The following is a 72,089-nucleotide window of genomic DNA, read 5'->3' on the forward strand; positions in this document are numbered from 1 at the left end:
TCCATAGTATCGCCATGGCAGGACGTATTTTATTCTGTCAGGTAGCGACACCTGGACCAGGAATGACAGAACGTGATTTATCTACAAACCTGTGACTGGTAAAACTAGTCTCATGGCTCATTGACCGCTAGTGAATAGTACATTACTGTAGTGATGGCCTACAACACAACCCCTCTTGGTGAGAGGGGGTGTGATGTTCTGTTTCTGGCCCCTCTGGTAGGAGGAGTCTTTGGGGTCTCCCCAGTTGAACTGCATTTCTCTGGGTCACCCCCACATACTCGTGAGTTGTGAGGAGGTGTGCTGGTGGTCACTAATAGATCTGCTCTGGATAAGGTCAACAATAGGCTGATCTTATGAAAGGGATGTCCAGTCTGTCTGCACTGGCCCTGTAGTACCAAGTGATCATTCAAGGCTAGTAGAGTCAGCATTTCTAGGTCCATTTCACCAACAAGCAATCTATAAATTGATAAATTGACGCTGAGAGATATGTGCCAGGGTCGTAGCCGGGGGTTGATTTTTTGGGGTGCATAACTAAAGCAAGCAAGTATTGGTAAATGCATTGGTTTTACTTATGTGATTAATAATAAGGGGCCAGATGTACGACCATCGTAAATTGCGACTCGCAATTTGCGCTTGATTGCGAGTCCAAATTGCGAGTCGCTATTTACTATGTACTACAGTGTCAGAGACTGATTGCAATTCCTAATGGGGTCACAAATTGCATGCCTCATTAATATTAATGAGGCAGGCACAATTTACGACCCTTTTAGGAATGGCAGGGATGGTGGCCTGATGGGGGTCAGCAGACCACCATGTCTGTGACTGCTTTTTTAATAAAATAGTTCTTCTTTTTTTAAATGCAACCCGTTTTCCTTCAAGGAAAATGAAACTTTTCAGTTTCATTTTTTTAAGGGCAGGCCGTGGTCTCTGGGACCACAGCCTGCTCTTAAAAAATATTTTCCCACATACTCACAAAGGGGAAGGGGTCCCCTAAGGACCCCTTCCCCTTTGCGAGTGGGTTACCAACTACTTGGAGTTGGTAGTAAACTGCGAGTGTTTTGCGGCCGCAAATGCGGCCACAAAACTTTAGTACATAGCATGTTGACTCATTATTAGGAGGGGACGCCCCTTCCTAATAGCGAGAGTCGTAAATGCTATTTTGCGAGTCAATGACTTGCAAAATAGTGTTTGTACATGGTATGGCCCTTTTTTACAGCCGCAAACAGGAGGATCTCCCGTTTGCGGATCAGAAAACGGCCGTTCATCTGGCCCCATGTTTTTTCGTTGTAAATTGTAGATTGGTGAGCAGTTGTGAAATATAAGTTACTGAAACTTTGTTAAAGTGTTATGACTTACAATTACAATAATCTGCTGGAAATAACAGTCAGTGAGAGGGCTGCCGTGCAATTTGCTGTGTTTAACTAACGAAAGGCACATGGTTAAAGGCTTCATAAGTAATGCATAGATGAGTGATGGAGCAGGGATGGCGCATGCAAGAGAGATGGGAGGTAGAGAGGAGGGACTAAGAGAAACATGAGTTAGAGAAGTGAGGTGTAAAGGGTAGAGAGCCATAGGTGCGTGTGGCAAAGAAAGGTGCAGGAGAGAGTGGCATTGGTGAGGGCAGTGAAACTATGGAGCATAAGAAGGGTTCAAGTGGGACGTTTAACTAGACATAAGCAAAATCATTAAGATGCTTGTGTTAGGAGGACCCTAATGTGTACTACTAATGCCACATCCATACTCTAACCCCAGTCGTTGCTTCGTCCCTGCCGCCTCTTCATTGAAGCGCCTCTCCCTCTCAGTTGCCACAGGCTTTCAGCTCTGCCTTATGCTGGTCAAAAGCCGGGTCTCTTATCGTGCCTCCTGTTCGTTGTCTTTGAAGAAGGCCCCAATCCATCCACCATCCCTAGCACATCACAAGACCTTAGAACAAATAATGCTACTGCTAACTTTACTATGAACTGTCTACTTGTGTTTTGTTTGCTGTTATCTAGTGCAGAGGTAAAGCAGACCAGGACGCAAGGAAGAAAGTTCGTTTCTTTATTTTAAGTCCTTTCACCGCCCAGATAGTCACAGCAGGGGGCAGCACTGGCCCCTGAGAGAGCTTCAACATTTGATGCACAGTAGAAAGAACCAGCACAAACAATATTCAGCATAAAAAACAGCTTACCTAACTAAACAGCGATGACCAGTCCACAATACTACCACGAGACTACAGAGGGAGAGCAGCGCAGTTCATGAAACCCGTATGGCTGGTTGTTTAATATATGGAACAAAACACATTGAATGCCTAAAATATTCTAGTGACACTTCATAAAAGATTGTGAAAATGTTTTTGGAAAGATTAAGGAACTCTGACATCATAAAGACTATAATATCAATAACAAAACTAAGAGACCCCACATCTGATCTGTTTAGTAAATGCATCAAGTTTTGCATATGTTATTAATAATGTTACTTATTAACTTAAGAGGGTGAGCAGGTATGCGATTGGCCATGGGAAGATCACAGTCTAAGCACTTACTTCTGTTGCTGGAACAAAACACAGCCTATTATTAATCACACAGGTGAGTCCTATTGCATTAACAAAGCCCATAGATTAACCTTGTGGATTGTGCCTGCACACTGTGCCATTTATTTGATTTGATTTGTGCATTTATAAAGCGCACAACTGCCCGTGGGCGTCTAGGCACTAATAACTGGTGGTTCGGCAAGATTCCAAGAGGTATGACTGCAAAGTTAGTTGATAAAAAGCCAGGTTTTTAATGCCTTCCTGAAGGCTAGCAGAGTTGAACTGTTATTTAATCAAAATGGAACCATGTTCGAAGTTGTAACAGTACCAACCATGCAACATACTAGTACACATGGAAAACTAGAGCATGCACATACACCAACAATGCAACAAACTAGACCTAATTCTCAAAATTTCCAACAATCATCAGTTCACGCGGACTAAAAGTCACACATAAGCCTGCAGGGGAACAGACTGGGATGTGCATCCGTGTAGAGGATGGCCTTCCCTAGGGGGCACTACGAGAAGTCCACTAGAAGAACATTTGGAGTGGTCTTAGAGGAACTGGGGGTGGCTGGTCACACACAAATGTGCACTGGGTGATGCCTCGGTGTGCTCTACATTCAGTAGTTTTTACTTTTCGGGCCCTGTATTCAAGCCCTTAACTTTTCAATGTGAAAACAATGATCGATTTCTGAACAATGATTGTATTTTATTCTATATATACTAAAACTATTTTGCTCCCTGTGATTAAGAAGCTACAGGGCATATTAACAAGAGGGGGAGATAAAATTATCGCCGCTTTAGCGTCCGTTTTCGGCGATAATTTTATTGCATTATTAGCAAGGACACGCTAGCGCGTGTTTCCGTGATTTAGCACCCGCTTTGCATCACATCGTTAATGAGATGTAAAGTAGGCGTGCCTCAAAAGACTACATGGCAAAATATCGGGAAGGAAGCTTTGCGATATTTACAACAATGCCCCGACCGGCATAGCGATAAACAAAATCGAGCTAACCGACGATTAACGGTGGATTTTAACGTCTGCTAAAATCCAGTTTTAGGCATACTTTGCATGGGAGGTGGAATGTGGGGTTACGACCACAGGGTCGTATCAGCAAGGTCATTGCTGTTTTTCAGGGAATATCGCCGGTTTTCCAGCGATGTTGGGACATTTCCCTGCTATTGTTGGAATTTTCATCGCCAATGCGCTAAGCGCTGTAAATACAGCGCTAGCTTGGCGATGAATTCCAGCGATAGGGAAACTCGTGGAAGGCGCAGCCAGCGAAAATTATCGCTGCCACTTGTTAATATGCCCCTGGGTATTAGTGATCTTAGAGATGCGACTAATTCGCTATTTCGATTGGATGATGTGGACATTATTGATTGTGTGATTTTTTAGAGCTTTCACACCTGCATTTTAAATTGCTGTTCTATATTTGATATGAATTCTTTTTCTATTTTATCAACTTGCTTGCTTTCATGTTGCGGGCAGACCCGATTTTAAATTGAATTATGTATGTTGTGCTGTTTTTAACATGTACTTTTATGGTCTAAAATGTTTCAACCAAATCAAGAATAAAGGGGCATATTATCAAGCATGGCGTTAAAATTATCGCCGCGTTAGCGGCAGAAAACTCTGGGCTTGATAACATGCCGCAGAGAATTCCCATAGAAGCCCATGTTGACACCACTTTTGTTTAGTGCATACTTTGAATGAAGTCGCATTCCAGGTGTTTATAACAGGGCACAATTGAGTTGCGGCTGAAGTCAATGGGGTAAAAAGGTGTTCAGAATACGTGGTCATTCAGACTTTGGGGTCTCTGCAAAGCGCACAGACCCATGGTCATGTATGCCAGTTGCAGTTGTGATTCTATGCATATGCGTGGGTAGGGTATCACTTCATGGCAATTTTTGTGTATACGTTTAAGCCATGCCAGGAATCATCAAGGCGTCACCCCATTCAGGGTCACCCATTTAAAACCCCGATAATAAAACATAACAGAATTACAGATTTCTGAAGTCAGTGGATTACATTGAAAACTTTACTATGGGACATTTACTATTATATATCCTAAACAAATGTATTTGAAGAGAAGGGTTATCGGTTATATTCCCAAAATAAACCATAACAGTTTGGAGATCAATTTGTCATTTTAGCATCCCTCACATAGCAACGCCCCAACCCACTGCTAACCGATCATTTCAAGTCCTTGCTTGCAAAGAATCCCATTGGCGATTCAGGAAGTCTATCTGGGACTTGTCGTCAAGCGACTGTAATGGGCGCAGCAAAAAAACATGTGCCAAGAAGCAACGGGGCAAGTGGTCTGTTTATTACTCGAGCAGAGCAATAGGAGGCCTGTAACCAAATATATATCTGAGGTAAGTGTCCTGGTACTCGCTCCAATCTGACCAGTGGCTTAGGAAGGGGGACGTGGCAGATGCGGGCCGCCCGGGTGTCATCACTGAAGGGGGTGACAAAATGGCAAAAATATGTGTAACTGTCTCCTTTTTTCCTCATTTTAATAACTTCAATGTGGGGGGGGAGGGGGGTGACAAGTAATTTCACGCACCGGGTACCACCTGACCTTGCTACGCCACTGAATCTGACTAATGGGGAATGAGCACATTTGGGACATAGAAAAACCAGGGAGGCAGCGTGATGGGGATGCTGATGAGGGACGGCACTCCAGCATCCCTTTTAGTCCATTTTAACCCATGCTTTTGCTGTGTTTTTATGACCCCTTACACATGAGTGAGAGGAGCATATGGCAGGTGATGAGTGACACTGCTAGACTGCAAGTGTTGACCCAAAGGCTTCAGATCACTGCCTTGAAATGTCGCGCTGTTAAATTGTGAAATGAACACGAGTTTTGCTGAGCAGTGCGGGCTTGGCTGAAAAGAAGGTTGAAAGACTGCCTTCACCAGTTAGGCTATGTACAGTAAGTACTCCATGGAACCACATTCTCAAGGCTGACAAACAGAGGCGCTTGACTGCAAAATGAGGAACAGGTAGTAGCCAGGTGAGCAATTGGTGAAACGTATGCTACAGCCCAGGGCCGGCTTTAGCGCTGGTGGCGCCCTGTGCGACAAGGTTTGCTAGCGCCCACCCCAGTGACCACCTCCACCACGGATTCTCTTACTAGCACCCTTTAACAGTGACTGAGTCTCCATAACCACTCTCTCCCAGATGCATTGAATTAGTTATATAGCGCCACTCATACCAGTGTAGGGTGTCAGAGTACTTTGCATCACACACACATTACACAGAGACAATGTGTAAATCTATGTATAGGAAATGTTACATAAGCCAAATGACTAAAAGTGTAGGAGTCACATGTCATCCATACTGGTAGGCAGTATAGTTTAAGAGTGCTTGGTGTGGAGAAGCACAAACTCAGAGTCGAAAAAGAAACAGCATAGTTGGGAATTTTCTTTAATATTAAGAATTGATTTCTAGCCAAATTAACTCTTTTTGCAACATTAATGAATGTTCTTATGTATACTTTGCAGTGTGTATGCAGTTCTATGATGAAAGTTAATAGCTCACTGTTGAATAATAGGACTTTAAGTTATAAATTGCAAGTGACAAAAGGATGTCTCTTTTAAAAGCAGTAACCTGCTGATCTGTTTATATTATATGCACTCTGTAATCTACTTGGTACACGTTCTTTGCAGCAGGCATATTAACCCTCTGCACTAACTTCACATAAGTCAAAACCTCAAATATTCCAAACGCTGAACTCTCTCCAGGAAGATAATTAATCACAGGATTTTTGTGAGGCCTGGTAATTGCCAGAGGAAAGGAACGCTGCAGCAGGTGCTTTAAAAACATAATAAACTTGCAAACTCGGCGCCCCCAGGAAGCCAGCACCCGGTACGGTGGCACCAGTCGCACCACCCTAGAGCTGGCCCTGCTACAGCCAATAGAAATGGAGGAAAAGGAAGTGGCAAGAACAGGAACCATTGAAAAGCCAGGAAAGAGAGGGGGCGGAGTAAGCCCCTTTTAAATTGTTATTAAACACAATAGATTTCACAAGCACAGCACAAACCTAAAAAGGGGGCAGGCGTTTGGACAGAGTTCCACCCACTCTGACGCTCAAACCTGGTACTAAATACTTGTTGAAGCTTTGTATTTTATGGGAATCACTAAATGTTTTTTTTTTAAACAGACACCGGGCTGCTATCTTTATTTCTATCAAATCCAAAATTGATTTTATGTGTGATTTTAGGCGTTTTGCTTGTTAGGCTGCTACCTTTGTTTTTAACAATCCGAAATTGATGTCATATTAGGCGTTTTACTGTGATTGTGCGATCTGAATTTGAATCTGAATTTGCTTGGGGGCAATTCGGGGGTAAGTTACCGGAGAGAGGTGACTGCCAGTTACGACCGGTCCCGCGGTACCCTCCGTACGTTGGCACAAATGGCGATGTCACTTCTGCATTGGTGCGCTCTTGGGAGTCAGCTGAATGTACTTAAACAGGGGCGATGCACCAACGCGCTGCTGGCGCGCCAAAGCGCCTTCCACGCCCGAACGGGCCCTGGGTCCAGGACCCCTGGTCCAAAACTAATTTACTCCATGGAAGAGTTGCGCAAATTAAAAGACACACTCTACACGCCGACACTCCCTACACTCCCTACAGCATTGATCAATAAGCTTCTGCTAGACAAGCTATTTGTGGATAAGGGAGACTAGAGAAGAATGGCACTCAGGCTCCGAGGGCCATAGGAGGAGGGGCTGATGCCCCTTCTAGCTTAAGGACCGCCTTATTGAACACACGGTCCCCGCAGAAGCATAATATGGAAATCTTTGGCCTGCTTTAGGAGAAGGAGCTAGATATCCTTGCTCTAACGGAAACATGGCTAGATGATGCTTCAGGGCCCGATATAGTGGCCTCCCTCCCCCCAGGTTATGATGTTCTGACACTCAATCGCCAGGGAAAGAAAAGAGAGGGGGAGCAGCAGTTTTCTGCCGCAAAACTTTGACTATCGAGAAAATAGTAGAAGAGAGCCTGGACGGGGCGGAGGTCCTAGGGATTAACATCGGACTAAAATCCTCTTGCCTGACAGTGGTGGTAGTATATCGTCCAACCCGGCCACCCCCCTTGTTTAACAATTAGTTCACCAAAGTGGTTAGTGATCTATGCTCCAGATACTAACAGATTTTAGTAATGGGGACTTCAACTACCACTGGGATTTGACTCCAAAAGATCTGGTGACCAGTAGGTTTGAAGAGGCCATGACCATGCTGGGGTTGAAACAAATTGTGGAGACTCCCACTCACGAGAAGGGCCATACCTTGGACCTTATTTGGACTACGTCTCCCGTTGAGCTACTGACAGATTGTAGACCATGTAGCTGGTCAGACCACTACCTGACCAGTTTCGAGATGCCCGTGCCTAGTTGACCAATCCTCCTACAGCCAGTATGGAGGATGGTACGGAACTGGCACAATATAGAGGACGTCAGTTTGAGGGAGGCACTACACAAGACAGTGCCCACAGGGAAACAGTCTGGGCAACTAGATGTGGAGTATGAGAAATGTATGTGCCGGTTGAGGACAGCCATAGACAAGGTGGCTCTCGCCCGGAGGGAAAAGATAACAAATAGAGCGAAGGGCGCCCCGTGGTTATCGGTGGAATTAGGAGGAGAAAAATAGGCCCTTCGCTAGTGCAAAAGGCACTGGCAGAAATTATACGATCCGAAATCCCGGGAGGAATATAAAGCACAACTAGCTCTTTACAAAACATCTATTATCACAACAAAATCCACATACTATGAGCTAAAGTTCAGGGAAGCCACAGATACTCAGAAGGAGACCATTAATGTGCTTAGGGAGCTGAGTCAGAAAAAAGAACAGAGGACGGTTGCCAACCCGGATGATTGCAATAAAATTCAGGACTTTTTTCTAGCCAAAGTTAAAGACAGCCTCATAGAGATAGGCAACACTAGTATAAGCCCATTCCCTCTCTCAGTGGTAGATCCACCAGACTTCCAGGATGGTATTCTCACAGGGTGTCCTGCTCTGGACTCAAACGCCTTAGCGCACATCATGGCCAAAGTGAAATCAGGGTCACCAGAAAATCCCTGCCCACCGAGGGTGCTCAAAAGGGTCCTCCCTATGGTAGAGCCAGAGACACTTTCCTTGTTAAACCTCTCCTTGATATCGGGGAAGTTCCCTCTTAAATTCAAGGAAGCTATGGTGACCCCACTGTTGAAGACGGCTCGGGCAGACATTACCAACCTAAAGAATTTTTGACCCATTTCCAGACTTCCCATTTCCGGCAAAAATACTTGAGCAGAATGTGCTCATCTTTCTTGAAGGAACATCAGCTGCTACACGCCCGACAAGCAGGCTCAACGGCCCACAACAGCACTGAGCTGGTGATGCTCTCAGTGCTGGATGAGTTGAGGCTCGCAGCAGATAAGAAGGGATCATCAACTTTGATCCTTCTGGATCTCTCAGCCGCGTTCGACACGGTGTACCATACTCAGCTTTTGGCCCATGTTCGGCAGCTGGGAATCACTGGCAGGATCCTCCTATGGAGCGCTTCCTTCCTGGAGGACCTGTCACAAAGGGTAAAACTGTGGGAATGTTTGTCCAGGAAGGACGCCCTGCCATGTGGGGTCCCGCAGGGCTCTGCGGTATCCCCCCTGCTCTTCAACATTTACCTTCAGCCATTGGTTGAAGCACTGGCAAAATTGGATTGCCAGGTGTTCAACTACGCCGATGACACACAGTTGATCATGCGGATTGACAGCTCTTCACAGGCACAGTCCAATGTGCAAAATATTCCCCCGGCTAACTATGAATAACTCATTGAAAGTAAACCCTGACAAGACGGAGGTGCTTGCTATTACTTCAGGGGTTAACCCCGGGTATAATGCCTTCTGGCCGCAAGAGCTTGGCACTACTACGACACCGGTGCCAGTTGGGAAGAGCCTGGGCTTAAGGTTGGACACCAAGCTAACACTGAATAATCAGGTGACTGCTGTAGTGGGGAGACTTATGAGGCAACTCCGGAAACTTGTAGCCTTGCTGTCTTTTTCCACCATGCGCACTGTAGTGTCGGCCCTAATTGTGTAGCACCTGGATTACAGTAATGCAGTATATTTAGGGCTACCTGACAAACTATTGGGTGGACTTCAGGCGGTTATGAGTGGCGCAGCAAGACATATTTTTAAACTCCCGAGAAGAGCACGTGCCACACCCCTGCTACAACAACTGCATTGGCTTCCAATAAAGCAGAGGGTCAGGTTTAAGGGGATGTGTATTGCATACAAAGCCCTCCATGAAGCAGCACCTGGTTACATGAAAGACCGTCTGAAGAAATACATGCCAGGATGACGCCTCCGATCGGTGGAGGCAAACCTGCTGGCATGCCCACGCTTTGATAAAAACACTCTGGGGGTCGAGCCTTCTCAGTTGTGATTCCTCAGCTTTAGAATAAGCTCCCGGATAGCCTGTGCAGAGAAGTTACTTTACTCCCATTTAAGAAGGGTCTAAAGACCTTTCTTTTCATTCAGGCGTTTGGATAGGCTCATCTGGAGATGCGTAGTTATGGGAAGCATGTTAGGCTCCAGGTTTAGGGTTTGTCTAAGCGCTTAGAGACCTGCTGGTGATTTGGCACTATACAAATAGAAATTAACATAACATAACATAACACCACCACCATCCCAAACAAGACCGTTTAAAAAATTCACAATATTGTAAGATTTGAAAGAAGATGACATATTTTGTCATATATTGTAAATTGTTTATTATAATCTTTCTTTACAACAGTTTGTGCCTTTTGAAGCAAAGTAAGTTAGGAGCATTAGGGAATTTCCAGAAAAGTGTGTCAAATAGTGTTGAAAAGTGAATTGAACATAAAAGAAATCCTACACCCGGCTGTGATATCTTCCTGCGATGCCTTTGCAGAAATGTACGGAAATGCTAGTAAAGGGAAGTTCTAAGACCCAACCCAGAAGAGAGAAACCAAAAAAGGGAGACTGGAGAAGGTAGAGAATGATAGAAAAACAGTACCAAAGATGAAAAGCAGAGAACAAAGCTACCTACAAGTGAAAGAAAAAGAGACGTTTAGGAAGTGGGCAGTGGGGGAAGAAAGACCGATGAGTAGGAATCAAACTAAGCAACTCGGCTTCGTAGTGCTGGTGGCAGACTCCTAAGTAAAGCTGCCGGGCCCTGCTCCTATTATTATTAATCATTTAAGCATTACGCTCTGCTTGCACCACCTGCCTATTAGTGGCCATGATACATGTTGGGTCCAGATGGACCCTCACTCTCTTCTGTCCTTATCTGTGTCTTCCTCTCTGTGGCTCCCTGCATGACGCTTCCAAAGTGACTGGGGAGGTCTCCTCCTGGAGGATACCATCAGTGAAGCAGAATGGGTGGTCCACTTCTCCAACCTGTATACGAAGGTCTGGAGGGACTAAAAGGTCCAGGTCTATTTGCATCTGACTCCTTAGAAGACGCCTTAACCCTGTTAGCCTCACATTTCATTCAGAGGAGGTTATTGTGGCAATAAAAGTGAGCAAAGGGTCGATTCACTGGGCCCAGATGGTATCCCTGTGGACCTTTATAAAGCAAATATTGCTTTATGAGGCCAGTTACTGACTTTGGTCCTCAGAACCTGTTGTAGTGCAGGCTTCTTGAATACTTGGACATCGTCCCCATCTATAAGAAGGGTGATCGCAATAACCCTGCCTGCTATAGACCGATCTCTATATAAGATTCCCCAGTGAAGGTGGTTGGCCGTATCATCCTGAATAGACTACAAGACTGGGCTGAATCCAATTAAATACTGTCAGATTTACAATATGTATTCCACTCAGGGCTGGGGACAATTGAACAGGGATTCCATTTGAGTCTCATAATTGGAAGGTATACACACATTAAACAAGGTAACATGTTTTTAGAATTTGTAGATCTAACATCTGCATTTGACTGTATTGCCCATTCTAAGTCTTGGATCATTATAAATGATCTTCGGGTAGATCTATCTATAGTAAACTTGCTTAGAGAAATGTACTCGGGCAGCAGGACATGGGTACGGTACGGGTTTAAGGGAGAGTATACAGAACCATTCAGCATAGAGTGAAGGGTCAGGCAGGGTTGTGTACTAGCACCCTTCCTGTTCAGTTTGTATATAAACAGTCTGTGCAGGGTTTTGGCAAGCAAATGCAGCGACCTTCCTCAAACTGGTCATCAACCAATCCCGTCCCTACTCTATGCTGACAATGCTGTACTCAAGGCCCGTACCCCTTTGGGACTGCAGCGTATACGTACCAATTTTGTTACTTATATGCAGGACCTGGAACTACTAATCAATTTAAGTAAAACCTTTGGCATGAAGGATGGGAAAAGGTATTTGAAGTGCAGTGATATTTTGATTGACAGCACTAAGATTTCTTTTACCCCAACCTTTTGCTATTTGGGTATTCTATTTGATATGGAGGGCACCTGGACACATGTCATTAATTCCAGGATGCTCCAGTTTGTAAAAGCTATTACGGCCCTGTTAGATTTTGCAAGAAAGTTGGGTAAGAAGCCCCCCAATGAGATGCTGACTATCTATAAAGCAAAGTGTTGGTCCACTGCCACATATGGAGCAGAAGTGCAGCTATATGTTGTTGATTGCTACAAATGACTGAAAATGTTTTTTTAAGGAATCTCCTAGCTGTACCCAATTACTACCCCACTTTTGTTTGTCACACCGAACTAGCAGTACCTTTTCCAGCAGACCAAATTAGGACCTAGACAGTATTGCTCTGGCATAAGAACTGGAGTTTTATCGGATTAAATTGTGAAATCTTTTGGGATTGTCTTAAATACCCTTATGCCCTTAAAATCCTGTAGCTTAAGTATGTCGAAAGATTTTTAACTGATCTGGAGCATACAGAATATTTTGATCACCCAAAATCCTTGACATGTACTTGCAAGAAGGAACTAAAGACGGAGGGGCAGATTTACAAACCCCGTGCATCACTTTTGCACCGTCGTTGCCTCACTTTTGTGGACCAGCGGTAGCGTAAAAGTTGCAGCCCATTTACAACGTGACACATCTCCCTAGATGCGTCACGTTGTGAAGCCCTGTGCCACATTAAACCTGCGTCCGGTTTAATGTATGCAGGGTGGGCGTTCCGTTGCAGGAAGCCCCGTAAAAGTGACGCAGTGAAATCTACAAGATTTCACTGAGTCACTTTTACGTCCATGCTGCATCAAAACTCTGGGGCAGATTTATGTTGCACTTGCGCCACTTTTGCACCGCCGTTGCGTCACTTTTGTGACGCAGCAGCGGCGCAAATCCTGCGCCATGGTGCGGGGTATTTACAACGTGACGCATCTGGGAGATGCGTCACGTTGTAAAGCCCTGCGCCACATGTAGGCGTTCCAGGGCAGGTGGGGGCGTTCCGGCGCAGGAACGCCTCCTAAAAGTGGCTGAGTGAAATCTACAAGATTTCACTCAGTCACTTTTGAGCCCATGCTGCGTGAAAACCCTGCACCTGCTTGAAGCAAGCATAAGGATTGACGCAGCATTGTGCAGATAGGGCCCCCCAGAGCATTGCTGGAGCTGCGTCGCGCTTGCGACGCAACTCCAGCAATGCGCCACTTTTACGGCACAGATGCGTGACGCATCTGTGCCGTTTTTGCCCCATGGTGCGCCGCATTATAAATGCGGCGCATTCATGATGGCGGAGCTGGGGCGCAAAATAACTGGCGCATCCCTGCTGATATGCAGGGATGCGCCAGTTATTATAAATCTGCCCCTCTGTGCCTGCTTGAAGAAGGCGTAAGAATGGACGCAGCATGTTAGGCATAGGGTGGCCCTGAGCATTGCTGGAGTTGCGTCGTGCTTGCGACACGACTCCAGCAATGCGTGACTTTTTCATCAACAGATGCGTCAGAATTTCTGACGCATCTGTGAATCCTTGCGCCATGGTGCGCCGTATTGAAAATACGGCGCATCCATGGTGACGCAAGGATTTGGCATGTTGGCGCAGGGAAAGTGACGCATCTCTACAGTTGCGTCACTTTCTTGTAAATCTGCTCCGGGGTGTCTGTCTCTGCTAGAGGATTTAATGCTGTCCACAGAACTACTGAAGCCCAGCGTCCTTAACAAAATATATGATTCTGGTCACGTATGAAATGCAGCCTTATCTTAAAATAGTACAAAATGCCTGACACAGATTTGTATCAACTCATTTTAGATTGACATTTTTCATTGTTTGATCAGTTTTCCCAATACAATTGATTGTTCACAAATGTTATCTAAATGTCCTAGTGATAATACATTGATTCAAAGTGCTTTGCACATTGTTTTATTCTATATAGTGTGTGCCGACCAGAGAGATCAATTAATTCTACCCTTGCTGCCGTCCTTAAACTTTGCACAATGTCGGCCAGCCTTCTTGATTATACAATCCCTTCTGAATCCCTATACCTGCAGTATTATGTCAAGTTATCTATGGGCTGTTATTACTCGTAGAAAGTTTTTACAGTCAACAATTTTGATTCCGTAATGCATTCCTTTCTCTTCTTTTACCTGTATTGTATATACGTTTTTATCACTTTTATCTATAACAATATGTGTAATACATTGATATTTTGATGCTTTTATGATTTACAATGTGAAATCGTATAAAGATTATATTGATTGATTGACTGGGCAGGTGGTAGGCAGTACAATTCCAAAGATGAGGCCTAGCCTGATTAAAGTCCCCCCTTCTTCACTGGAACATGAGAAAGCATGTGTCCTTCTCCCAGTGATTCAGACTGAAAAATGCATTCTGGGAACACATATTGGCTGAGGCAGGGGCCTTGTGTTTTTGACAGGGGTGAGAGGTCATTGTGTCTGGAAGCTGATAGGCTGCCATATTCAGTCAGGAATAAAGGTAAGGAAGCATTGAAGATGCGGGGCACTGTTGTTAAGGGGTAATATATGGTATATGGTATATGGTAATATAGCCATGATTTAAAAACCTGTGGAATCCCAGCCTTTCTCCCGGGCCCAGGCTTTATGCCTACACATTAGTTAGTGCCCTTGTACCCTTTTTGCCAAGTTTCAGTGGCGTTGGGTAAAGTTTGGTGTCTGTTTCTGAGAGCCACTGGCTGTGGTTCCCAAACTCCCAAGGTCAGTGTTGCAGTGCCACTCTCCTGGTGTTAGTGTCAGTCACAATATCTGTCTGTCAGTGTCCCCACATCAGTGTCCAATTGTCAGTATTCCCCATGCACAGGTGTCTCTTTGCCAGTTTGTGTCACTGTCCTAGTGTCACCATTCTAATGTAAGTATCCCCTTGTGAATGTTACTGTCCTAGTGTCCTTATCTCACTGTATTTATGCGTTTCGTCCACTAGCAGTGATGAACTTGGAAATATAGTATAACATAATCTGTATTTGTCAAGTGCATGTTCATTCAGAAGTGTGTTTTGGAGCTGAAAAAGGGATGCTTATTGTTTTCCAACTAAATGGTACTCATTTTATCAACCTCAGAAGGATGAAAAGCTGAGTGGACCCACCGAGATGTGAACTTGTTATCATGAGGTCGAACACATGCCCCTACAGTGGATGCATTAGTCCACTAAGCCACCAGAGCCAGATGGGCCTTTGCTGGTGCTCCAGGGTCAGAATCAATTTTTTTGTGTTGCTGGCCAATGTATTCTTATTAGTGCGCTTATATCAGGGCCTCGGTGTCCCCCCACCGGTGTGTCGCCGGTCAGTGTTCATGTGCAAGTGCTGGTGACCCAGTCTCTGTGTCCACCTTCGTCACCAAAATGGTAGGGGTAGTGGAATTGACATTCAGTGCCCTTTGAACTTTTGATGACATCACAGGATTTTCCTGTCCTTTGCTCTTCTGCAACAACTGCTTGTGCACAGTATAGAAAAGTGCCCTATATGTGAAGGACCTGTTTAGAGCTTTAACTGATTTTTGTGAAACCACCTGAGAATGTTAACAGTTCTAATTGCACTGTTTTATATATACCAGGAGTATCCAACATATGTCGAATAACCATTGACGCTGTAAATAAGTTGCATTTATTTTAGATGGGATCAATGTAAAGGTATTTTTTATTGCGTTGTAATCATAAAGTTTTGGCATGGATCAAACCTGCTAGGATCTGTGTTGCACACCCCTGATTTCCACTCATTCTCTTAGCTGTTCATGTAGCAGGAACCACAGATTGAATTGCGACTTGGCACTTTATTAATCGGTATCACCCAACAGCATATTTTTTTAATTCTAAATGTGTGTGCACTTAGCCACTTCTTGTTGTATGAACCAAGGGAACAGTTAAGCACATCCCACATGTGTGTACCTATACACCCCTAGCTTATGTGCCCTTAGCTCTCTAGCACCTGCATTCACCTAGCCACACGTACTGCTCATTCTCATGTATGTCCCCATAGGACATACTCTCACCTATGTACACCTTGCCTCATCTCACCTATATGTGCCAAGCTCCCCATCACTTGTGTACACTGTGTCCATTTTAACTGTGTGTAACTGCCAACCTATGTGCACATTACATTCTCTCAGTTATACACATAGAGCCCTCACCAGGTATCCTGCTTACTCTCACCTTTGTGTACCTTGGCTCGTTCCCTGTTTGAACAGAGGCTCACATAGCCACTGAGACTTAAATTGGCCATATCAAGTTTTCTGTGGTCACCCAGCCAATCTCATGTAGGCTCTTACGTTCTGTGTGCTCCTAACCCTCCAGTCACCTGGGTAAGCACAGTTTCTGCTCACCTCGGTACACCAAAATGTCATTCATATGGGGGAATTTAGTCCTTCTTAACTGTGTCCTTAGAACTCCTGCTAACATTTAAGCACCAATCCCTTTGTGGTCCATTTTCACCTACCCACCGTCACCTATATGCACCTCAGTTTCTTTAAGGGCAGCTAACCCAATCTCGCCGGCATACACATAGCCCTTGACTCACCAGTATGCACCTAATGCCCTATGTGGGCACAATGCCTGCTCTAACCTATTAGAACAGATCCCTGTCTGACCGTTATGTACTGATTGCTCCTAACATGTATAGGCCCCTCCCTCTAACATGTTTGTATCGTATCACAAATCATCTCACCTTGCCACCTCTCAGAACTAAGCACATATATACCCACACATGTTCCTCACATGGTCACAGACACCTATTCATGTTCAAACACACATTCCTGAAACAAACATGCATAACACCTAATGATAAATATTTTACTAACAGACATATAGCCAGATATACATCCCTTAAACACATATGCAGATGTCAATCAATCAATCAATCACGGAATTGTAAGTGCGCTACTCACCCGTGAGGGTCTCAAGGCGCTGAGGGCGGGGGAGGGGGTCCGCAGATCTGTTTAGCCGAAGAGCCAGGTCTTGAGGGTCTTCCTGAAGGTGTTCAGGGAGGGGGCACATCTGATGTCCACCGGAAGCTCGTTCCAGGTCTTGGCTGCAATGTGAGAGAAGGATCGTCCACCTGCTCTGGCTCTGTGGATGAGCGGGGTTTCGGCCACTGCGAGGTTGGAAGATCGGAGGTTTCTTTTGGGTACGTAGAAGCTGATTCTGTCATTGAGATGTTTGGGTCCGTTGTTGTGTAGGCATTTGTAGGCGTGAGTGAGGATTTTGAAAGTGACTCTATTCTCCACGGGGAGCCGGTGGAGACTTCGTAGGTGTTGGCTGATGTGTTCGTGTCGGGGGATGCCGAGGACGAGTCTGGCGGCGGTGTTCTGTGTTGTCTGGAGTTTGCAGAGTAGGGACTTGTTGATGCCGGCGTCGAGTGCATTTCCATAGTCCAGTCTGCTGGTGATGAGTGCGTGGGTGACTGCCTTCCTTGACTCAGGGGGGATCCACTTGAAGGTGTTGCGGAGGATGTGGAGGATGTTGAAGCAGCTGGAGGTGATGACTTTGACCTGTAGGTTCATGGTGAGAGATGAGTTGAGTATGATGCCGAGGTTCTTGGCGTGGTCTGATGGGTTAGGTGGGCGTCTGATTGCGGTTGGCCTCCAGGTGCTGTCCCATGCAGAAGGGGTGGTACGGAGGACAAGGACTTCTGTCTTCTTGGCGTTGAGCTTCAGGCAGCTGTTGGTCATCCAGACAGCGACGTCTTGCATTCCTTTCTGGAAGTTGAGTTTGGCAGTGGTGGGGTCTTTGGTGATGGAGAGGATGAGCTGGTGAGGTTCTGTAGCGATCCGAACCCGTGATTTCGGTATCGTAGTACTGACACGATTTCGGTACCAATGAACCGCAAATGATCCATTATAGGCATGACAGTGTTTTCGCTGCGCAACTAGCATGAATTCACTGAGAAATAGGGCATTCTGTTGTAAAGTCATGGCATCCATTTTAGTTACGGCATCCATCTTGTTTCTTGCCCTCACATAGTCAATGAACGGACGATGACCCCGGCAGAGTCACCTTGTTAAGGACACGTAAGCTCGAGCCCGAGAAAGACTGACGCTGCATGACTAGGCAGAATCAAGCTGCCTCCCTTGCCTGAGGCCAGCCCTGCTATACTGGTTCTCGTGTCCGTTGTTCTGACTGAAAGGCCGAAGACGATTGCCCTGCCCGTTTATGATCCATAAACACCTCTTATCCTACATTTCAATCCTTTGCACCTGGCTCTGTTCCTTTCCTTCTGGGCTTTTACAATGGGGAGGTTACGATTTTTATGATGGGGAGGATCGGGCAAAGAATGGAAAACTGTCGAGAGGACCTGATCGAATACCGAGAACCTACAACTAATCATTGTTTGATATTTATTTATTGTCTGTTTGGGATACCGGGCTGGGCATGAGAAATATTTGTGTAATGTTGCCCTGAGACATTTTTCTTGTATTTAAGAAACGACCCACTTGATACAATTTGAACAGTCTCGTAGATTCTGCCTCTGTGTGGTTCCTATGATTTCTGTGTCCCTGCAGTAAATAAACCTTGGTCTTTGACGCCGCCATCGAGAAGCCCGTGTCTCTGTTTATTTGTGCACCGAGACAGGAGGAACTCAGGGGTCTTCGGGTGTTGTTTCCCTGACACCTCTGGACTCTTAAAAGTCCAGAACCTCAAATTGGCGCCCAACGTGGGGCTCGACGTCATCCGGTACCGGTCCAAAGCCTGAAAAGTTCGAGAAGTTTCGTGTGAAGATTCCGGAGGGAGGTACCCCGCTTCATCGATCCCTGCATGTCGTAAAAGTGGCCCGACGATCTCTTCCACGAGGGTTCCCGTTCCCAGACGGCTACAGAGGACCGCTGCCTTGACTGTCGCCCTGTCTTGGACCCGAGGTGCAGACCTTAGTACGGCGAGACGTAGACGGGTTCTCCTTGGTGACGTCTTCCACATTTCAGTTAAGTATTAATTGGGTAGTGCTCAGTCTGGTCATTTGGATACGTTTGTTTTTGGATTTGTAGATTATCATTGGTTGCTCTTGTTAGGATAATCTTTGTATTTGGTATTGGTTCGTTTTTGGTAGGCCTAAGTTCTCTGCGCATTTTGGTTGGAATTTGTCTTTGTAATCATGATTAAGGGTAAAAATTGTTTCTTGTCCTTATTACGTTGCAACGGGGATTCCCGGTTGGAGGATTCGTGTTCGGTTCCTCCGATTGGAACTCCTACATATGAGCTCTATTGTAAACATGGTGTGGGTCCTATTATGTACAATGAAGTATGGGTCCGTTATACCAAGAAAGATGGTGTCCTTAGTTGGCCACCGCATGGTAGTTTTGAAAGTGAAATTCTAGATAATTTAGAAATGAAGTTGTTCAAGAGAAAAGCTCGGCCGGCAATGTTTGATTCTTTTCGCGTATGGCGCAAAGAAGCCAAACAGAGAGAAATTAGGAAAACGAAGAAAGAACAGAAAGAGAAAGGGTTGACCTTAATGGAGTCTGCTAGGCAGCTACATGTCAACGAGACCGAAAAAGCAATAGAAATAGCGAATAGAAAACATAATTTGGCGATCGATAAATGCTACCCTGTCTTGCCATCTTGTCCTGCTAAGCCGATAGAGGACCCTGAAAAGGATCCTCTGTTGTCTTATCTGTTGAGTTCACCTCCACCGTATGCACAGGGTATTACAGCACCCCAGTTACTACTTGTTGTACAGCCAGCTGCTGGTCAGCATGGAATAGGTGCTCCACTTCCTTTAAATCCAGCTCCTGTCTTTCCCGTGATCAATGATCCTACGGCACCCCCTCTCCCTGGGTCGCCTGCTCCGCCTTTGCCTATCGTTTCACAAACTGCTTTACCTACTACACCCACCCTTACTATTTCGTCTGCTCCAGCTGCCCTGTCCCCAAGCCCTATCATTCTGACTCCGCTTTCCGTTCGTCGGAAGATAACCGACTCTGTGACTAATATCTTAACTCCTCTCTACAGGTCTTTAATTGGGACCCCCGTTTCTGACTCTATACAGAGACGTAGCCAGCTTCCTGGTCCCGAGGAACGAGACACGTTAGATTCGACAGCTCTTAGGTGGATGTCGAAAGCTGCGAAGTATGATACACGAAGAGTGTTAGACACATTTATGCAATGGAATGAACCAACTCAACGTTATGTCTTTGACGTGATGTGTTCTCTGGTGCGTGAAGAATGGGAAGATGATGACTTAGATACAGTTCCCTCTGATTTAATAAATATTCAGCAGAAATTCGCCGCAGGAATGGTGATAGGTTCAGAAGTAGGGAGAGCGATAGAATTGATTTTAGCTTATAGGGATGAGTCCCCTTTTAGGGCGACAAGAGACCCTGATGGTACACCGGTAACTAGAAAAAGACGAGGTCAGTATCCGATGAGGGAAGTTCCGCCCATATGGCGCAAAGCAGTTGCCGCTGATGGGGCTAATAATATTGTAGCTGCTCCAGCGCAATTCCAGAGAGTATGGATACACATCCCTTGGAAGCGAGCTGAAGTACTAGCGGTAAAACAAGCATTGCCAGATCCTCGAAAAAACCCTGCTGGTTATTACAAAGAATTAACGCAGACAGTCCAGGCGTGTATCATGAATTTGGCAGACATTGAAATGCTATTTGGTAATGTAGTGCCACAGCCTATATGGGCCAAGATTCGGCAAGAGAACCACCCAGTCGCCTTAGGAGGTGATTGGCCAGCTATCGTTGCGGCAGATGCACAACAGGTTGGCGGAGCTAAACCTGAACCCCTGATTGCTGACTTACCTGGTAGAATAATTAATCTGATGAAAATGCTGATGCCAGCATTGCGAGTAAATTGGGATAAACTATCAGCATGTAATCAAAAGAAGGACAAAAGCGTCTCTGATTTCTTCACTAGATTTGAAGAGACTTTCGTAGATCACAGTGGGCAAGATATGAGTACCGAGGGAGGTCAGAGGTTGTTTGTTGATAAGTTCGTGTTTAATTTATTACCTGAGCTTAGTAACAAGTTAAAAGATTCAGAAAGTGCATGGGCAGTGTCGACGACAGCACAGATACTTGCAACTGCTCAGTATTACGAGAATAGAGAGAAAGAAGAGAAGGAAAAATCAGAAAAGAAAACGAAAGATTTAAAAACTAAAGTTCTGTTGCAACAAGCATATCCGCCTCGTTCGAATCAGTCAGATTCACAGCAGCGACCTCAGTTTCAACAGCAGCTACAATTCCAGCAAGGGACGGCCCAAAGATTTAATTATAATTTGCCCCGACAACAGTTAGCATGGAATCAGTGTGCCTATTGTAAAAAGGAGGGTCATTATAAGAACGAGTGTCCAGTACTACACCCTCAAACTAGTGGTATCCCAGCTCAGAGAGGAAATGTTGGATTTACGCAAGCTCCTAGAGGTAGAGGGCGTGGTACGATGACACCACAGGCTGATCGCCAATCGAATTATTTCGACCAGCGAAATATACAACCTACACAACTAGGTAGATCTCCACAGTATCATGTTGAAGATTACTACGATCATAATGAAGAGATCCATAGAAGCGAGCGATAGGACAGCCGAAGGCAGAGAGAGGGAGTAGTATCAGTTCCAGTTGATCAGAGTGGACCTTATGTCGCAGTAGCTACCTCAGGCGTGGTCGAACCGTTTCTGTTGGATACTGGTGCGGCAAAAAGTTCAATCATGCGTGCAAAACTCCCTGGCGCACCTTTGTCCGGCTTAACGAACATTTCAGTAGGTTTCTCAGGCGCCCCTGTTCACAATCCTGTGTCTAGTCCTTTATCTATCTCTGTTGGGCCATGCGAGCTAGAAGCACCCCTTATCCTAACTACTGGTTGTAATGAGAATCTGCTTGGTTTAGACCTGTTGAAACGCCTGCATGCGACACTGTACTGTTCCCCTTCGGGGGTACAGCTCACATTAGGCAAAAGAGTCATCTCTCCGATGTACATGTCGATGGACAAAGCTCCCACCGGAGCTGCGTTCTCTCCCTGATACTCTTTGGGCAACTGTTCCTAACGATGTAGGTCTATTGGAAATTCCGCCTTACGTGGTAAGTCTAAAAGCGAATGTTAAATTTCCACGAATCCCACAGTATCGGATTTCAAATGAAGGTGAACAAGCACTTTTACTGATTGTAAAGGACTTGATACAGAAAGATGTGATTGAGGAAACTAGAGGAAACGTTTGTAATAGTCCTGTTCTGCCGATTTTGAAACGCACTGATCCTTCCAAACCTCCAATCTACAGATTTGTGATTGACCTCAGAGAGGTTAACAAAATTGTGATTCCACAGTTTCCAGTGGTACCAGATATCACTGCATTATTGACGTTGATTCCTGCATCGGCATCATGGTTTACGGTAATTGACTTGAAAAATGCATTTTTTAGCATTCCGATAGCAGAAGAAAGTAGAGACATTTTTGGCTTCTCCTTAGGAGGACGCAGTTTCAGATTCAAACGCGCTCCACAAGGTTATTGTGAAAGCCCTTCAATTTACAGCCAAGCATTAAAAAGTCAACTAGATGCTCTTGTACTTCCTCATGGTGTTGCCCTGATCCAATACGTAGACGATCTTCTACTAGCCGCTGATGACAAGGAAACTTGCAAAGCAGCTACAATTTCTTTATTGCGTCATTTGTCAGACTTACATCACAAGGTGTCACCTTCTAAACTGCAATATTGTTGCCAAGAAGTGACCTACTGCCGCGTATAGCCCTGGCGAAGTTGACGCTCCCGTGGTATGACGGGGGGATTGCCCTCCCGGACATTAAGCGGTATTACTGGGCCTCCCAGCTAGCTGCAATTAATCACGGCCTCTAAGGGCCCGCCTTGAACCCGGCATTTGAAATGGACAAGATGCTCCTGCCCGGTGGCGACTACAATCGAGCGCTCTACTCTGGCGCGCCGGATCCCCGCTTGACGGGGCCCACGCGTGTCATGGTGCGGGTGTGGCACGCGGCCAATGCAGCTATGGGGTGGAAGGACCGTTTGACCCGGGCGTCACCGTTGTATGCGCCTCAGCGGTTGGGCTCCCTGTGGACCTCGAAGGGCTTCGAGAAGTGGGACACGATTGGCATCAGTAAAGTGGGGGACCTCTGGACGAGAGGGGGATTTAAAACATTCGAGACGCTGCAGACGGAGTATCAGCTACAGGGCAGTGAATACTTTCGGTACTTGCAGGTCCGTCATGCGCTGGGCTCCGTCTTCCCAGACGTCGCCTCCATCCCGGAGTCTTCCCCCCTGGAGGATAGAGTGCTAGATGGCCACGTTCCGGATAGCACGATCTCCCTCATTTATAAAAAATTGATTAATGACCGCTCGGGCCTGCTGACCGGCCTCCGTGAGGCTTGGGTTGCCGACGGGCTGGAGTTGGACGACGAAGACTGGATTTCCGCGGTGGCCTCTCCGAAGGAGGTGGCCATACCGGCTCGCCTTCGCTTCGTCCAGCTTAAGATACTCCACCGGGTTTACATGACGGGGCCAAGGCTTCTGCGTATGGGTTATGCCGAGGATGGGTTATGTAAGCGTGGGTGTGGTGCTTTGGCGACTTTTTTGCATATTTTGTGGGAATGCCCGAAGGTGGAGCGATTCTGGCGTGGTGTGCATGAGGTCCTGCGTCTGGTTACGCATGTCGCGCTGTTGCCTGAAGCGAGGAGATGCTTGCTGAATGTGTGGGAACCAACTGATTACTCGGTTCCGCAGACGCGATGGGTGACTCTGGGATATATGATTGCTAAGCGTGACATCGCTCAACTGTGGGGATCCCAGCGGCCCCCGGCGGTGTCGGCCTGGAAAGAACATATGGATTGGTGCATGTTCCGAGAAAAGGTGGTGTATGTGGCGAGGGGCAAGCCTGGGGCGTGGGTGAAAATATGGGGCCCCTGGAACGCCTACCGCGGGGGTATCTGCGAGCCACCACTGCTGCCTGCTGCTGCTGCCTGCTGCCTCACCGGCTCCGTCCCCCTAGTTGACCCCCTCCCCCAGCCCCGGGCACAGAGTTCCCCCAGTCCTGGACTTGTATCCCTTCCCCCTCTTTAGACTCCTGTGTATGGTTGGGGTCCCTCACTTGAGGAGCACGTGTGGTTACCTTCGACTGCGGGTTTCCTTGCGGGTGTGGTTTTTCTATGTTGTTGTGTTTGTATAAAATGAAACCGTATTGTGGGCTTAGAGTCATGTGGCCCACGTTGTTGATGCCTCCTGACTTACTTCTCTGCAACGCCAAGTGCCCTTTTGTAAGTTTGTCAGGTGCTCCTGTCACTCTAGCGGCCGGCCGGAAGGTTGTAGGCCCATACTTGTATATACTTGAGATTGCAATAAACGGTTTCAAAAAAAAAAAAAAAAAAAAAAAAAAAGTGACCTACTTAGGTCATCTTTTGTCAAAGGAGGGAAGAAGGTTGACCCCAGAGAGAATCAAAGCAATCTCGCAGATGACTGTACCAAGCACACAGAGAGAAGTGCGTGCGTTTTTGGGTATTACGTCATACTGTAGGCAATGGATTCCAAATTTTTCTCTCATGGCAAAACCATTGGTAGCCCTGACTGGAAAAGGTGTTCCGAGCCCTTTGCCATGGTCTGATGAATGTCAACAGAGCTTCTCTGACTTACGTGATGCGCTGTGTTCAGCTCCTGTGTTGGGTACTCCTGACTACAGTAAGCCGTTTACACTATATGTCCATGAAAAAGAAGGTTGTGCGTTGAGTGTATTAACACAACAATTTGGCGACAAACAGCGGCCTTGTGCATATTTTTCATCCACGTTAGATCCGGTAGCCAGAGCATTGCCAAGTTGTTTGAGAGCCACAGCAGCAGCCGCAGTGTCTATTCGACAGTCTGCTGGATTAGTCATGAACAACATGCTAGTAGTCATGGTTCCACATGCTGTGGATACACTCATGAATCGAACGAAAACTCAGCACCTCACCAGTGCTAGATTATCAGGCTACGAGCTGACACTTTTGGCAAGTCACATTCAGATCAAGCGATGCAACATATTGAATCCAGCAACGCTGTTGCCGATTGCACAGGAGTCGAGTGATTCAGAACCCCATGATTGTTGTTTCAGAACTGAGGAAGAGACAAAAGGTAGAATCGATTTAAAAGATACTCCGTTATCAGACCCAGACGGCACGTTATATGTCGATGGGTCCTGTTTCAAACTCCAGAATGGTGATGTGACGGCCGCGTATGCAGTTACGACTTTGAGTACGATTGTTGAAACTGCAAGAGTGAGTCAGAATTCTGCCCAAGCAGCAGAATTAATTGCATTGACAAGAGCGTGTGTTTTAGCTGAGGGAAAGAGAGTGAATGTATTTACTGACAGCCAGTACGCCTTCGGCGTTGCACATAGTTTTGGACGTCTCTGGAAAGAAAGAGGTTTTCTCACGTCCCATGGAACTAAGATCCAACATGGACAGTTAGTCAGCGATCTATTAGAATCCCTGACCCTACCGAATGAAGTTGCGATTGTGAAGTGCAGTGCACATCGAAAGATTACGGATGATGTTGGCCGAGGGAATGTGTTTGCTGATGAGGTCGCTAAAGAAACGGCCAAGAACATGATGAGCCGAATGTACGTTGCAACGTCTGCGAGATGGATTGCTGAATCAGGAATGTGTGAGAATACGATTGACAGTGTGAAAGCAATCCAAAATGAGGCAACTGAAGATGAGAAGAATGAATGGAAGGAGAAAACGGGTAAAATAGATTCGAGTGGATGTTGGGTTGATCTGTCTGAGCAGCAACGTTGGATGTTACCCAATGCGTATGTACTTGCAGTAGTCACGATGGCGCATGGAGCGGCGCACATTAGTTCGAAAGGGATCTGTAAAATGTTAGCTCCAGTATGGAAGAATGATGGAATTACTAAGTGTGCGGAAAGAGTGGTGAAAAACTGCATGGTATGCCTGATGCATAATCCTGGCAAGGGAACCCCAACCCCAACTGGTCATTTTGCTCCCCCTTCTTGTCCCTTTGAAGTGATTCAGTTGGATTATATCCACATGGACAGGTGTAACAATCTTAAGTATGTCCTAGTGGTAGTATGTGCCTTTTCAAGATGGATTGAGGCATACCCATTAAAGGATAACACTGCCATGTCCACTGCCAAAATCCACCTCAAAGAATATTTCCCTAGGTATGGTATGCCACGGATTGTTTGGTCAGACAACGGAAGTGAGTTTGTAGGGAAAGTTATGAAGAGTGTGTGTGCAGGTCTAGGAATTGTACAGAAATACCACAGTGCGAATCATCCGCAGTCAGCAGGTTTGGTGGAAGGGTACAATGGCACCCTGAAGCTGAAGCTTGCGAAAATTCAAGCTTCCACTGGTCTCTCTTGGCCAGACGCACTGCCTTTAGCTTTACTGTCCACCAGAGCGACTGTACACTCTCGAGTAGGGCTTAGCCCATATGAGATTGTGTTCGGCCGCCCTGCTAATGTTTGGGGAGTCCCTAGGCCAAAGGAATTTAGACAAATTGAATACCCAATGTTGATTGATTATGATCTGACTGCTAAACTGAGCCTTATTCATCAACAGGTATTCGAATCCTTGCCTAAACTGCCGGAGAGTCCAGGCCACACGTTGAAACCCGGGGACCAGGTCGTGGTGCGGAACTTTGAACGCACCCGAAACCTTCAGCCGAGATTCGTGGGCCCGTTCCAAGTCCTCCTTGTAACCAGAACTGCAGTACGCCTGGCCGGCAGGAAAAATTGGGTACATGCCAGCCACACAAAGCGTGTCCCTCTTCCACTTCCCTATGACAACTGGGTTAGACGGGGAATTGGTGTATCCGAGACAGAACCTGTTCCTAGACACATCCCTTTCAGTGATGCAGAGTATCTAACGGACCATCCACGAACTGAAACACAGAACTTTGACACTTCAGCAGAAACCGTTCCGTTGAACCCTGAACCAAGTATTGCACAAAGTGAACATTTGTCACCTGTGGAGTCGAACATTTCTGCACCTGTGGACCAGCTATTTCAAGACCAAACCAGACCTGGAAAGTACAGATACAATCTACGTTCTCATGTGATAAACTGATGACATTACATTATTACATTTTTGTTTGGAAACTGTAAAACTGTTTTGATTGCATTGCATCCCGTACTGTCAGGAAGTTTGCCTTTTTTAAATTTTTGTTTTTGCTATCCTCTTACCTTGCCGTCTGGGTTACCGTAGGGTCGTAACGTGTGCCTTGTTTTAATTTACAGGGAATCAGACATTAGGTTGGTTTCTTCTGTTTATCTTGGGAACTCCCAGGATAGACAGAGGTAAGTTTCTAACAGGTACAAACCATCCGTTGCGAACGGTTATAGAAGATGGAGCTTCCTGAATTACGACGGGTTAAAGTCATAAATGTGCATAAGACCAAACTGTATGATATACTATATAGCAAATGTTTCCTAATGCAATGTGCTCTGACACTTCTGATTGTTTTTATAACTCTAGTAGGCGGAATTATTTTTGGTATTCAATTGATCTTTGCACCTGTTATGTCTACAGTATCTCCCCATATTTCTGTTTCCCCAACTATTGGTACTATTCATTCTTTCCACCCTTTTCCTGCTCACGAACAAGCTCGACGCTCTGAGTTTATAAATAACACTTTCATTCAGCTCTTGCACCAACATCAACTAGTGGTTAACACAACAAACTGCTGGGTATGTGGCCTGATACCACATACCATGGACAAGGGCATCCCTTATTTGGTTCTGCCTTTCAGTTATAATGGATCATTCTGGGCATTTCAGACCATGTTCGCCTATGCTCTAGAGACCTACCCTCCACGACCTCCACGTTCCACCCGGTATAACTCTGCTAATAGAGCCTTGGTAAAAGGAATCACTGACATGGTGAGAGATGTCAATAATACTCCGTACATTCCCAAGGACGAGTTGCGAGTTTACATGGGGTGGAACATTACAGAATATGGCATTACTCTGGGCGAGAACAAACGTAAGAGCTCAACTCCGATCTGGGTCGTACCCCACCAAGGTCAGGTCTGTTTGCAAGGGAATGGGAGAAATCAGAAAGCTCAACTGGGGAAGAGTGACTGTATTGAAACATACGTGTTCCCGTCACAATCTTCCCCAGCATTCTTATCCGCTAAGGGTACCTATTTTGTTTGTCAAGACAGAGCATATACATGGCTGCCCGCTGACTTCTCAGGCTCATGTTATATCGCTCGACTGTTACCTCCGACATACACTGCTGCACCGGACTATCACAAAACAAGAGTTGTGAGAGGTGTATTCAGTAAAGAAGATACTGCTGGCCAAGAAGCAGGAGACTTTTTCAAAGGTTACCTTCCGTTCTGGGGGCCTATGGTCAACAGTAGAAACCTGCGTCAACTAACACGAGTAGTTGAATCCACCATTACCGAAACTGCGGGTGCCCTTAGTAACCTAACGGCTGAGCTTCAAGCGGATCGCCTCATGACGTTACAGAACCGTATGGTTCTTGATGTGTTACTTGCAGATCGAGGTGGGGTATGCAAAATGATCCAATCAAGTTGCTGCGTTTTTTATCCCAGATAATGCGCCAACAGTATACAAGGCCATCTCTAAGTTACACAAAATCTCCGACTCCATTCATGTAGAGGAAGGTGACTGGTCACTTATGGGATGGTTCTGGAATCTGTTATCTGCATGGGGGTGGAAGGTTCTAATGGTCATTGGTGTTACGTTGGTATTTTTATTCTCGTGCTGTCTCATTATTCAGTGTGGCCCTGCCTTACGTAGCGTTTGTGTTTCATCATGCATAAGAAGACCACCTGTTTCCAGAGATACGCCACGGGATAGAGTAATGCTACAACAACATATCAGTGACCTGATGAACATAGAACTGGACTCTGACATAGAGTGAGTTATTGCCTATGTAAGGGCAAAAGGACGGTCTGAGGTTCTGTAGCGATCCGAACCCGTGATTTCGGTATCGTAGTACTGACACGATTTCGGTACCAATGAACCGCAAATGATCCATTATAGGCATGACAGTGTTTTCGCTGCGCAACTAGCATGAATTCACTGAGAAATAGGGCATTCTGTTGTAAAGTCATGGCATCCATTTTAGTTACGGCATCCATCTTGTTTCTTGCCCTCACATAGTCAATGAACGGACGATGACCCCGGCAGAGTCACCTTGTTAAGGACACGTAAGCTCGAGCCCGAGAAAGACTGACGCTGCATGACTAGGCAGAATCAAGCTGCCTCCCTTGCCTGAGGCCAGCCCTGCTATACTGGTTCTCGTGTCCGTTGTTCTGACTGAAAGGCCGAAGACGATTGCCCTGCCCGTTTATGATCCATAAACACCTCTTATCCTACATTTCAATCCTTTGCACCTGGCTCTGTTCCTTTCCTTCTGGGCTTTTACAATGGGGAGGTTACGATTTTTATGATGGGGAGGATCGGGCAAAGAATGGAAAACTGTTGAGAGGACCTGATCGAATACCGAGAACCTACAACTAATCATTGTTTGATATTTATTTATTGTCTGTTTGGGATACCGGGCTGGGCATGAGAAATATTTGTGTAATGTTGCCCCGAGACATTTTTCTTGTATTTAAGAAACGACCCACTTGATACAATTTGAACAGTCTCGTAGATTCTGCCTCTGTGTGGTTCCTATGATTTCTGTGTCCCTGCAGTAAATAAACCTTGGTCTTTGACGCCGCCATCGAGAAGCCCGTGTCTCTGTTTATTTGTGCACCGAGACAGGAGGAACTCAGGGGTCTTCGGGTGTTGTTTCCCTGACACCTCTGGACTCTTAAAAGTCCAGAACCTCACTGGGTGCCGTCCGCGTAGGATACGATGTTGAGGCCGTGTTGTCGGATGATGACTGCGAGGGGGTCCATGTAGATGTTGAAGAGGGTGGGGCTCAATGATGAACCATGTGGGACTCCACAGGTGATTTTCGTGGGGTCAGAGAGGAAGTGTGGGAGTCTGATCCTTTGGCTTCTTCCAGTGAGGAATGATCGGATCCAGTCCAGGGCTGTTCCTTGTATGCCTGCGTTGTGTAGTCTGGCGACTAGTGTGTGGTGGGAGACGGTGTCGAAGACCGATGATAGGTCGAGTAGGATGAGGGCTGCAGAGTGGCCTTGGTCCAGGAGGGTGAGGATGTCATCTGTGGCCGTGAGTAGGGAGGTCTCTGTGCTATGGTTGCTTCGGAATTCGGATTGGGACGGGTCGAGGACGGCGTTCTCTTCAATGAATCGTGTCAGTTTCCTGTTGACTGTTTTCTCTGCAACTTTGGCTGCGAAGGGGAGGAGTGAGTTGGGCTGATCGTTATTGAGGTGGGTGGGGACAGGTGTGGGCTTCTTGTGCAGAGGTCTGACTTCTGCGTGCTTCCAGTCTGGGAAGGTGCCTGTTTTGAAGGTGGTGTTGATGGTGCATTGTAGTTTGGGTGCGATGACGGCCGCAACTCTGTGGTAGATGTGAGGTGGACAGGGGTCAGTAGGGGCCCCCAAGTGGGTTCTTTAAATGGTCGAGGCAGTGTCTTCAGCCATGATCGATGTCCAGTTGAAGATGGTGGGTTGGCTGGTGTTTCTGGAGGGGCGGGGGCAGTCTGTGGTGCCTGGTGGATGGTCGATGAAGTTGTCGTAGAGGTATTTGATCTTGAGGTGGAAATAGGTTCCAAGCTTGTCGCAGAGGTCTTGGGATGGGGTGATGTCTGTGGCTTCGCTGCGTGGGTGTGGATGTATATTCCTTAATCACATAACTAGACAGACTAGTCTAGACACACATTCTGAAGACAAATAGCGAGGCACACTTTCCAAACACACATTTCTTCCACATTTAGTCTAAACTTGGTCCAAAAAAGGCAGGTTCCCCACTAGTTTGAGTCTATCAGCGTTCCTACTCTCAAAAGTAAGGAAGTAAATGTGGAGACCTTTTCCACAATTCCATTTCACTCATCACATTTTAAGGGAGCCCTTTGTTTTCATTGTCTTTTTTGATTTACAGCAAACTAAACCTGCCACCCAACCAACAGTTACTCAAAATTAAAACATCATTCTTACACACCCATGACATTCAGTCCCTGACCATTGTGTACCCAATATAATAATTACCGAGCCCGTACAACACTTTTGCGGAAACAGCAGGTACTTATTACTAGTTTTTGGACTCTGTGTACTTCGCTACTGCTGGTCAGTGCTAAAGTACTTGTGCTATCTCCCCTAAACATGGTAATATTGGCTGACCCTAACTGGCATATTTAATTTACTTAAAAGTCCCAAGTAAAGTGCACTACATGTGTCCAGGGCCTGTAATTTAAATGCTACTAGTGGGCCTGTAGCACACTTGTTGCATCTACTTAAGTAGTCCTCTAACCATGGCTCAGACCTGCCTTTACAGAGCATGTATGGGGAGCTTCACACTGTCACTTCACCTGGCAAGATAGATCTCTTGCCAGCCCCAAGCCTTTCCTTTTTGTACATACAGATGTCAACCCTAAGGTCCTGTATGACCGACAGGGCAGGGTGCAATGTATTTAAAAGGTGGGCCGTGTACTTTAAAGCTTTACATGTCTTGGTAGTGAAAAACACCCAATTTCGTTTTTCACTACTTCAAGGCCTATCCCTCCCATAGGGTAACATTGGGATTAATTTATTACATCTTTTAAGTGTAATTCCCAATTGTGAAGAGTGTTAGACTTTTCAAGCTTGGTGCCATTGAACTCGCAATTTAGAATCACAACTTATGGTAAAGTTGGATTTTAAGTTACAGTGTATCAAATGCCACTTTTAGAAAGTTGTGCAAAAAGGGGGTAGGCCCAGAAATAGCTATATTGGGCCGTGTTAAAGTAATGCAAAGAGAAGCCTAGCTACCATTTTGTGTGCTTGTATCTACTTTGACAGAAAAAGGGCCAATACCTAATTTCATTGGACCTGTAATTTATCCAACCTTTACTTTATTCATGTGATATAATTTTTCATCATTTCCTAAAAGCCTGAAATGGAAAATACACTGCTCATTTCAGACAAGTGAACATGACAAGTACTGTGCTCTACATTAAACACATGAAATGCTCATCACAACACCCACCCACTCCGTCGGACACACGCTCGACCCCATCTTTTCTGCCAGCAACCAAGTCACTTTCAGCCACACCACCGCCCTCCACTGGACCGACAGTCACTGCATCCACTTCTCCTTCAAGAAACACACCACGCACAACCACCCGCAACATATCCCTCACAGTAGCTGGAACAAGGTCACCGAAGACCAGCTAATCACCACCCTTGCCCAAGACCCACCAATCGACCCCACCGACACCGACACAGCTGCCCGCAACTTCAGGCAATGGATCGACAACTGCGCCAACACTCTCACCCTGATCAGGAAACTCTCAAACAGACGCACTGACAGGAGGGCCATCTGGATCACCACTAACCTCCAGGCATCCAAGCAGACTTGCCGAAGACTCGAGAAGAAGTGGTGCCACGAACAGACACCGGACAACCACGCAGCCCTCAAGAACGCCAGCCGCAAGTACCACCAACTCATTCAAACCGCCAAAAAGGCCCTCCTTCAAGGAACGCATCAACAACAATGCGCACAACAGCAAAGAGATCTTCAACATCGTGAAAGAACTCGCCAACCCCAGCTCCAGCTCCAACGACATCCCGCCGTCGCAAGACCTCTGCAACTCCCTAGCCACCTTCTTACACCGTAAGATCGCAGACATCCATGACAGCTTCACCACCCAGAAACCCCCAACAGCCGCCGACACTTCAGACTCACCGCCCCCCAACCACACCGGCCTCCTGCTCTCCTGGAACCACATCAACGACACCATTAGAATCATGAACACCATTCACTCCGGCTCACCATTCAACCCCTGCCCTCACCACATCTTCAACAAAGCGAGCTCCATCATCGCACCCCAACTCCGGAAGATCATCAACAGCTCCTTCGAGACCGCCACTTTCCCAGAGAGCTGGAAACATGCAGAGATCAACGCCCTACTCAAGAAACCCAAGGTGGACCCAAAAGACCTCAAGAACTTCCGGCCCAACTTCCTGCATCCTTCCCGGCGAATGTCATTGAGAAGACTGTCAACAGGCAACTGACCCGCTTCCTCGAGGAGAACAACATCCTGGACCCATCCCAATCCAGATTGCACAGCAACCACAGCACCAAAACTGCCCTCATCGCTGCCACTGATGACATCAGGGCCCTGCTGAACAACAGCGAAACTGCGGCCCTCATCCTCCTGGACCTCTCGGCCTCCTTCGACACCGTCTGCCACCATACCCTACGCACATGCCTCCATGACGCAGGGATTCATGACAAAACCCTGGACTGGATCACCTCCTTCCTCACCGGCAGAACCCAGAGAGTCCGTCTCCCCCCCATTCTGACCCAAAGCCACCAAGATCACCTGCGGCATACCCCAAAGATCATCCCTCAGCCAGACCCTTTTTATCGTCTACATGGCTCCGCTCGCCAACATCGTCCAATCGCATGACCTCAACATCATCTCATATGCTGACGACACCCAGCTGATCCTTTCCCTCACCAAGGACACCGCCAAAACAAACCTCCATGAAGGAATGAAGGCCGCCACAGAATGGATGAAGAACAGTCACCTGAAACTGAACTCTAACAAGACGGAGGTCCTCATCCTTGGCTCTACCCCCTCCGCCTGGGACAACCCCTCGTGGCCGGCCATGCTGAGAGCTGCACCGACACCCACCAACCAAGCACGCAACCTGGGGTTTGTCCTGGACTCATCGCTATCAATGACCCAGCAAGTCAACGCCGTCTCCTCCTCCTGCTTCAACACCCTTCACATGCTTTGTAAAATCTACAAATGGATCCCCACCGGAACCAGAAGAACAGTCACCCAAGCCCTCGTCAGCAGCAGGCTGGACTATGGCAACGTCCTCTACGTGGGAACCTCGGCCAAACTCCAGAGAAGACTTCAACGCATACAGAACATCTCCGCTCACCTCACCCTCGACATTCCCCGACACAGCCACATCACTGCCCACCTAAGAGACCTGCACTAGCGCCTTGAGACCCTCACGGGTGAGTAGTGCGCTCAACAAATGAATGATTGATTGTTTAATGAAATAGTTCAACATTAATGCAAACAATGATACACCAGTCACATTTTGAACATATAGCAAACCCTTCATGAATAGTTCATATTGTCCTAAAAATGATATATGATATGAACAAAGTAAAGGTTGAATAAATAACCAGGTCCAATGAAATTAGGTATTGGCCTTTGTCTGTCTAAGTATATAGCAGCAAACTAAATGGTAGCTAGGTTTCTCATTGCGTTACTTTTAGAAAGTTGGCATTTACTTACTTTAGTCAAAAATCAAGGAGAATAAATCACGTCCTTTTTTTTTTTTTGCCAGGGTCTTATGATCTCATATTCTGGAGACCCTCATTCACATTAAACATACGTTGCAGTATATGTTGATTCTCTTCTCTGTTGGTAAAGTGAATAGCATCATCATTGGGTCTTTTATCACTTGTTCTACTGTCTGGATGAAAAAGACTGGAACTGCATCAATTGAACCCAGACTGAATCTAAGGGCTTGCTGGCTTGTCTCCTGTTCTAAGTCTCAGAGACATCAAGGACTTCAACTCATACTGCTACAGCACCTGGACTTTGCTTGGTACAAGTCTTGCCATGCCAAGTGGTGCCAACCCAGCCCTGGGTTCATGGAAGAGGGTATAAAGTGCAGCTTTTTAACCAGAACCCATGCATCCTCATCGGAACCGATGCATCGTCGTCTTTGCATGAGTCGAAACCAGCTCATCCTCGTCATTGCATGGAGCTAACCTGGCACATTGCCTTTGGCACCAGTGCATCTCCTTGTGAATTATGAATTGCCTAATGCGGGAGGAGCAGCCACACATTGCATTCGAAACTGACATGTCCCCACAGTTGCGAGGAGACACCTAACACATCTCGTGCACTGTGTGGCTCAACACCGACACAATGCTTCAGCTGCACCTCGCATCTTTGTCAATGACAAAGTATTCCAGATCAAGGTACTTTGTTTCAGCGGGCCCAAGTGGGATTCTGATTACCGCCCGAGTCAAATCCAAATGTTCAGACCAAATGCAATCAAGCACAGTACGGATACAGGGACCAACCTTGTCCTGCTGTAAAGTACCTTATTGCGCCATAGATGGAGGCCTGATACGTGGAGCAGAGGAGTCAATGTGTCATCGTCGATCCCTTCAGATGTAGGCGATACATCGGTTCCAAGCCGCACAGTCGGGGATGAATTGTAGTCGAACCCTTCAGATGTAGGTGATGCATGGTCATCGAGCTGTGCAGCTGGCAATGCAATGTCCTCAAAGCAGTGATGCGTCTGGTTCGAAAGAGATGCGACGGTTCCAAAAATGGTGATGCGTGGATTATTGCAGTTGCAGCACTTAAACCCCACTTCCAAGGGCCCAAGACTGGACTGACACCACTTGGCAGTGCAAAACTCTCCGTTGGCAGATCCAGGTGCTGTTGTAGAGTTGATTGAAGTCTTTGATGTCCCTGAGACTTCAGAACAGGAGGCAAGCCAGCAAGCTTTTGTAACCACTTTGGTCCTGGCATGTAGAGATGCAGGTCCAATCCTCTTTTCTCCCAGGCAAGGAGGGCAGCAGACAGCAGGGCAGGCACAGAAAAGCAGGAGTCCAGCAAAGTCCAGCAGAAAGACAGTTCTTTCAGCAGTTCTTCTTCCTGGCAAAGTATCAAAAGGCCCAGAGCTGTAATGAGTTGGTGGTGTCAGCTGTCTAGTACTTATACCCAGTTGTGCCTTTGGAGTGGGAGGGACTTCAAGGAGTAGTCTTTAAAGTGCACAGAGCTCGTACCCTTCCTGCCCTGGCTCCACACTCACTACATGGGAGTATGCAGCCCTTTGTGTGGGGACAAGCACAGCCTATCCAGGTGTAAGTTTCAGCTCCTCCCTTCATCCTGTCCAGGATCAGTCACACCTAAGCTCCCTTTTTGTGTGGCTTTCTGGAGGGAATGCACAAGCCCTGCCCTTGGGCCTGTCCAGGGTCTACTTTAGGGATGACTTATATGTTTTAATAAGGAAGGTTTGGGCCTGGTAAGAGGGTTAACTTGCCAGGTCAACATGGAAGTTTAAAACTGTACCCAGAGGCTCTGCAATGTCAGGCCTGAGACACTGATTAAAGGTCTACTGAAGCGTGTGGCACAATCAGTGCTGCAGGCCCATTAGTGCGAGAAAGCAAAAGACACACAATTGATGGACGGAATGCAGAACAAATCAAAACATTCACCCCCAGTCAAGAGATCTGGGTTAAATCTATCATTCTTTTGCTCACCATGCCACCCCAGTTTAGACCTGGCCATATGCAAATCAGTCTTGACCCTGTGCCTCATGGGAACAGTCCAGCCCGAACTGCCAAGCCAGGTCCTCCCTGGACTGGAAACAAGCATCCTAGGACCGGTTTCGGGGTTTCACCCCTCTTCAACCAGAATAGCTTGATTCCAGTGGCACAGTGAGCCCAGGACCCACGTCTGTGCATACCTGGCACACTTAGGGCGAGAAAGCAAAAGACACACAATTGATGGAGGGAATGCAGAACAAATCAAAACATTCACCTCCAGTCAAGAGATCTTGGTTAAATCCATCATTCTTTTGCTCACCATGCCACCCCAGTTTAGACCTGGCCATAAGCGAATCAGTCATGACCGTGTGCATCTTGGGAACAGTCCAGCCAGAACTGCCAAGCCAGGTCCTCCCTGGACAGGAAACAAGCATCCTAAGACAGGTTTCGGGGTTTCACCCATGTCCGGCCAGGATAGCTTGATTTCAGTGGCACAGTGAGCCCAGGACCCACGTCTGGGCATACCTGGCACACTTAGGGTGAGAAAGCAGATGACACACAATTGATAGACAGAATGCAGAACAAATCAAAACATTCACCCCCAGTCAAGAGATCTGGGTTAAATCCATCATTCTTTTGCTCACCATGCCACCCCAGTTTAGACCTGGCCATGTGCAAATCAGTCTTGACCCTGTGCCTCGTGGGAACAGTCCAGCCCGAACTTCCAAGCCAGGTCCTCCCTGGACGGGAAACAAGCATCCTAGGACCGGTTTCAGGGTTTCACCCCTCTTCAGCCAGGATAGCTTGATTCCAGTGGCACAGTGAGCCCAGGACCCATGTCTGGGCATACTTGGGACACTTAGGGCAAGAAAGCAAAAGATACACAATTGATGGACGGAATGCAGAACAAATCAAAACATTCACCCCCATTCAAGAGATCTGGGTTAAATCCATCATTCTTTTGCTCACTATGCCACCCCAGTTTAGACCTGGCCAAGTGCAAATCAGTCTTGACCCTGTGCATCATGGGAACAGTCCAGCCCGAACTGCCAAGCCAGGTCCTCCTTGGACCGGAAACAAGCATCCTAGGCTGCTCTCCATGCCACTGGAATCAAGCTATCCTGGCTGAAGAGGGGTGAAACCCCGAAACCGGTCCTAGGATGCTTGTCTCCAGTCCAGGGAGGACCTGGCTTGGCAGTTCGGGCTGGACTGTTCCCATGAGGCACAGGGTCAAGACTGATTTGCATATGGCTAGGTTCAAACTGGGATGGCATCGTGAGCAAAAAAACTATGGATTTAGGCCCAGGTCTCTGTACTGGGGTGAATGTATGACATTGTTCTGCATTCTGTCCATCAACTGTTGTTTTTGCATTTGTCACCCCGAGTGGGACGGGTATGCCCAGACGTGGGCCCCATGCTCTCCATGCCAGTGGAATCAAGCTATCCTGGCTGAAGAGGGGTGAAACCCCGAAACCGGTCCTAGGATGCTTGTTTCCAGTCCAGGGAGGACCTGGCTTGGCAGTTCGGGCTGGACTGTTCCCATGAGGCACAGGGTCAAGACTGATTTTCATATGGCTGGGTTCAAACTGGAATGGCATGGGGAGCAACACAACGATGGATTTAGGCCCAGATCTCTGTACTGGGGTGAATGTATGACATTGTTCTGCATTCTGTCCATCAACTGTTGTTTTTGCATGCCCATTAGTAGCATTGCATTTATAGGGCCAGGGCACATGCAGTGCACTTTGCTAGGGACTTATAGGTGATTTGTATATGCCAGTTTTAGTTAGGCCGATGTTACCATGTTTTAATTGAAGAACACATGTATTTTAGCACTGGTGAGCAGTGGTAGAGTGCCCAGGGTCCTAAAGCCAACAAAAATGAAGTTAGAATAATAGGAGGTCAGAAGGCATAGCCCTCTGGGGCAAGTCCTGCAGGGTTATGTTGCTCTGTGAAGGTTTGCGATCCCTGTGCTTGACAATATCTCCTTGGGATGTCTGCCCCTAAGCATGCATATGGTAATGGCTCATAGCCCCCAGACTTCATTTCTCACAAGCATACCATTATGTCTCATTGGTGGCCTCAAACTGAATTGGCCTAGCATATGAATGGAGCCCCACAGCATCCCTGGTTATCAAATAATCCAAGTTGTTCCAGAGTGCTTAAGAGCAAGCTCAGGAACAAGCAGTAAAAGGGCTGTCCCTTCTTCTTTGTGTTCCCTGCTAGGCCTGGCCCACTTTGGGCTACCGAAAGCCATTTCTACTTGCAGTTGGCTCAACATTTTGTATCAGCGCTAAGAAATGGCTACCAATGAAAGGGCAAAACACACTCAATTCTCTAGCAGATGCACCACCACACTATCTTACCACAAATTCTCAGCACCTTAGAAAGCAGCCTGTCAGTCCTCGCAAAGTGGTTCCATCCCTCAGCGGGATTCAAATCCTGTCTACCACACTCCTACTCCTCATGTAGGCCAGAGCCAGGCCAATTCTCTGTGGGAAGTATTCGGGAGGAAGGAGTGGAAGACACAACACAGTCTGATTGTCAACGCCCCAGCCGTAACATTCAGCAGTTCAGAGTCCAGCTAGGAGACACACCCAGATCCAGGGCATCACCTCCATGCACCGATATCAGTACATTTCCTCCTCTAGGCCAGATCAGTCCCAACAGGTGGTATGAGGCTAAATTAATGCTCATCAGGGGATGCTCTGTTCCATCAGCCCCAGCACCGCCTTGGGCACAAAGATTGCCGCTCCATCCTTTCAGGCCCTCGTGATCTCCAAGCCTATTCTGCAGAAAAGCCATGCCAACCATCACTAGGGCAGCAGCGATTCAAGAAGTCTTGTCACTGCTTCATCACACAAAAAACTCCTTTTTGAACCATGGGGTCGATTCCGATCTCATTCGGAAAGCATACCGAACGACACAGTTCCAGAATTCTTTCCGTACGACTCTGATCACTAGAGGCCGACCAAACCAGTACGATGCATTTGAATGCATCCGGATACGATTCGGTCGGGCTCCCATTGGCTTCAACGGGAGCCTGTGTTCTGAACGTGATCATAGGCTCCCATTGAAGAAAGGGGTGGTTGGGGAAAATCGTGCACCCTGTGGTGGACACCCCTTGGTGCCTGCAACACTGTGCATGGTCTGAGAGGGGGGATCCATGGGTACCCCCACGGGCCTGATTCAGAGCCCCCAAAGACCGATTCTGGCAGCCTTTTTGTTCCGAGCAAACCAAATCAGAAAAGCTGTCTGAATCAGTCATCGTACTTGTTTGCTTGGAAACCAAGTCCATAGAGCTGTACCAATTGGTTCCGGAAAGGCTCTATCTCTCCGGTTACCTTTCGGAACCGATTCGGTCAGCCCTAAGGGTTTCCAGGCATAGTACTTGGTCATTTGGAATTGGGAACGAGTCAGTTGGAAACAAGGGCTACGGATCGGTTTAGGGAACGCCAAATCCGATTCGGAGCCCTTCTGAACGATTTCGGAATCGACGCCCATGTGTTCAGTGGTAATTTGTAATTTGTTCGGCACATTGGTTGCTTTTAGTTTCGGGGTTTATTAGGCAGAACTTTGCAGTATAACAAATTGGGAATCAGGAGCTTCTCAACTATGTGACCAATCAGCCATGTTTCTAGGCCAAGCAACTAAATAAAAAAAAACTGTAATCATTTTCCCTTGTCTTTTCCATAGGGGGATTTCCATCAGAGTGGTGGAGATCCGCAGTAATGGGGCAGAGATCTCTACCTACATGTGAAAAGTTACAAGTAGTAATTTTAACCCCATACAATTTACTCTACCCCTGTTTTCAGGGGATTCAGGCACGTAAATCTCCACTTGGGAGTAATTGTACGCTCAGAAATTGTGAAAAGTCAAATTAGGCAATTTACTTCAAAGGGCCCGATTCCGATTTCGGACAGAAGGGCTCCGAACGACGTTCTGAGCTTTTCTGCCCGCTTTGGAACGTGCCGGCCGGATTCCTTTCTGACTGAGCTATTCTGATGGGCTCGGTCAGAAAGGAATCCGACTCGGATTTCCAGATGGCTTACGATGGTTTCGAAGAGCCCGTCCGCCGTCCGGAAATCCTTCAGAACTCCCCCGGCCGCCTCTTTACGACTGAGGGAGTACTATGGCAGTTTTCACCTGCCTTTTTGTGCCGGTGTTTCCGGCACGCAAAGGCAGTTGGAAACTGTCTTTGGTGGCCCCCAGTAGAGCCCCCATGGGTGCGAGGATGCCAAATGGCAGTCTGGGGGCACCTAGGGTGTCCCTCTGTTTATCCCTGCACCCGGTGGCAGGCACCTTGGGGTCCGGACACAGGGTGCAGGGATGAACTGCACCCCTCCATTTCACAATGCAGGCATGCATTCCACTTGGAATGCATGCTCCCATTGTGTAACATATGAGTGTGACCGAACAGGGTTCAGTTGCATCGTACTTGCAGGGCCGTAACCAACGACAGTAGGTAGGTTGGTCATGGTTCCTGACCGATGTCGGACTGACTCAGGTCCGTCTGACATCGGAATCGGCCCCAAAGTCTGACAGAAAAATTTACCTTTAATGGTTTCTAAGTGTCCAAATATTTATTTTCAGTCACTTCCAAAACAAACTACGCCAAAGATTCCCCTATTAGGGTCTAGGTCCGCTGAGGGGACCACAGGTCTGGGAGCAGACCACCCAGTAACATCAGAGGCAGGAACTACTATGAAAAGTTATATTGGGGTGTACTCAAACTCTGCATAGGATATTCTGTTTCTTTTTGAGAATTCAACAGTCTGGTTGCTCTGACCGGGAAAATTATTAACAGCTCAGGCAGATTTCACCATGCAGGATTTCAGGAATCTGGCAGTCTTTCCTGGGAAATATGCCCCAGTATCATGAGTATAACAGTTTTTATAAGAAGCTGCTCAAGTTTCAAGGTGGTTTAGTGGCCTCAGCGCCAGATTGGCCATAAATAAAAATAAAAAATCGAAACTTGTATCTTTCTTTCTACATTACCAACCAATGTAAACTTTTGTAACTTGGCCACAATTACTCTCACTCTCACAGGAAGGTACCTCACTGCTATATATTATGAAGCTCATGTGGTATTCAGACAAAATATCAAATCTAAAATATTGTCCCATCAAAATATTGTGTACAAAATAATGTGATATGGAAATATCGTCTGCAAGAATATCGTTGTCAAGAATATCGATTTTAAGGTAAGTAATATTGATTTTGAAAATATTGAAGTCATTAATATCGTTTACAAAAATATAGTTGTTAATAATATCGTTTTTGATATACTGTTATGTATTTCAGTACATATTTTAAATGTTTATGATGTACATTGTTTGTACAATTTACATTTTACAATTTGTACAGTTTATATTTTTTTAATGTAGTTGTTACATTTTATGTTGTCTTTAAATGTATTTTAATTATCTTCCGTGATTTTTACTACCGAAGTGGGTTGTGGTTTTATAGGGGTACAGGGTGGGAAGTAATTTAATTCTAATTATTTACTAATTTGTTTATAAACAATATTTATTATTTAATTTATAATTATGTTAATTGTGCAATTAGTTTTTTAATTATTAATTTTACTAGCAGGTTGTGGGGTTTTTAGGGATAAAGGGAGGGAAGGAAATTAATAATAACGAATTAAAATTAGTTGTTATTTAATAATAATGATTTGATGATAATTAGTTATGTGAAGAAATGTTGGGGGTGTGGATTGTGGGGTTTATAAGGGTACAGAGTGGAAAGAAACTGAATTACAATTCATTAACAATCACTTGTTAATTAACATAAATTATTTAGTTCATAACTAATTATGTTAAATATGTAATTATTATTTTAATCATTTTAATTTTAGTTGCAGTTTGTGTGGCTTATAGGGCTGAAAGGTAGGAAGTAAATTAATTATAAGTAATTTATATTTCAATTGTATTAATACAAATTATTTCATTCATTATGTTATGTTAATTGTTAATTGTGTAATGACTTTTTTACTTACATTTTAGGTGTGGGTTGTGGGTTTTGTAGGTGTTTATTGCAGGAATTAAATATAATTAGGTAATAATTATTTTTTTAATTCATGATAATTAGTAAATTGATAAATGTTTATGTTAAGTTTTAGGAATGGGTACAGCGTTTTGTGTGGGGTTTATGGTGGGAAGTAAGTAAATTAGTATTATTTAATGAATATATTTTGGATGATTAATTTTTAAATCATTTTATTTATTTAAATGGAATATATTCATGTAAATTGTGTAATATATTAAATATTTTTGTTTGGGATGTGTGTTTTAGTTTTTGTATGTGTAAAGGGTGTATAGGAAAGTATTTATACTAAATAATAAAGTGAATTTATCATCATTATTTTTGGCAAATATGTGCATAAAATCTTTCTAATTTTTTATATTATGTTTGGTAAGTAGAAGTTGTAGGAGTAAATAGTGGAACATTATTTAAATAGTATTAATTTATAATAACATATTTGTTAGTAATTAATGTTTAATTAAGATTTAATTATGAACATTTTGGAAATAATTTTATAATTTATATGTTTGGTGTGCATTGTTTTCATTGTAAGGATAACTGGTGGGTTGGTAAGTAACTACAATTATTTTAAGAATACATTTATATTATTAATCGTTGAAGTAATAAATATATAACGTGTAAATAAAATTATTTAAAATTACATTTTAAGAAAAGTGATATTTGTTGAAGTTTAGAGTAGAATGTAACTTAAGGTATAACAAATTTAAATGTATTCATTTTATAAAATGTATGTTATTATTGCATATGTTAATTGTGTTGAGTTTTTAAAATGTAAATAATACTTTACTTGTTAGTTGTTGAGAATATAGTTTTGTATTTTAAATATAATATTATTTGTCATTATTTATGATATGTATTTAACATTGTAATGTTTTTATTTAATTTAATTTTGAATATGAAATATATTTGTATTTGTTTTACATATTTGAATTTTTAATTGTTTATTATGTTTTTGATATTATTTTATTATGTTGAAAAGAATGTATTTGTTTCTAATGTTTCACTGAGTTGAGTGGGAATAGTAAATTTTACCCTTACACAATCCAACACTTTCCAAACTGTCGCACACATTGGAGTGTAAATAGTAAATTTCACCCCTCCGGAATCCTACAGTTTCCCCACTGTTACACTTATTGGAGTTGCAATAGTATATTTTACCTCTCTACACTGCAACACTTTACATACTGTTGCACTCATTGGAGTGGGAATAAAGAATTGTACCCATCCACAATCTAACACTTTCCCTACTGTTAGAGTGAGAAAAGTAAATTTTACCCCTCTGCAATGCAACACTTTCCCCACTGTTGCACTGACTGGAGTTTGTTATATTATAACATTATTTAAAAAAATCTAAAATTATAATATAAATTAAAGTTATTAGTTTAATAATAGATTTTTAACCAGATATATGTAAATATATATATTAATATATATATGTATGTTTAACTTTTAAAAAATAAGTTTCATTGTTATATTTGATTAAATATACATTAAGTGCCTGCTTACGATGTTGGGTGGACTTGTGTCCGCCCAACAACGTCTCTGTCCTGGGACTGACTGTCCTCCGGTCGGCGGTCCTGACCGGCTAATTACAATGCAACTGAACACTTTTCCTCTCATACTCCCATTTCTCAATGGGAGCTCGTATTACTTCTGTAAACCAGCCTGGTGCCTGGCAGAAGGTGCAGGGATCAACAGGGAGGTACCATAGGTGCCTCCACTTCCCCACCGGAAGCCGCACGCACAAGGGATCCCTGCTGGGGGCCACCAAATACGCTTTCCGACTTGGCTTCCATGTCGTACAGGCCAGCATGGAAACAATGTCGGAAACTGTGCATCATAATCCCAGGGGTGGAAAGGTCCGCCCTGTGGGATTACGAGCCGTCTCTGACTGGCCGACAAGCTCCATGAGTCAGTCAGAAGCCAGCTGAAAAGACCGGCTGGGGTACTTTCTGATCACCAGCATCATAATGCGACGGTCAAAAAGTAAATCGAGGGGGCAATTATGATGCAGCCCGGAAGGCTCCGACCATCGGTGTGATCCTTTCCGGGCTACATCGTAATCAGCCCCTAAATCTATTTAATTTTTATTCAATTAATGTTACTATTTAGGGGCCGATTCCAATCCGGGTCGAAAGGTCACCGAACGTGATCCGGCCGGAAAAACTACGAGCCGTACGCGTGTTTTCCGGCCGACTCGTACAGCTGTACGAGCGAGCAAGTACGATGCGAGCTACATGAAATTCACTGACCGAGTCGTTCTGGGTCCGAACCGCTCCGTACGTCTCGGTCGTAAGCTAACCGTGGCGTGCAATGGATGCGATTCATGACAGAGCCAGTACGATGCACGCGTTGGACAGCCTGTGCGAGTCGGAGTGCCCGGCTCGCAAATCATCAAGGTGGTTGCCTTTGGGGGTCCGTGTCGGACCCCCTGTCACCCGCAGCCCTACGACTCAGACACAGGGGGAGACCCATGGGTCTCCCCAACACAGGCATGTACGGTGCGGATAGCACTGACGCGTACCCACTGTAGGGGCGCACTTGTTCCCGACATACCCATTCAGTCAATGGGAGCCCATGTATGCGTCGTACGACCGGCTCCTATTGACTTCTATGGGAGTCCGACCGAACCGAGTCCGGCAGCATACGGCCGCATCTTACTCGCTCGGTTGGACTGCAGGACTCCGGCTCGGTCGGAGTGCTTTCTGACCCGGATCGGAATCGGCCCCTTAATATTTAAATGTATATATATGTTAAAACAACAATATTTAATGCAACAATATAAATGACAACAATAATTTTGTTCAGATTTATTTGTACTTACCATTATAAGAATAGGATGACGATATTTTTGACAATGATATTTTGGTCACAATATTTTTGTAGGGCGATATTTTGAGAGGGTACATTTTGTCAGGACTCTTCCTATTTAAGTTCACAGAAGCTGCTGCTGAGTGATGAGGAGGAGGTAGGGTAACCTTCTGCTGGATTGGTTTTGAGTCTTATTGAAGTAGTTAAACTACGCAAAGTTGTACACTCATCCTTTCCCAGTGTATTGTTATCATCCCCATTCCTTATTAGCAGATTTCTGACATCTCAGGCAATACCAATCCACATACTTACTGAGAGGCTGCTGAAATATTTAAATACATTGAGAGGTGATTGTTTGCTCTTTATAATAAAGTTGAAGTCTTGACACTGTGTTCTGTTTCTCCTACAGGGACTTGAGGCTTGAAATAGAAATGGATGTCCACAACTCAACCATAGTGACAGAGTTTATCCTCCTGGGCCTATCCGATGATCCACAACTGCAGACCACACTATTCGCTCTGTTCTTAGCCATGTACCTGGTCGGGGTGCTGGGCAATGGTTGCATAATCCCACTTATTACTGTTAGCTCCCAACTTCACACACCTATGTACTTCCTCATTGGGAACCTAGCAATGGTTGACCTCTGCCTCATGACAGTCATTGTCCCTAAGCTTTTGATCACTATTATCACAGAACAGAAGACCATCCAATTTGTCAATTGCATGTCTCAGTTGTTCTTTTCTGTTTTATTTACTGGGATGGAGATGGTCCTAATTGCAGTGATGGCTTTTGACCGCTATGTTGCCATCTGTAACCCTTTGCACTACTTGATGGTCATGAACAGGAACTTACTTGCACTCTTAATGGCTGGCAGCTGGATGACTGCTCTCTTGAACTCCCTTTTGCACAGTGTGACAATATCATTGCTCTCCTTCTGTAGCATGAACAAAATCCAGCAGTTCTTCTGTGACATCCCACCACTGCTTAAGCTCTCCTGCTCCGACACTAGCACCAACGAGCTCTTACTCTTAGTTGAAGGTTCATCCATTACTATGATCTGCATTCTTTCTGTAATTGTTTTCTATGGGACCATAATTGCTGCCATCTTGAGGATGAGTTCTAGTAAGGGGAGGCATAAGGCCTTCTCCACCTGCTCCTCACACCTTATCACTGTTGCTCTGTACTACGGTACAATTCTTTTCATCTACATCCGCCCTACATCCACCTACTCGCTCGAAAAAGACAAGGTTGTGACTGTGATGTACAATGTTGTCACCCCAATGCTGAATCCTTTCATCTACAGCCTGAGAAACAAGCAGGTGAAAGGGGCTTTGAGAAAGGTCATTGGCAGATCTCCTTCTCAATAGAAAGCAGCATCTCTCTTTTACTAGTGCATCTATGCATAATTTCTGACCCTAACATATTATTAATTATGTATGGCTTTTGCATTTCTCCCTCTGCAATAAAATTATATGCAATCTATTTACGTCAAACCACTCTTTTGCACAGGCTACTCAAAGTGAGTTGATCCAAAGTATGAGATTAATTGCACTTTTCAATGAGGTAGCATGCTGGCTGTCTCAGTCTGAGAAGTTTCAATTGACTACTGCATCTTCTACAAGGTCATACCTCAATTTATTTTTCTGTATGACCTGAGACACCTCACCACACAATCTTTCAATATTTAACCAAACTCTTGTATGTAAAGGGTCTAGGTTAACAACTATATCCACACGTTTTTTATGAGCACTGACAGGTCCAGATTGGCTGTCTTTTTAAGTGTATGTGTTTTTTATTTTTTCAGATTGTAGTTCTGGGTGGAGATTAGATCACTGTGCGCTTTGGAATGTATTTTTTAAACCAGTGTCTGAGTGGGTTTCACACGTATGTTTTTTATATGCTGGGTTGTATGTTTCTTCTGGAGAGATATTTAAATGGGTTTATTACTGTTTTAAAGTAAGAAAGTTAGCATCTGCCAATGGATCCATCATATGGGCTGGGGCAAAAAAAGATGAACACAGGAATGAAAGGTTGTTTAGGAACCTAGAAGCTGTGGCATTCACTGCGCTTTGTAAATAATTATAACATAAGCAAACAAATGATTGTCTCTATTCTATGGTGCGTTAAGACCACTTTGCTATATGTTACAAGCTGGCATGACCCATCGAGGTCCATCCACACTCGGTAACATCTGCTCCTTTGTGCAGTGCATAGATAGACCAGGCTCGACCAGCCTCTGGTACCATCTGGAAGTATGAAAATCTGAAATAAGTGTGCTGTTCCCTTGGTTACTCAACTAAACTCTGGTGTTGATACTACACATCTGACACTAGACACACACAAAGCTAGGCACAGGGATATACTCAACAGTTTGACACTAAACAGTTTGAGCAAAAGATCTCTGGCAAAGAACCCCCTTGAAGGGGCCAGCTGGCCATTGCAGTGTCCAGCCAGTGAGGAGCACAGTCTGAGGATGAAGCATGCCACTAGGTGGGTGAGGGCCTATGCATCCCATAACAGATGATTCTAGTGTCATACTTATAGTAACAACACCAGTGTTGTGTTGACCAAACAAGGGAACAGCACAGTCATTTCAGATTTTCAGTAAGGGAAGGGGGGCATGTGCATCTAATACCCTTCATAACCCTCCTTGTGTTTTATGGACCGTCTGTAGGACTGCCTTGAAATGTCATGGCATGCTGATACCACAAGGTCTTCTTGAAATCTCAAAGATGGACTTTGAGGTCCATGTCACATCAATACTATCACACAAGGAAGGGTGTATTTTATTTTGTCAGGTAGTGACACCTGAGCCAGAACTTATAGAAAGTAATTTATCTACACATCTGTGGCCAATAAAACGTGTTTCCTAGCTCATTTACCTCAAAAAGGAGTCATCTTCGTGCTCTGACCCTGTACTGCATTTTTTGGGTACACCCCCACAAACTTGTGAGTTGTGAGGAGATGTGCTGGTGGCCATTAACAAAGCTGCTCTGGATAAGGTCAACAATAGGCTGGTCGTATGCAAGGGATGTTTAGTCTGTCTCTGCTGGCCCTGTAGTACCAAGTAAGCTGCATTTGTAGGTACATTTTACTAACAAACATTGATAAATTGATTAGTGCATGGTCTAGAGTAGAAATCAAGAGGCATATGCATGGGTCATAGCTGGCAGTTGATGTTTTGGGCACATAACTAAAACATCAACCCCTGGCTATGACACCTTCTATGTCTCATAACTGAACACCAAGGCTGCATGGTGTCGAATCCATCTCATGCCGTTATCTCACTTGTGCAGGTTCCTATTTTCTCCTTTTGTCATGGTTTTTTAGTCTTTCTCTTCCTCCTTCTTACCCGTTTGTGTGTTTTTCCCCTCTTACTATTGGAAAATGTCTGATGAGGAAAAATAAATGCTGGTCCTCAAAAATTAGTACTGGTACCCGCACACCAGCAACTATTGGCTCAAATTAAGCACTGAGCTTGTAGACAAAGACATGGTTCCACTGTCAGTGAGCACTGCATGACTGCACCTGGCTCCTGCAGGGGAGTCCTCAACTGAACACTCATCAGGTCACTTAGACAAGGTAGGGATAGGGGTTGTGGGAACATGGGCACAGCCCAGGGAATGCAGTGAGTGTGACCAGCCAACTTCCACTAGTGACTATAGCACGGACTCACTAGGCAGCTGCCCAGTAATCACTCCTCGGTCTTGGAGCACGTGCTTCATCTGTGCAGATGTTTGTAGTAATTTTTGGTGTCCCAGACATATTTCTCATTGTCATTCTTTGACCCAGCCCAAAAGAGACAAAGGTAGAAAAGGGGAGAACGAAGGAGGTAGAGGAAAATAGGAAAATCAGTAAGAAAGAGGAAAAGCTGAGGACAAAACCAACCTTGCTAGAGAAAGAAAGAGAGAAAGTGTATGATGGTGGAATAAAGCAGCATGAGTTAGAATCAAAACTAGACAGCTTTACTTTTCAGCTACTCTACTTCAGAAGTGCTGGTAATGGACTCTTAAGTAAAGTGTCAGGAACATGCACATATATATATGTTTATCATTAATATTCTTTTTATTATGTATTTACAAATGAATTACTACTTGGATGCTAAGACACTGATGGTGAGTGGAATTGATGCACTTATGGTTTCAGACCCTCACTCTGTACTGGTGTCATTCCCTCTCTTACTCTCTGCTGCTCCCTGCATACAGCTTCCAAAATGACTGGGCTGCTGGTAGGCAGTACAATTCTTCTCCTCCACAAACAGCAAGCCTAGCCTGACTGAAGACCCCTCCACCCCCTTTTTGTTCACTATGACAGCAGAAAGCATGCGTCCTTCTCCAAGTGCTGCAAACTGAAGAAATTGTATTATAGGAGATCATATTGGCTGAGGCAGGGGCAAGGGTTTTTTTGACAAGTTTGATAGGTCCTCTTGTGTGGAAGCTGAAAAGCTATTTTATTATGTCAGGAATAGAGGTAATGAAGTATTGTTGATGAGACACATGTGCCAACATTGTGTCCACAGTTGTGTAGTTGGGACCATGGACTTGCAAGTTAATATGTTTGTGATCTAGGTGTCTGTTGTCTCCTGGCCTGTCTCACAGGCCTAGTCTTTGTGTCCACACATTAGTTAGTGCTCCTGTACCCTACTGTTTAACTATCAGCTGCCTTAGGTAGTGTTCCGTCCATGTGTCTGAGACCCAATGTCTCTGTTTATTCATCTACCAAGGCCAGTGGTCCACTGTTAGCATGTTAGTGTCAGTCACAATGTCAATCTGTCAAAGCCCCTGAACAGTGTTCAGTTTTCATTGTCCTCATGCCCATGTGTGTCTCTGCCAATGTCAGTGTTAGTGTCCCAGTGCCAATATATATTCCCATATCAATATCACCATTCCAATGTCATTTTTCCCTTGTGAATTTACCTGTTATCTTGTCAGTGTCTCACTGTATCTATGACTTTGTCCCACTAGTGGTGATGGAATTCCAAAAGTCTGTGCTAGTGATCCAGTGGCAGTATTGATAGCCCTGTGTTGCTAGGCCAATGTATTATTTTCTGTGCTCTTTTGACAGGGTTCCATTGTCACTGTACCTGTGTCAATGTGCCTCCTATCAATATTCATGTGCAAGTATTCATGCCCCAGTGTCTGTGTCCACCTTCAGTGACCTATGTCGGCTTATCGAAATGCTAGGGGTAGCAGAATCAACATTTAGGTGCCGATTCCGATCCTGTAAAACCCGGGTACGAATGGTCGTACGGAGCGTTTTGTCCGTACTACTCGTACCCGGGAAATCCTCCTTACAAACCAGCAAGTACGAATCGTACAGAAATACCATTTACGTACGATTCGTACAAAAGTACGTGCGGCGAAAAAATACCCACAATTCCGATCCGGGACATCGCGTACGTGACGTCCGGACGGAGTCAGGCAGCGTTTTACGGACCAGCAAGTACGATTCGTGCCTACGTCACTCCGCACGGACCATTTTTTACGGCAGCCAAAAACTGCTGGGAAATTGAGGACGAAGCGAAGAACGAGCACCGGTATGTGACGGACAGCCATGGACCCCATCCTACGTGTCATCCCGGCCCTCCTAGCCTACGACCTGGTGCACAGAAACCCACGCAGACGCCGCAGAAGGTCGGAACAACACCCAGGGGCAAAGGGGGGGCCAGGGGCAGGAAACATAACCCCCACCCAAGTTAAATTGTAAATATGTCCGGTACATACATGACCTCCTGGCTCTGGTCACTTCGGGGGGCGTGTCCACCACTCACTACGTACCGTCACAACGGAAGTGGACGTGGACGCGTACCCGTCACCACGACAATGGTGGTACGGACCGTACCCACGCTGTGGGGGCGTGGGTACGGCCCTTACCACCATTGGAGTGGTGATGGAGGTGTATGCGCCGTACCCACGCCCTCAGAGCGTGGGTACGGCCCGTACCACCATTGGAGTGGTGATGGAAGTGTACGCGCCGTACCCACGCCCTCAGAGCGTGGGTACGGCCCGTACCACCATTGGAGTGGTGATCTAGGTGTACGCGCCGTACCCACGCTGTGGGGGCGTGGGTACGGCCTGTACCACCATTGGAGTGGTGATGGAGGGGTACGAGCCGTACCCACGCCCTCAGAACGTGGGTACGGCGCGTACACCTCCACCACCACTCCAATGGTGGTACGGGCCGTACCCACGCCCCCACAACGTGGGTACGGCGCGTACACCTCCATCACCACAACAATGGTGGTACGGGCCGTACCCACGCCCCCACAGCGTGGGTACGGCTCGTACCACCATTGGAGTGGTGATGGAGGGGTACGCGCCATACCCACGCCCTCAGAGCGTGGGTACGGCCCGTACCACCATTGGAGTGGTGATGGAGGTGTACGCGCCGTACCCACGCTGTGGGGGCGTGGGTACTGCCCGTACCACCATTGGAGTGGTGATGGAGGTGTATGCGCCGTACCCATGCTCTGAGGGCGTGGGTACGGCGCGTACCCCTCCATCACCACTCCAATGGTGGTGCGGGCCGTACCCACGCTCTGAGGGCGTGGGTACGGCGCGTACCCCTCCATCACCACTCCAATGGTGGCACGGGTCGTACCCACGCTCTGAGGGTGTGGGTACGGCGCGTACAACTCCATCACCACTCCAATGGTGGTACGGGCCGTACCCACGCTCTGAGGGCGTGGGTACGGCGCGTACACCTCCATCACCACTCCAATGGTGGTACGCGCCGTACCCACGCCCTCAGAGCGTGGGTACGGCCCGTACAACCTATGAATGCGGGGTTAGGGTCCGTCCCACCCGTACCCCTACGGCACCAGTACAGAATGGATACAAGGCGTACACACGCCACGAATGTTGGCATAGGGCCTGGTGCAGCATATAAGCAGTATATTGGTGTGTGTGTATGCACAGGACAGCAGTGTACTGCACCAAGGGGGCGGGTGGGATGGTGGGTGGGTGGCTGCAGAGGACTCCCAGCAGTGGGCAGATACATGGGGGTGGGTGCCCAGGACTCCCAGCAGTGCCCAGACATATGAGGGGTGGGTGCAGAGGCCTCCCAACAGTGCCCAGACATATGAGGGGTGGGTGCAGAGGACTCCCAGCAGTGGCCAGACATATGAGGGGTGGGTGCAGAGGCCTCCCAGTAGTGCCCAGACATATGAGGGGTGGGTGCAGAGGCTTCCCAGCAGTGCCCAGACATATGAAGGGTGGGTGCAGAGGCCTCCCAGCAGTGCCCAGACATATGAGGGGTGGGTGCAGAGGCCTCCCAGCAGTGCCCAGACATATGAGGGGTGGGTGCACATCACTCCCAGCAGTGCCCAGACATATGAGGGGTGGGTGCAGCGGCCTCCCAGCAGTGCCCAGTCATATGAGGGGTGGGTGCAGAGGACTCCCAGCAGTGCCCAGACATATGAGGGGTGGGTGCAGAGGCCTCCCAGTAGTGCCCAGACATATGAGGGGTCGGTGGGTGCATATCACTCCCAGCAGTGCCCAGACATATGAGGGGTGGGTGCCAATCACTCCCAGCAGTGCCCAGACATATGAGGGGTGGGTGAAAAGGCCTCCCAGCAGTGCCCAGACATATGAGGGGTGGGTGCAGAGGCCTCCCAGTAGTGCCCAGACATATGAGGGGTGGGTGCAGAGGCCTCCCAGCAGTGCCCAGACATATGAGGGGTGGGTGCATATCACTCCCAGCAGTGCCCAGACATATGAGGGGTGGGTGTCAATCACTCCCTGCCCAGACATATGAGGGGTGGGTGCATATCACTCCCAGCAGTGCCCAGACATATGAGGGGTGGGTGTCAATCACTCCCAGCAGTGCCCAGACATATGAGGGGTGGGTGCAGAGGCCCCCCAGCAGTGCCCAGACATATGAGGGGTGGGTGCATATCACTCCCAGGAGTGCCCAGATATATGAGGGGTGGGTGCAGAGGCCTCCCAGCAGTGCCCAGACATATGAGGGGTGGGTGCATATCACTCCCAGCAGTGCCCAGACATATGAGGGGTGGGTGCAGAGGCCTCCCAGCAGTTCCCAGACATATGAGGGGTGGGTGCAGAGGCCTCCCAGCAGTGCCCAGACATATGAGGGGTGGGTGCAGAGGACTCCCAGCAGTGCCCAGACATATGAGGGGTGGGTGCAGAGGCCTCCCCGTAGTGCCCAGACATATGAGAGGTGGGTGGGTGCATATCACTCCCAGCAGTGCCCAGACATATGAGGGGTGGGTGTCAATCACTCCCAGCAGTGCCCAGACATATGAGGGGTGGGTGCAGAGGCCTCCCAGCAGTGCCCAGACATATGAGGGGTGGGTGCAGAGGCCTCCCTGTAGTGCCCAGACATATGAGGGGTGGGTGCATATCACTCCCAGCAGTGCCCAGACATATGAGGGGTGGGTGCAGAGGCCTCCCAGCAGTGCCCAGACATATGAGGGGTGGGTGCAGAGGCCTCCCAGCAGTGCCCAGACATATGAGGGGTGGGTGCATATCACTCCCAGCAGTGCCCAGACATATGAGGGGTGGGTGCAGAGGCCTCCCAGTAGTGCCCAGACATATGAGGGATGGGTGCAGAGTCCTCCCAGCAGTGCCCCGACATATGAGGGGTTGGTGCATATCACTCCCAGCAGTGCCCAGACATATGAGGGGTGGGTGCAGAGGCCTCCCAGCAGTGCCCAGACATATGAGGGGTGGGTGCAGAGTCCTCCCAGCAGTGCCCAGATGATGAATACAGGCCCCAGCTAGGCCCGCAGGACACAAGGGTTCGCTCTCCTGCAATGAAATCTACAAGGAAGTTGGCACGGAAACTGCAAAGTACAAAGACAAAGTTTATTAACCCTCAAGGGTGGTCCTACAATCCATACTGTTGGACAGGCCACACGAAGGGCTTGCTCCCTCCCCGCATGACAGGGCCCAAGCCCCGGCCCGCCAGGCGTGACCCACGAGAATCACCCGCACCCCGTCTCCCGACGGAACTCCTGCCCTCGGACCTCCATGTATCACGGGCCCAAGCCACCACCGGCTCCCTCGGCCGGGTCAAGCCGCCATCTTGGGCCCTGCGCCGCGAGGCCGCGTGGCCTCCCCCCGACCCTAACCCTGGGCCTGGCCGGCCCCGACATCCCGGCACCACCATCCACCCAGGAGGTGAGCGGACCACTTGGCAGGTCAATGGGAGAACGAAGCGCCAAGGACTCTCCCCCGCCAGGTGACGATCGCCTCCAGCTCCCCCAGGCACCGGCTCCACCCTCCCGCTGGGTGTCTGGACACCTTCATCCCGGACCCTCCGACCTCCAAGTGCGAGGGTCCGGACATCAAAGGGCACCTGCCCTATAACTGGGGCAGCTCCGGAGCAGGAAGGCAGTTGTATCCTGGAGTCGAGAGACACCGAGAGAACTCAGCCTTGACGGACTACTGGCGCTGCCGTAGCCCTATCTTGTGAACTATCGTCCTGCCTGCTGGCGCTGCCGCGGCCTTCTGCAACATCCTTCCTCGTCGGGACCTGCTGGCGCTGCCGCGGCCCGTTGTAACGACCATCTTCACTGGGACCTGCTGGCGCTGCCGCGGACCGTGTATCGACCATCTTCACTGGGACCTGCTGGCGCTGCCGCGGACCGTGTATCGACCACCTTCACCGGGACCTGCTGGCGCTGCCGCGGCCCGTACCAGCTAGACCACCAAGCTCGAGGATTGTGAGCTACCCACCATACCATCTCAACTACCAGACTGGGAACCAGACTGTCCCGCTACCCCCTTTTCCCATCTTGAGAGACTTGAATCGAGGGGACCCCTGAGTCCAGACCTCCTTGTACCTTGCTATCGTACCTTAAGAAGTGCTTATAAAGAACGCTAACTCATCTCCTTGTGTGGTATCTGTCTGTGGGGGGGAAGTTATTTGTCTGTACGATCGCTGGAGACGGCTCTCCCCGGAGACCTCTCCCCTTGTCCTCGGCCGGCCCTCCCGGTCCGTCTAACATTGGTGGCCAGCGGCGCGATCCAAATCAACGCGTAATAATCGTACAGAGAGTAGCTCACCCCACGACAAAACCACGATGTCAGCCAAAGATAGCGGTTCCACTGAAAAGTTCCAAATGGATAAGTTGGAAGAATATAGCCACCGCGAACTTAAACAATTCTGCATGGAACTAGGCATTGCTACCACCGGCCTGAGTACCAAAGATGATTTGAAGCGCGCCCTTGAGTCGTGGGCAGAAACTGGGATCGCCGGATCCTCCGACCAAAACAGTGTCGCACCAGAGGGGAACGCCACGGCTCCCGAGGAGCGGGGAACGGGCCTCTCGCAGGAAGAGATCCGGGAAAGAGAAAGGACCAGATTACACGAGTTAGAAATGGCACGACTCAAGATGGACGGTGAACTAAAGTTGGCCGAGCAGAAACTAAATCTAGAGCACCTGCGGCTCCGAGAGGAACGAGAAGAAAAACAGAGACAGAGAGAGCTTGAGGAAAAAAGAATAACACTCGAACACGAGCGCAAACTGGCGGAAATAGAACTTCGGAAACAGAATAAAGAACCGGGGGTGCCTGAGCGACCGCACACCCCAGGGGCAACCGAGAAAAAAGTCCACATCCCCAAGGATGTTGTCCGAGAGTATGTCCGAGAAGACGACATACAGCAGTGGTTCAAAGCCTACGAGATCGCCATGACCTCCCACCGGATCGACCGGAGTGATTGGGGAGCCGGACTATGGGGGAGGTTCGTCAACGAAGGTCGCGATGCCCTGTTGCAGCTCCCAGATCACCAAATGACGTCCTACGACCACATGAAGGCTGCCCTCCTCACCCGCTACGGTCTCACACCCGAGATGTACCGCCAGAGGTTCAGAGATTGCACCCGGATCCCGGGTACAACTTGGGTGGAGTACGTAAACTATTTCAGCCGAGCCTTCGAGGGTTGGATCAAGGGGAGCCATGTAACGACCTACGAACAACTCTTCAACCTTATGGTATGGGAACACCTGTCGAACAACTGTTTCGTCAAGCTCAGGCAGCACCTCCTCGAAAGTAAATTGACTGACCCCCAGCAGCTCGCCGCTGAAGCTGACCGATGGGAAAGCACCCGAGTGGGCCGGAGAGGACCACACGAGCAGAACCGAAGCAACCAAGGCCAGCACCGTCCTCGGGGAGGAGGAGGAGGCCAGGGGCGAGGGAGAGACACCCTCCCGGCAACACCCGTGGCCAGCACCCCGCCCCCGGCCGGCCGGGGAAACCCCCTGATGCGTCCAGGGTTCCGAGCCAATGTCACATGCCACCGTCGGCCATTACGCCAATGACCCGAGCTGCCCGCAGAACCAAACGCCCAAGCCCCGCCAGGTAGCTGCCGCCGCCCTGGGGGAAGAACGACTATCTGAGGAACAGGAAGAGTATGAGCTGGCCCAGCAAGAGTGGGAACCGGCCGCCATGGTTCTAGCGTGCCTAGGGGGAAAAGACATAGTCCCGCGGGCTCCCCTACCCGCCAACACCAGGAAATACGGTCAGTGGGTGACCATTAATGGGCATCGGGCCGAGGCCTTACGTGACACAGGCGCCAGTGTGACGGCCGTCCGCTGTCACCTGGTGAAACCCGAGCAGATCCTGCCGAACATTCTCTGCCCCGTCCGCTCAGCCGACAATTCCGAAAGTCTGTGTCAAATGGCCTGCGTCCCCTTCGAATGGGGAGGGCTCTCCGGCCTGTTGAAAGTGACGGTCCGGGATGATGCCCCCGTGGACTGCCTCCTGGGGAATGACCTGGAGAGTTCCCCGTGGGCCGCCGTCGAGAGAAGAGAGCACCTGGGGATGCTGGGCCTCCCGGACTGGGCCTGCGTAACCACCCGGTCCATGGCCGCCCGTGCCGTCCCCCGACCAGAAGAACCGGAATGGCCGGCACCTCCGCCCCCGGTCGCCCCAGTAGAAGACAACGGCGAGGCCAACCCCCCGGGACCAACGACCGAAGGGGACGAGCAACCCCAGGACTTCCCCGGCCTGGCTCAGTGGCGTCAAGCAGGGGGGCCCACCCAAGAACAGTTCCGCCAGGAGCAAAAGACCTGCCCCTCCCTCGAGGGACTCCGCCAACAAGCCAGCGCCCAGAGCGCAGGGGACTCCACCGGAACTCACTGGGTCTACTGGGAGAACGACCTGCTATACAGCGAACAGAGAATCGCAGAGTTAGGGGCCGGTCGAGTACTGGTGGTACCTCTCCGCTTCAGAGACTTCCTGCTCAACCTGGCCCACGATGTCCCCCTGGCTGGACACCTGGGCCAAGACAAGACTTACAGTCGCCTAGTGACCCACTTTTTCTGGCCGAAGATGCGGAACGACGTCCTGAACCACTGCCGGTCCTGCCCCACGTGCCAGGCCAGCGGGAAGAGTGGCCGTAAGCTGAAAGCCCCTCTACAGCCCTTCCCAGTGGTCACCACCCCGTTCGAGAGGGTAGGAATAGACATTGTGGGGCCCCTGGACCCCCGCACGGCACAAGGACATAGGTTCATCCTGGTACTGGTGGATCACGCCACCCGCTACCCCGAGGCGGTGCCTCTACGAACTGTAACAGCTCCGGTGGTTGGCCGGGCCCTAATGGGGATCTTCTCCCGGGTGGGCTTCCCCCGAGAAGTCGTCAGCGACCGAGGCACGAACTTCATCTCAAAATACATGAAGTCCCTCTGGCAACAGTGCGGGGTCACCTACCGATTCACGACCCCCTATCACCCCCAAGGGAACGGACTAGTGGAGCGATTCAACCGCACTCTCAAGGGGATGATTGGGGGATTGGAAGAGCCCCTCCGTCGCCAGTGGGATGTACTACTCCCGTGCCTCCTCTTCGCTTACCGAGAAGTTCCCCAGAAGTCCCTCGGCTTTAGCCCTTTCGAACTCCTGTACGGGCACCCTGTGCGAGGGCCCCTCAGCCTAGTCAAAGAAGGTTGGGAGATGGCCCCCCTAAAGACCCCTCCAGACGTCTTCAAGTACCTCCTGGCCCTACGCAATCAGACCCGGCGCTTCAGGGAGATGGCCAAGGCGAACCTCGAGGCCAGCCAGGAAGACATGAAGAGGTGGTATGATCACATTGCCTCCTCCGTCGAGTTCGAACCTGGTCAGCAAGTGTGGGTGATGTCCCCCACCGAACCATGTGCCTTGCAAGATAAGTGGACGGGGCCCTTCAAGGTGGTCGAGCGCAAAAGCCCCATCACTTACCTCATCGACATGGGGACCCCCCGGAACCCCCTGCGGGTCCTCCACACCAACAGACTCAAACCACACTTTGTGCGATCAGAACTCAGCCTCCTGATGGCTACGGACAGTGGGGCAGAGGAGGACTCTGAACCCCTCCCGGATCTCCTGAAGACTCAGGAGAACGACGGTTCGGTGGACGGGGTCCGGCTCTCCGATGCCCTCACCCCAGAGCAACGCCAGGGCTGCCGGGACCTCCTGCTGCGGTTCGCTTCACTGTTTTCCCTCACTCCCGGGGTCACCCCTTGGTGCTTGCACGACGTCGACACCGGGGACAGTCCCCCTATCCGACACCGGGCCTACCGCGTACCAGATCGGGTACGGGCCTGCATACAAGAGGAAGTGGCCAAAATGCTCACGATCGGGGTCATCGAGCCCTCGGACAGTCCCTGGGCCAGCCCGGTTGTACTGGTCCCCAAAGCCGCTGCCCCCGGCACCACACCTGAACTGAGATTCTGCGTCGACTACCGGGGCTTGAACGCTGTCACCCGGACCGACGCTCATCCTATCCCCCGAGCGGATGAATTGATCGACCGGCTGGGGGCCGCCCGCTACCTCAGTATCTTCGACCTAACAGCGGGCTACTGGCAGATCGGTCTCACACCCCGGGCTCAGGAACGGTCCGCCTTCTCTACCCCCGATGGCCACTACCACTTCAAGGTCATGCCCTTCGGCATGAAGAACGCCCCCGCTACATTTCAACGTCTTGTGAACCAGGTCTTGGCGGGGCTCGAAGAGTTCAGCGCTGCCTACCTGGACGATATCGCTGTATACAGCCGCCACTGGTCCGACCACCTCCGCCACCTCCAGGAGGTCCTACAGGCCCTCCAGCGGGCCGGCCTCACGATTAAGGCCGGCAAATGCCAAATTGGCCAAGGGTCCGTGACCTACCTGGGGCACCAGGTGGGAAGCGGGCTGGTGGCCCCACTGCAACTTAAAATTGCTGCCATCCAGTCCTGGCAGCCCCCCGTCACCCAGACCGAAGTCCGAGCCTTCTTGGGGCTCACCGGCTACTACCGGCGGTTCGTGAGGGACTACGGCAGCATTGTGGGGCCCCTCACGGGTCTCACGTCCAAGAACCAACCGAAGCGGATTAACTGGACCCCCGATTGTCAAGCGGCCTTCGAAAGGCTGAAGGCCACCCTGTGCACCGCCCCTGTGCTCCAGGCCTCCGATTACAGTCGGGAATTCGTGGTACAGACAGACGCCTCCGACCACGGCATCGGGGCGGTTCTTTCCCAAGTGAACCCCGAGGGTCACGACCAGCCAGTGGCCTTCATCAGCCGACGTCTCCTGGCCCGAGAACAGCGCTGGAGCACAATCGAGAGGGAGGCCTTCGCAGTGGTGTGGGCCCTCAAGAAGCTCCGGCCCTATCTCTTCGGTACCCACTTCCGGGTACAAACCGACCATAGACCCCTGCAGTGGCTGATGCAGATGCGGGGGGAGAACCCAAAACTATTGCGCTGGTCCATCTCCCTGCAGGGAATGGACTTCACCGTGGAGCACCGACCGGGCCAAGACCACGCCAACGCAGATGGCCTGTCACGCTTCTTCCGCCTCGACGAGGAGAGTCCCCAAGAAGATGGGTGACTCTCCCCGCCTTCAGCTGGGGGGGACGCATGTTGGACAGGCCACACGAAGGGCTTGCTCCCTCCCCGCATGACAGGGCCCAAGCCCCGGCCCGCCAGGCGTGACCCACGAGAACCACCCGCACCCCGTCTCCCGACGGAACTCCTGCCCTCGGACCTCCATGTATCACGGGCCCAAGCCACCACCGGCTCCCTCGGCCGGGTCAAGCCGCCATCTTGGGCCCTGCGCCGCGAGGCCGCGTGGCCTCCCCCCGACCCTAACCCTGGGCCTGGCCGGCCCCGACATCCCGGCACCACCATCCACCCAGGAGGTGAGCGGACCACTTGGCAGGTCAATGGGAGAACGAAGCGCCAAGGACTCTCCCCCGCCAGGTGACGATCACCTCCAGCTCCCCCAGGCACCGGCTCCACCCTCCCGCTGGGTGTCTGGACACCTTCATCCCGGACCCTCCGACCTCCAAGTGCGAGGGTCCGGACATCAAAGGGCACCTGCCCTATAACTGGGGCAGCTCCGGAGCAGGAAGGCAGTTGTATCCTGGAGTCGAGAGACACCGAGAGAACTCAGCCTTGACGGACTACTGGCGCTGCCATAGCCCTATCTTGTGAACTATCGTCCTGCCTGCTGGCGCTGCCGCGGCCTTCTGCAACATCCATCCTCGTCGGGACCTGCTGGCGCTGCCGCGGCCCGTTGTAACGACCATCTTCACTGGGACCTGCTGGCGCTGCCGCGGACCGTGTATCGACCATCTTCACTGGGACCTGCTGGCGCTGCCGCGGACCGTGTATCGACCACCTTCACCGGGACCTGCTGGCGCTGCCGCGGCCCATACCAGCTAGACCACCAAGCTCGAGGATTGTGAGCTACCCACCATACCATCTCAACTACCAGACTGGGAACCAGACTGTCCCGCTACCCCCTTTTCCCATCTTGAGAGACTTGAATCGAGGGGACCCCTGAGTCCAGACCTCCTTGTACCTTGCTATCGTACCTTAAGAAGTGCTTATAAAGAACGCTAACTCATCTCCTTGTGTGGTATCTGTCTGTGGGGGGGAAGTTATTTGTCTGTACGATCGCTGGAGACGGCTCTCCCCGGAGACCTCTCCCCTTGTCCTCGGCCGGCCCTCCCGGTCCGTCTAACACATACAACACCCTTCAGTATTGCATAGAGTAGCACAAAGAACTTGCGTACACGGTCCCCTTTTATACACAACAGAGGGGCTCATAAGTGGGTGGATACATCATGAGGCAAACATCTTTACCTTTTATGGACATTTTCGATACAGAACCAATATGTGGGCGGAGTAACCAATTTCCTGAGCCCGCGAAAACATGGTCAAGCGAGGATTAACTGATAACAGATGTGGTCAAGTCTGGGCATGCGCCAGATGGACAAAGGAGCTATTTATAGACTGTTACTAGGCAGATTACAAGAGCAACTGACGAGAAGGTAGGACTCTTCTCGTGTACAGCACGTGGAAACATGACAATACAAAATGGAGTCCGGACATTAGACAACATAAGAAGAGAAACCCGTTCCGAGTAGAGGGGAGTTCATGTCTTTAGTGAATGCTTAATCACATCGTTGTTTCAATTTTCAACAGACGACCCTTTCAGCATTTACTGAAGACATTCGGTTTATTAAAATAATCATCGTATATGTCGATTTTCATCATTTCTTCTATTTCTTTAGTCAAATGTTTCTGGTAAGTGACATTGGCAATAGCTTTCTTATCAGGAATACAGAGTGACACACATAGGGAACAGAGTAAAGGACCACATTGGATACAAATGCAACAGGAAAACAAAATTGCTACGATAATACAGAGACCAGTTAAAACCTTCCATCCCCATGTGGTGATCAATGCCCAAAACCATCCAGAAAAGGTCCAAGTGCCATTTTCTGTATGGATTTCAGATGCAATTTTATGTAACTTGTTAATAGCATTATAGACCGATGGCGTGTGGTCAGGAATAAACACACAACTACTTCCGATAATTTTACATGCTCCACCTCGGTCAGCTAACATAACATCTAACACCATACGATTCTGCAATGCAACAATTCTAGTAATTTGTAATTCTTCCGTAAGATTCCCAAGAGCAGCAGCGGTTTGATTTGTCACAGCCTCTACAACTCTTGTTAACCTTCGAACTTTCCTACTATTTAGGGCAGCTCCAACAAAGAAGAACAATCCTAAATTAAAATCAATATACTGCTGCAGACTAGTATCGGTCTGGTCGACATCATCAATGGATAGAGTACGTTTATACCTATTTACAGTCACATTATTCAACAACTTCAAATCTTTATGATAAGATGCAGGTGCCAAGAATACAGGAGGTAGTAAGAATGCTACATAACATACCCCAGACCAACCGGCTGGCAAACGATAATAACCCTTATTCCCACATACGAAGTATGTATTATGGGATGCTAAGAAGGTACTGGGTTTCAACCCGTCAATGTTCAGGATGGTGACACAATCGCTAACACCAACAGGAATATAGCCCACACTCTGGACGTACAGGTCCGCTTGAGCTTGTGCCACTTGAATCACAAATCGGCCCTTTCCCACAGTGTCTCTAGTGTTCGTGAAAATATAGGGAATCGATTCATTGTCTGGTCGATACTCTTCCCATTCCCAAATTGTCCCATTCGCTTGTGGATAACCATCCTTATCTTGATGAGATTCCCTATTAAGTCTGAAGAGTAACCGTCCCACTGTAGGTTTCCGTGTGGCAAAAAGCAAAGTGTACCATGCTCTACAAGAGCCATTATGAGAAAAAGGAAGAGGTATGAACGGAGTTCCTCCTTTCTTCTGGTGAGCTGGCATCATGCCACATATCCAACAGTTCGTAGCATTCGTGGCAACATGGGTATGATGCAACATCTGGATGAAAGTGTTACTCAAGTAAGACTGGCGATGCTTCAACTCTTGATACGGAAGGGTATAAAAATAGTGCTCCTCAGGCACTGGAGTAGTCAAAACAAGCAACTCTCGAGCAGGAGTCACATCCTCCACAAACCATGTGGTTATCCCAACAATAGCTACTGTAAGAATAAAACCTGTTGCACAAAGGATTTTCTTTTTCTCCATTTTAGAATGAAAAATCAATATCTTCCTGAAACTAAGAGGTTGTCAGAACTCTTCCCCTTAGGCAGCGGTTGATTTCTGCACCAGCGGGCCAAGACGGGTGTCGCTACACTAATGCAGGGCTGATCCCCCCCCCTTGCCACATCGGCTCTCCGTTTCACTAACCTAAGGGCCGTTCTGACAACCTGTCCTGATACTGAAGAATTCACTTCCTTGGTCTGAGATGATATCGCCTTCCTCCAGGAATCACGTGGTCCGGAAAGAGCTCCTCAGTGTCTCTCGGTTCCACAGCACGGCCTTTCTCTGCAGTCAGAAAATCTCGATGGTCGGTCAATACAGCAGGCTCCACCAATCCGGGCGGCACTTTGCGACAGTGCAGGGAATGGATACAATTATTTCGGTTGGAAACCCGCACAGCCGTCCTCGTTGCAAGTAGGACTTGCTCAGGACCAACCCATCTCGGCTCCAAGCTGTTCGTCCTTTCAAAAATCTTCAGCATAACATAGTCTCCAGGTCGGAGACTATGTCCTTCGCCTGTGGACCGATCATGGAGCGCCTCTCGGACCTGTTGATGAATAGAAACCAAGTTATCCGTTAACTGTGCCAGATAATCATTCATCATTACACAAGGTACATCATACACAGCCTTAGGCCTTGGTGGACCCCAAATATTCATTGGGCGTCCAAAAACGATCTCATAAGGCGTGAGACCGGTTCGAGAATGTGGTATCGATCTAATTGACAATAATGCCAGCGGTAAAGCATCTGGCCAAGTCAAAGAAGTCGAAGCTTGGATCTTAGCGATCTTGAGCTTCAGCGTACCATTATACTTCTCAACCAGTCCTGCAGACTGAGGGTGAAACACTGCATGAAACTTCTGGGTAATGCCTAGACCCTTCAGGACATACTTTATAACATCCGCTATAAAGTGAGGTCCGTTATCACTCCACAGCAGTCTACAAACGCCATATCGAGGGAAGAACTCCTTCAATAGCATCTTGGCTGTAGTCATTGCAGTATTATCTTTCGTAGGGTATGCCTCAACCCATTTACTGAAGGCACAAACCACTACTAGAACATACTTCAAATTGTTACAGCGCTCAAGCTGGATGTAATCCATCTGCAAAACCTCAAAGGGTGCAGTGGGTGTCACAAATCCTCCTGCTGGAGTTCGAGTACCCTTTCCTGGGTTATACCTCAGACAAATCATACAGGTCTGCACTACCCTCTTTGCCGTGCTAGCAATCTCTGGATGCTCCCAGACTTGAGTAAGCAATTTTACAATTGCGGAAGCTCCAACATGTGCTAGCCCATGTGCCATCTGAACCATAGGTTGTACAAAAGCTGTGGGTAACTTCCATCTATCCATCTGCTTATTTCTCCAACAACCCTCATCATCCAATTCTCCATCATTGGACCATTGCTCCCGTTCTTTGTCAGAAGCGGTCCTCTGTATTTCCAGCACTTCTCTCTTTGCATCGTGCCATCTTTCTACCTGCGACTTCACTACGTACATGGCAGTAGCACCAGGCTGCATTGCAGTCTCCCGTGCCACCCGGTCTGCCAAAGCATTCCCTTCTCCAACTTTATCAACCACTTTCTTATGGGCACTACATTTAATTATAGCAATCTTCTTCGGATATGTCAATGCAGTCAAAAGGTTGTGAACTAACTCTCCATGCATTATCTGTACTCCATGCGACGTTAGAAACCCTCTCTCCTTCCAGAGCAGGCCGAAATCGTGCGCTACTCCGAAAGCATAGCGACTATCTGTATAAACATTCACGCACAATCCTGTACTGAGCTCACATGCCCGTGTTAATGCTATAAGTTCCGCTGCTTGAGCTGATTTCTGTGGTATGCGTGCTGTCTCCACTATTGTTTGCAGTGTGGTAATTGCATACGCTGCTGAAGTCGTACCATCTGGTAGCTTCAGGCATGATCCGTCCACCCACAATTCTCCATCTACATCTGGAAAGGGCGTATCTTGGAGATCAATACGACCCTTTGTCTGTTCCTCAGTCACAAGAATACAATCATGTGCTTTTCGTGCTTCAGACTGAGTTTCCGGGAACGGCAACAATGTAGCCGGATTTAACGTTACACACCTCTTTAACGTAATATGAGGAGCCAAAAGCGTCAACTCATATCCCGTTAAACGGGCACTGGTCAAATGCTGCGTCTTTGTCTGATTAAGCAGGGCATCAACAGCATGGGGGACTAATACCAACAGTTTGTGAGATAACACAATTCCCTCGCTTTGGCGTATTGACACAGCTGTCGCCGCAACCGAGCGAAAACAACCAGGCAATGCTCGGGCAACAGGATCAAGTACAGCCGAAAAATATGCACAAGGGCGCTGCTTGTCGCCGTGCATCTGCACTAAAACTGATAATGCACATCCATCTTTCTCATGCACATACAGCGAAAAGGGTTTTGTATAATCAGGGGTCCCTAACACTGGTGCTGAACAAAGGGCCTGTCGCAATTGCTGGAAGGCAATCTCACACTCATTTGACCAGGGAAGCGGAATAGGTGTGTCTTTTGTCAAAAGGGCTAATAATGGCTTGGCTATGTGTGAAAACCCTAATATCCATTGCCTACAAAAAGAAACAAGACCCAAAAATGCACGCACGTCCTTCTGTGTGGAAGGCACTGGCGTGTCCAAAATTGCTTGAATACGATCTGGTGTGAGTGCACGCCCCTCCTTAGACAAAAGGTGACCCAAATAAGTCACCTTTGGTCTACAAAATTGCAATTTCTTCCTCAAAACTTTGTGATTGTGAAATGCCAAAAAGGAAAGCAAGGATAACGTACTCTTCTCACACAGCTCAGGAGTGTCAGCCGCCAACAAGATGTCATCGACATATTGTATAAGGGCGACACCCTCGGGCAAAACAAAGGAGTCCAATTGCCTTTTTAATGCTTGACTGTAAATGCTAGGGCTTTCTGTGTAGCCCTGAGGGACTCTACAAAATCGATAAGACCTATTATTCAGAGTGAAACCAAAAAGGTATCGGCTATCAGGATGAATAGGGATCGAAAAGAAGGCATTTTTCAAATCAATAACCGAAAACGTGGTCGCCGTTGGCGGGACCAAAGTGAGCAACGTCGTGATATCAGAAACCACTGGATACTGCGGTATCACGATCTTGTTCACCTCCCTCAAATCAATGATAAACCGATAAACTTTGGCATCCGTATCTTTCTTCAAGATGGGTAAAATCGGACTGTTACAGATGTTGTAGGGAACTTCCTCCACTACTCCCACCTTAATCAAATCCTGCACAATCTGTATGAGGGCCTCCTCCCCCTCCTGGGAAATACGATACTGAGGGAGGCGTGGTAACACCGCCCCCTCCTGGACACTAATATGGACAGGCGGAATCACCATCTGTCCCACATCGGTATCCGAAATGGCCCACAAAGTACGAGGGAGAGAAGCTAACACAGTGTCCTCTGTTACCACACACATCCGTTCTGTCAAAGGGTGATTATCGTTTAATATCACACGTACTCCAGCGGGGGAGCAGCGGATCGTAGCTCTGAAGTGCTTGAGCATATCCAGACCCATAATGTTGTCAGGCGTGTTTGGGGCAAGCAAAAACGGACAGGGTGCAGAAAAAGGATCAACCTGGAATACAAGGGGTCGAGAAAGAGGGCTTCGAGAGAGTGTACCATCAGACCCTACCGATGTAACCATTAAGCCAGATGGGGGAGCCCTCGGAACCAATTGTTTAGACAGCGCACTACGAGTCGCTCCTGTATCTACTAGGAACCGATCAGTAGAACCCAAAACCTTCGCTGAGACATAAGGACCCTTCTGATCAACCGGCACTTCAACTGATTCTAACCCCCATCCAACGCATTCCTATGCATGCTGCGAATCATGGTACCCAGAGCGGTCCGTCCCTGACACTTGATACTGGTGCTGTCGATCAAAGACATTAGGTCTATCTCGCTGCTGCACGGTAGGTTCAAACCGAGCACGATCATTAGAATTCCCTCTGAGATTCGGGAAACCCCCTCTACCTCTCGGTGCACCTTGATTATGCCCCTGACGAGATGCATACAACGCCGGACAATCTCTGGCCCAATGACCCGATTGTTTACAATACGCACATTGATTCCTATTTAAATCTGAGCGACCCGAAGGCGGACCATAGAATCCTCCCCTACCTCTATTGACACCCCGACGGGGCGGACCATACACTTGCGCTAACATCACCTACGTTTTCAAATCTTTCGATTTCTTCTCCTCCTGCCCCTTCGCTTCTTGTTCCTGACGCTCATAATACTGAGCTATAGTCAGGAGGGATGTCGGAGACGCGGTGGACCAAGAACTTTCACTCGCTTTTAAACGAGCTGCTATTTCCGGTAATAAATTCGCTACATATTTATCGGCAAAAAGGTGTCGACCCGTATCATCCGTTAGTGACTGACCACTAAAATCATGAAATGTCTCCTCAAAACGCGTAAAAAAATCTGCAACTGATTCATCAGCTTTCTGTTTACACGAGGCTAACATGTTCCAGTCAATCTTTTTAGGGGGAATAATTGTTTTCAACTTGGTCAAAATAGCAGCGGGGAGATCTAAGATAATCTGAGGCGATTTCTGCGCGGGCTTCCTCTCCTTATCCTCATCCTCAATCTCAGACCACCGAGCCTTAAAAGCGGCTTGATCATCCACCTTCCGTACAGATCGCCACATATCCGGTGGTAAAATAAGCCCAAAGAACAGATCTATATCTGCTAAGGTCATAGTACAAGAATTCAAGGCCCCTTCGACTTCTTCGTAAAAGGCCGCTGGATTCTTGCGGGGATCAGGCAATGCATTCTTTAATGCCATAACATCAGCCCTATGCCAGGGAGTATAAACCCAATTGTACACAAATATCCCTTAGTATCGGCAGAAGTAATATCCGCACTAGTTCCCGCTCCTTTAGGAGGAACATACAAAGGTGCTGCCTCTCGCATGGGTTTAGCATGCACTAGTTCGCCCTTATCTGACTGGGAGGAAGACAGCTGCTGGTCGTCCGCCTGCAAGGTCAAGCTCTCCTCCTCCTTCTTCCGGCGCGCTTCGTCCCGCAGTCGAAGCATCTCATCCCATAGCGCAAACAGACGTCGGACCGCATCAGGCACCTGAGAGGGAGAGAAAGTACCATTACGTAGTGCTCTAGAATCCGACACTATCTCCTGCGGCTCAAAAGCATCAGAATATTTTCGAAAGGCAGCAACCACTTCATCAGAGAAAACGGCAGCAAAATACAATTTCTCCCTATCCTGCCATCCTTCCAGAACCGATAATAACTCTGCAGAAGACAGCTTATTTGAAACTGCACGATAAGAAATTTTCCGAAGCTCACTCGAGCGCTCAAGAGATAACATGGATCGCGTGTCTATCCTATCTTTACCCGATCCGGAGTCCTGAACTGTCGGAGCAGACGCACCTACATAAGGTGGCGGGGAACGATCTAATAGGAAAAAATCATCATCAAGATTAGTAAGGACAGGATAAAGAGGCTGCCGAACAGCATATTGACCCGACACTTGCAGCCTACGCTCTTTCTCTTGTCTCTCCGTCTGTTCTCTTTCCTCCCGACGCTTCGCTTCCTGTGCTCGCACATGATCATTCTTCCGTTGCTCTTTATCAAACAGCACTTTCTCACGTTTTTCTCGCTCACGCACTTCCTTCACCCATAATCGCACACACTCGAACATATCTTGACGAGCACGCCGTTTACACATACACTGTTCCACATACTCAATCTTACGCATATCAAACGATCCATACAAAGGCCATCGTAACTCAGGATCCTTTTTGGTGTATTTCCTCCATACTGTGCTGTACATTATAGAGGAAAGACCATGCTTCACATACATATCCCTATTAGGAGTCCCCTCTGGGGGGGCTGGAGCAGATTCCTCGAGGTTTAACCGGTTTCCAAAGCAGCAGCACCACTTACGGAGTGCGCTAAAAGCAGGCATGCTCAGAAATAATGCAAAATATGCAGTATTATCAAAAAAATGGCACTTAAAACTTTGCGCCGTTCAAATTTACACAACTCCGGAGAAATATCTCCACATTACCTGCCTATATGTGTTGCAACGCATATATTCTCACAGCAATCAATACAAGATATGACCGGTCATCACAAATCAAACTCAAATAGCCAACCCAGGCTTCAAAAACTCGGAGCAAGTACCGTACAACGGTTCTTACCAATCAAGAGTGTCCAGATTCCAACTGCCAAGCTCCAAAATTCGCCCAAACGGCTGTCACGGCAGAACCGACAGAAGAGGTCTCAGTCGAGGACCGGCGCCACCCAGATGGTCAGTTTGGAAGGGAAGGAAGAAAACCTCGGGATGCCAGGACTAAAGTGCCTCTGGCAGTGATCACATCCCCGGCCAAATTCCTCACCTTCGTCACGACCAGTCCTTCGAGCATCCGAGTCGCCGATGAGCCCCACGTGACGGGCGCCAATTGATGAATACAGGCCCCAGCTAGGCCCGCAGGACACAAGGGTTCGCTCTCCTGCAATGGAATCTACAAGGAAGTTGGCATGGAAACTGCAAAGTACAAAGACAAAGTTTATTAACCCTTAAGGGTGGTCCTACAATCCATACAACACCCTTCAGTATTGCATAGAGTAGCACAAAGAACTTGCGTACACGGTCCCCTTTTATACACAACAGAGGGGCTCATAAGTGGGTGGATACATCATGAGGCAAACATCTTTACCTTTTATGGACATTTTCAATACAGAACCAATATGTGGGCGGAGTAACCAATTTCCTGAGCCCGCGAAAACATGGTCAAGCGAGGATTAACTGATAACAGATGTGGTCAAGTCTGGGCATGCGCCAGACGGACAAAGGAGCTATTTATAGACTGTTAGTAGGCAGATTACAAGAGCAACTGACGAGAAGGTAGGACTCTTCTCGTGTACAGCACGTGGAAACATGATAATACAAAATGGAGTCCGGACATTAGACAACATAAGAAGAGAAACCCGTTCCGAGTAGAGGGGAGTTCATGTCTTTAGTGAATGCTTAATCACATCGTTGTTTCAATTTTCAACACAGACATATGAGGGGTGGGTGCATACCACTCCCAGCAGTGCCCAGACATATGAGGGGTGGGTGCAGCGGCCTCCCAGCAGTGCCCAGTCATATGAGTGGTGGGTGCAGAGGCCTCCCAGCAGTGCCCAGACATATGAGGGGTGGGTGCATATTACTCCCAGCAGTGGCCTGACATATGAGGGTTGGGTGTATCATCCTCAGATGACCACAACTCCATGGGTCCATGAACGCATCCCCAATGTGCGACCATGCTGAGAGTGCCATATCAACACATCACTGACAGCAGTGTCCCACTTCCATGAGGATGGATGTCATTCCCCCACTGCATGACACACCACATGTGGGTGCGATGACAAATGACACATGCATACCCACCCCTGGCGGAAGCAGCACAATACACACACTGAGATCATGTCACAAGACTGTATAGTTATGTGAAACCCACTAAACTAAGAGAGCCAAAGGGAACACACACTGTCACGCACATTCCAGGACTGATAGGAATGTACAGGTGCTGGCACAGCCACCAAGTTGTTGTCTCCCATGGAAGGAATAGGGTGGACTTCCCACAGATACAATGCCCACAATTGTCAGTCAGGTGACCAAATACCCTGCAGAACAAGTACCATATGTGTGCTAGGCTGGGAGTACACACATGCATAGTGCGGAAATGGGACCATTTCCCCATGGAGGCATGGCAACATACTCCATACACAAGTACAGTGACTACCAAGGATGGCGCAGACGATGCAGCCGGACACATTACTGAGCAGGCATGGACATAGTTGAAGGGATCCATCAGCCACCAAGGGAATGTAGACACAGGTCAGCACAACAATGGTGCAACTCCCTGCAGGGAAGATGTCAGGTGCCACAGAGGAAGGAACACTCCTTGGGACAATGTCTCAAAACACAAAGAGCATACACGACCAAAGAATCATTGCAGAGACCATGTGATGCCACGCAGATACCAGGGTCCACCCCATCAGCAGCAGACTACTACATTTCCCAGATACCCAACACATGATCACCACACCAACTCATGGAGCATCAGCACCAACATCAATACCTGAAAAGCAATCGTCTGCAAAGTAAAAACAAAATGCTTTATTCAGCATGAAAACAAAAAGTAGAAAAGGACACTATTTACAAAGGCCGTAGGCCAGTCCAGACACGAAGTCCTGGGGGGGGACACATGGCCACGCGTCTCCCCTAGCTTGCCTGCACATTAGATACCACTGGTTGATGGACTGGGGTGGGGGCATCATGTGGGGAAGGACCAGGCACCGCAGGGACAGGAGGGGGTAGGGCAGGTGTTGGGGGTGCAGGGACAGACGACTCCACCACAGGGGGTGGGGCAGCGCCAAAGGTGGAGGTCAATATTGCGCTGCACACGTCCGCAAGCTCTTGCAGGGTCTCCCCTGCACCGGAAGGAACCACAGGCCCCAAGGAGGGGGGGGGGGTCGGAGGGATGGGTTGCAGCGCTACTGGGGGAGGTGGTGGACAGAGGGGGGGGACTCAACTCCCCTACCCGTGGAGTGCCTTGCCCGTTTGCGCGCAGGTGAAACAGTGGGGCTGAGGCCCAGCCCAGCCAAGTAGGTCTCCTTCTCAGACTGTGGGGCAGGGGAGCCTAGGGGAGTGACATTGGAGGGACTGGGGAGTGAGGCATGCGGACTCCCACTGTGGCTGCGTGTCTGCCTGTGTGCCCTAGACCCAGTGGGTGTGCCTTCTTCACCCCGAGTGTGCATGACAAGAGGTGTGCGCTTGCCCTTCCCTGTTGGTGTGCTGCCTGTGTCTGGTGTGGTGCCTGCCTGGGAAGGGGTGTGTGTGCTTGGGACAGGAATGGGAGTGGGAAGTGTGGATGGCGCAGGGGTAGGTGAGGGGACGAAGCGCTGCAGGAGACTCACTGCTGCCGTCAGTGACGAGTCCATGGACCTCAGCAACATCCGTTGGTCAGACATCGCTGATGACATGCCCTCCATGTACGACACCATCTGTGTCAGCAGTCTGGTGTGGCCATGGAGGACA

General features: G+C 48.1%; 1 protein-coding gene across 1 annotated transcript; it reads left to right on the forward strand.

Moving 5' to 3' along the window:
* The first annotated feature begins 8,816 nt into the window (after nt 1-8,816).
* LOC146796980 (olfactory receptor 1F1-like) lies at nt 8,817-46,446 on the forward strand. Its single transcript, XM_085631483.1, has 3 exons — nt 8,817-9,092; nt 10,297-10,316; nt 45,489-46,446. The coding sequence occupies exons 1-3, from the start codon at nt 8,817-8,819 to the stop codon at nt 46,444-46,446; spliced, it is 1,254 nt and encodes a 417-aa protein (XP_085487609.1).
* Nucleotides 46,447-72,089: the final 25,643 nt, after the last annotated feature.

The sequence above is a fragment of the Triturus cristatus genome, chromosome 10 (genome assembly GCF_964204655.1).
Source record: "Triturus cristatus chromosome 10, aTriCri1.1, whole genome shotgun sequence".
Lineage (NCBI taxonomy): Eukaryota > Metazoa > Chordata > Amphibia > Caudata > Salamandridae > Triturus > Triturus cristatus.

Bases quoted from the DNA above. Each gene is read 5' to 3' on its own strand.
- LOC146796980 (XM_085631483.1), top strand. From the start codon at position 8,817: ATGTGCTCATCTTTCTTGAAGGAACATCAGCTGCTACACGCCCGACAA. The intron at 9,093-10,296 runs GTAAAACTGTGG...TCTTTACAACAG, and splicing joins TGGAGGACCTGTCACAAAGG to TTTGTGCCTTTTGAAGCAAA. The intron at 10,317-45,488 runs GTAAGTTAGGAG...TTTCTCCTACAG, and splicing joins TTTGTGCCTTTTGAAGCAAA to GGACTTGAGGCTTGAAATAG.